Source organism: Eutrema salsugineum, unplaced genomic scaffold, assembly GCF_000478725.1.
Source record: "Eutrema salsugineum unplaced genomic scaffold, Eutsalg1_0 scaffold_9, whole genome shotgun sequence".
In the NCBI taxonomy this organism is placed as follows: Eukaryota; Viridiplantae; Streptophyta; class Magnoliopsida; order Brassicales; family Brassicaceae; genus Eutrema; species Eutrema salsugineum.
Genome location: NW_006256342.1, coordinates 10,038,838 through 10,099,920, shown reverse-complemented (window position 1 = coordinate 10,099,920; position 61,083 = coordinate 10,038,838). Strand labels below are relative to the sequence as shown.

The window sequence follows — 61,083 nt, the reverse complement described above, 5'->3', positions numbered from 1 at the left end:
CATAGTACCTACGGTATGATCAAAAAAATCTAATGACATAAGAATATCACTTTACCCACGGCTTGACAAAAACAATTTTCTGACAAAAGACATTCGACCGGGTTTTCCGGAAGTAGTATCGACTGCTTGATTAGAAAAATTCTTCTAAGACTTTCGGTTGGTTTTCCAGCAAAAGTACCCATGGCTTGATAAAAAAAAAGTCTAATGACAAAAGAATTTTATAGTACCCACGGCTTGATCGAAATAAATATCTTCATACAACAGACTTTCGACTTGATTTTCCGACAATATTACCCACGGTTTGATCAAAAAAAAAATCTAATGACATAAGAATATTACTTTACCCATGGTTTGACCGGAGATATCTTCTGACAATAGACATTCGACCGGGTTTTCTGGGAGTAATACCCACGGCTTGACTAGAAAAAGTCTTCTAAGACTTTCGATCGGTTTTCCAGCAATGGTACCCACGACTTGATGAAAAAAAAGTCTAATGAGAAAAGATTTTTAAAGTACCCACGGCTTGAACGAAATAAATATCTTCAGACAAAAGACTTTCAACCGAGTTTTCCGACAATAGTACCCACGGTTTGATCAAAAAAATATAATGACATAAGAATATCACTTTACCCACGGCTTGACCAAAATAATCTTCTAACAAAAGACATTCGACCGGGTTTTCCGAGAGTAGTACCCACGGCTTGACTAGAAAAAGTCATCTAAGACTTTCGATCGGTTTCCAGCAATGGTACCCACGACTTGGTAAAAATAAGAAGTCTAATGACAAAAGAATTTTATAGTACCCACGGCTTAACCAAAATAAATATCTTAAGACAGAAGACCTTCAATCGGTTTTTCTAACAATAGTACCTACGGTTTGATCGAAAAAAAATCAAATAACATAAGAATATCACTTTACTCACGACTTGCCAAAACAATCTTCTGACAAAAGACATTCGACCGGGTTTTCCGGAAGTAGTACCCACGGCTTAACTAGAAAAAGTCATCTAAGACTTTTGATCGGTTTTCCAGAAATGGTACCCACGGCTTGGTAAATATAAAAAGTCTAATGATAAAAGAATTTTATTGTACCCATGGCTTAACCAAAATAAATATCTTTGGACAGAAGACCTTTGATCGGTTTTTCCAATAATAGTACCCACGGTTTGATCGAAATAAATCTAATAACATAAGAATATCACTTTACCCACGGCTTGAGAAAAACAATCTTCTGACAAAAGACATTCGACCGGGTTTTCCAGAAGTAGTATCCACGGCTTGACTAGAAAAATTCTTCTAAGACTTTCGATCTGTTTTCCAGCAAAAGTACACACGGCTTAATAAAAAAAAGTCTAATGACAAAAGAATTTTATAGTACCCACGGCTTGACCGAAATAAATATCTTCATTCAAAAGACTTTCGACTGGGTTTTCCGACAATAGTACCCACGGTTTGATCAAAAAAATATAATGACATAAGAATATCACTTTACCCACGGCTTGACCAGAGGTATCTTCTGACAAAAGACATTCGACCGGGTTTTCTAGGAGTAGTACCCACGGCTTGACTAGAAAAAGTCTTCTAAGACTTTCGATCGGTTTTCCAACACTGGTACCCACAACTTGATAAAAAAAAGTCTAATGAGAAAAGATTTTTATAGTACCCACGGCTTGACCAAAATAAATATCTTCAGACAAAAGACTTTCGACCGGGTTTTCTGACAATAGTACTCATGTTTGATAAAAAAAAATCTAATGACATAAGAATATCACTTTACCCACGGTTTGACCAAAACAATCTTCTGACAAAAGACATTCGACCGGATTTTCCGAGAGCAGTACTCACGACTTAACTAGAAAAAGTCTCCTTAGACTTTTGATTGGTTTTCCAGCAATGGTACCCACGGCTTGATAAAAAAAAAGTCTAATGACAAAAGAATTTTATAGTAACCACGGCTTGACCGAAATAAATATCTTAAGACAAAAGACTTTCACCCGGGTTTTCCGACAATAGTATCCACGGTTTGATCGAAAAAATATAATGACATAAGAATATCACTTTACCCATGGCTTGACCAAAATAATCTTCTGACAAAAGACATTCGACCGGGTTTTCCGGAAATAGTACGCACGGCTTGACTAGAAAAAGTCATGTAAGACTTTCGATCGGTTTTCCAGCAATGGTACCCACGGCTTATTAAAAATTAAAAATCTAATGACAAAAGAATTTTATAGTACCCACGGCTTAACCAAAATAAATATCTTCAGACAGAAGACCTTCGATCGGTTTTTCCGACAATAGTACCCACGGTTTGAACGAAAAAAATATAATAACATAAGAATATCACTTTACCCACGGCTTGAGAAAAACAATCTTCTGACAAAAGACATGCGACCGGGTTTTCCGGAAGTAGTACCCACGGCTTGACTAGAAAAATTCTTCTAAGACTTTCGATCGGTTTTCTAGCAAAAGTACCCACGGTTTGATAAAAAAAAATCTAATGATAAAAGAATTTTATAGTACCTATGGCTTGACCGAAATAAATATCTTCATACAAAAGACTTTCGACCGGGTTTTCCGACAATAGTACCCACAGTTTGATAGAAAAAAAAATCTAATGACATAAGAATATCACTTTACCCACGGCTTGACTAGAAAAAATCTTCTAAGACTTTCAATCGGTTTTCCAGCAATGGTACCCACGGCTTGATAAAAAGAAAAGTCTAATGACAAAAGAATTTTATAGTACACACGGCATGACCGAAATAAATATCTTAAGACAAAAAATTTTCAACTGGGTTTTCCGACAATAGTACCCAAGGCAAGAAGTTTCAAAGGGCGGGAATTGATTCAAGGCAAGCAGGCGTGAGCCATGCACAGAGAATAGAAGAGGGCCTTAGATATTTGTGTGAATACTATGACCGACCGGAGGGCCGAGGCTGGGGACATGAAGCTTTCTTTTTCTACGACAATGTGCAGATGGACGAATGGTACGGAGGAAAAGAGCTTAGTGCGAAAATGGGAGTGCAGTTTTATCACCTGTAGAGTTATCAGGCGGCATGCAACGAGTTGGTTTCCAATACTAATCGAGAGCTCTAACTAAGAAGCTTGTGGCGGAGCACAAAACGAGCCGGAAGAAAACTAAGCGGGCGTTGAAGACGTAGTAAGGGGTTTTGAATGGGGTTTTGGATTTTTGTAGTTTTGAGTTTTGAGTTTTGATTTCATTTAGTTTATTTATTTATTATTTTATTTAAAACCTTTATTATTATTTTTGTAATCCAAATTTCTTTTATTCAATAAAATTTGTTTGAATTTCTTTCTGCTTAGCTGCATTAGTAGGATATATTATACTTTATTTATTGGGAATTTTTTTTTGTCGGGCTTCTGAACCAGCACTAATTCCCTGTATTAATAATTTCGTAAAGCTGTATTCTGTGTGGCATAAATTTCACACTGTGATAAAGGCGGAGGATAAAACGTTCCAAGTTTGATATCAAGCAGAGTTACATTTCAAGAAATGTTGTTTATTGCCAAAATTTTACCACAATCATTTCGTGGTTATTATATTTTGCCTCAGATCATTATTTTCTAAATATTGTTGTATTTTGTGTCAAATTGGTGTCAATTTTTTCCATACTAACAAAATTTACTACAAATTGTCACCTTAAATTTTTGTAAATATTTACCATCATATTATCAGAGAATTTTTTGTCAAATTTGCCAAAACATAAAAACATAGGCATTTATGTCAAATTTGCCATGAAATTATGGTATTAATAATTTGTTACAAGTTTTGGTCAATAAGTCCAACCGAAGAATGAGCAAAGTAAGATATTTTATGGATTTGCCACGAACTGCCACTAATAATCTGTGGTTATTTTGTTTGTACTCTGAAAAAGTTGTGATGTCATATTATTTGAGAGGGCAGAGAATACATTCTTAAATGTTACAAAAAGAGTTGTGGTAATCTGTGGCAAAACCAATTATATATATGTGGACACGATATTAGCACTTCGTCAGATAGAAAAATAAGAAAGCTGAAAGAAAAAAATGTCTGATTTTTTTATTCTAGAAAGTGGATGTATACACTTTTAGATGAAAAAAAAAACAGGTGTCTTATAAATTTGTTGAGGGAATAAAACACATTTTTGTCTTTCGTTTGTAAGAAACCGTCTTTTAAGGAGCGAAGAAAGTTATTGTGTCCGTGTGTGAAATGTAAAAACCAAAAACGTCGTGATGCAGATACTGTTGCAAAGCATCTGTATTTGAAGTGGTTTAAAGAAATTAATTATGTTTGGATGCATCATGGAAAATTTGTTACGACGATGGTGGAGATTGATAATCCTAATTTTCAAATATTCGTCGATCAATGTTATGATGAAGATGTACGTATGGTATTCGATGATACCGGAATCCAGGATGAAACTCAACAAGAATAAGGTATTTAATATCGATTAAAAAGTGTTAAATTCACTACAAGAAAACAATCGCTTTCCAACAGTTCATTACGACGGTTTTCAAATCGTCGCAAGCTTACAACGATTTTACGACGATCTTACGTCTAATTTTAAAACCGTCGTAACACCGTCGTATAAAAAAATCGTCGTAAACTCGACGTACAATTTACGACGCATTACGACGATTATACATCGATAACGAGAGATTTGCTAGTAAATGTAAAATCGTCGTAAATTCGATGTAAAATTACGACGATTATACGACGACTGCATTTCGATGTACATATTACGACGATTTTACGTCGAAAAAGAAGTTAGGTGGAAAACATTTAAAACATGTTTACCTAACAATTGTAGGGGAAAGATTTTATCGCATAATCGTCGTAAACTCGTCGTAATATTATTTTTCAATGTAAATTCGTCGTAAAATGTCGTCGTAAAAACGTTGTAAAGCCCGAAATTTTCCTATAAATAGATCTTCATTCCTTCTTTCAATCACAACACATCATCATTCAAACATAAGAGCATCATCATCTTGGAGACCCATTGTAGGTCTCCTAAATTTTAGTATAGTGTTGTAAATCCTTATATATTGGGTTATCCATTGCTGGAAACCCGAATTAGGAGTTATTTACTTTGAAAAAAAGAAGTAATAATATTAAAAGGTTAATTTACTCCATTCACGTGGCTAGACGTGACACAAGAGACCAGCTCCTTTATTGTCTAATCAATAAAAAGATATAGTATTTTGAGTTTATTTTCAAGATATCTATATACGAGCTAAGAAGTTGGATGTATATGCGTAAAGATTCAGATGGGGCGTTGACAGAAGAGTTCTTTTTTTGATGTTATGGAACATCTTCCTGTTCATCTCCCACACGAAGCAGAGCTCGGTGGACCCGTTCAGTATAGGTGGATGTATCCGTTCGAGCGTTTCATGAAGTATCTTAAAGGTAAAGCCAAAAACCTAGCTAAAGTGGAAGGCTCAATTGTGGCGGGAAGCTTGACGCAAGAGACTTCACACTTCACTTCATACTATTTTGCACCGAAAGTACGAACACGAAAAAGAGCTACTCGTCGATATGATGATGGAGGAGTTGGCCATACATATGCCGTTGAAGGCGTACCTGACATATTCTCGCCGATCGGACGTTTTAGTGGAAAACTAAAAGAAGTTTGGTGGTCCAATGAAAAAGATTATCACAGTGCACATACGTATATCCTGTTAAATTGTGAAGAGTTGTCATCGCATTTTGATTTTGTAGGTCGAAGAAAACGGAGGAGAACTTCCTCCGATGACAAAGGTTTTCGCCGAGACGCATAAGAAGCGGAACGGCGAATTCACGGATCCTCGGGCGGAGGAGATCTACAACGCCGCCTGTGCGGCGATCGAGGAGCGGCAGACGCAGCTGACTCAGCAGGCGCGTCCAACGTCTCCCAGAGGTAGCTCGGTCCAATCAACCCGGCGCTGACGGTGGCGGAAATGGACCAGATTTTCGAAGAGGTAAATTTAATTACTATATTTAATTAATGTAACTTTAGTTTTAAATTGAATTTCTAACCGTAATGTTTTTAAATATTTTTAGGTTGCCCCAAAGAAAAAAGGGCGGGTATTAGGGATGGGGTCCATCCGTGATAGCCCGAGAGCTACGGCGACTAGTCACGTCCGGGTCCCGGATCCGGTTATCCGCCAGGAGATCAATCAGATGCGGACCCGTTACGAGACGAGGATCGACCAGCTCTACGGTCTCTTCGAGATCATGGGAGCCGACAACCCGGTGCTCATGGCGCAGTTGGACAAGCTGCGGGCTGATGGGGTTGTCGGATCGTCTGCCGGGTCATCTACTAGGACGCAACCGCCGGTGCAGACGGACGAGGAGATGTTCCGATCTCTCGGGGTTGAGCCTCCTAGAGCCGGAGATCAGGCGCCGGCGGAAGCATCTAACCAAAGACCCGGCAAGAAACACGTCGAGGACGATAGGGAGCAGGCCGGTGACGGGATCGACGATATAGATATAGATTTAGATTTAGAGCTGTAGGGTTTTTTTGTAAATATTACAATTAATTTTAATTTGAAATTTTAATAAATTTTAAATTGTAAATTATTTTTTGTTTTAATTTAAATTTTAATTCGAATTTTTTTTTAATTTTTAATTATATTAAATGTCGTATAATCATCGTAATATCTTTATTATTATTTTATAAAATCGTCGTACATTCGTCGTAAATATTACGACGAATTTATGACCAATATGTACGACGACAAATACGACGATTATACGTCCGTGATTTACGACGATTTTACGACGAAATGATTAAATACTTTACGATTGATTTACGAAGATTTTTGCGTCGTATATTTTACGACGATTTTACGTCGATCATTAACGACCACTTAACGACGGTCCAGGCGAAGACCAAATCGACGCAATTCGATGTAAAATCGTCGTAAACTGTACGACGCATTTACGACGAATTTGTTTCCCTCGATGTTACGACGAAACGAAACTGTCGTATATGATACAATGATTTTACGACGATTTGTCTATTACGACGATGACTTTACGACGATTTCGTAATCGTCGGTAGTTCGTCGTAATAGCCCTATTACGACGAAATAACGACCATTTTGACCGTTGTAAAATGATGTTTTTCTTGTAGTAATTAAAATATAATTGACGGTAGTTTAAATTAATTATTACCAACTAAAACTCATTAAAAAAATTTACATGAATTATGATAAATGCCGGTATTATATAGTCACATATCTAGCATAGCTATTAAATAGGAATTCACTTACAAAAATTTGATAGAAATTGTTAACTTGATTAGTTGACTAATATTTGATTTTAAGATGTTATTTAAAAAAGAATATTAAAATTTGGTGTTATTATATAACGATTCAAAAATTAAACTACGTTAAAAAGGAAACATTATTTAGTTAATAATTTATTTTTAATTTTATATTTTAAAAAATGGTGGGCGGTAGGTAAAGTTTGATTAATGCCACATTGATTTTTAAGGGAAACGATGACAAAATATATTAGTATAAATATAAATACATTGTGTGCATGTTAAACTTTACACACAACATATTTTAAACTGTTAAAATCAAACCAAATTTGAAAACGGCTGAAGAACATAAAGCTAGTAGTTGAATTTATAATCACTAGTTAACTTGCGCGGATTGATATAATTTTTCATTTGATTGTTTGAAAATCTAATAGTAGTTTGGATGCATTTGTTTATTATTCTCTATTGTTGAGTATATTTGTTTGTTAGATTTTTTTGCATCTTAATGTTTGAATACATGATCGTGAAAAAAGTGTAGAAGATAATAGATAAAAACATATTAGTATCCAAATAATTTAGTTTAAATAGTTTTGAGATCTTTTGATCACTGTTCTATGGATTTTAGATGTAGTTTTTTGAAATATCGTACAAATTTATTCGATTTTGATCAATGTTCTATGTATTTTGGACATAGTTTTTTAACTACTATACGAATTTATTCGAAGAAAAAAGAAAAGATTAAACAATTTAGATAGTCATACATTTTTATAATAAAATATTTGAAGTCGAAAACCTTAATCTAGACATCACAAATATCATCATTCCATTAGACTATTTATTGAATTTTATTTTTTGTTAGATTTAAACTAAATTTCAGTTTTATAAAATTTTAGAAACGGTTTGATTGACAGTAAAATACAGCATTAAACCACAATAATTTAAAGCAATTTATTTTAAGTTATTTTAACACAGCATCAGATAAGAACCAATAAAAGTATGATATGTAATTACAAATGGGGTTAAAAGTTCATTTTGCAGCTGAAACTCATTCTAGAAATAACACGTAACAAAACATTCTGAAACTCACTATGGAGCCAACATTTAAGCAAATCACTATACAAAAAGCGACATTCCATTAGTTAGAGATGATTTCCTTCTTTTTTTTACTTTTTGTTATTTTTTTAAAAAATTTTGGTTTTATAAAATTTTAGAAGCAGTTTGATTTGACAACAAAATTAAGAATTAAACCATAATAATTTAGAATGATTTGTTTTAAGTTATTTTTAACAAATCATCACATAAGAACCAATAAAAAATAACATGTAATAGCTAAATGGGGTAAACATGTCTTTTTGCAGCCGAAACTCATTCTGACAATGACACGTAAGCGAAACACTGTGAAATTCGCGGTGAGTACGACACATCAGCAAATCACTGCACAAATAAGTATATAGATATATCTGACTGTTAACATAATATTTTGATTAAAGAATTATAATTTTTTATGGAGTTATGGTGTGGATGCTTACGATGTCTCAAGAAAGCGAAATTTCAAGACGCATGTTGCATTGATGTAGAAAATAAATAATATTCCAGCATACGATATGCTATCAGGGTGGACGATACATAACAGATTGGCTTGTCTGTATTGTCTAGATGAGATAAAATCTAAGAGCACTCTTAGCAAAAGAGCATCCTTACAGGCGAAATCTAAGAGTTAGAAAGAAAAAATCAATGCATGATACTCCTCCAACATGGTTGACCTGAGAATAATTTTTTCATGAGAGGATAAAAAAACATGGAAGGGTTGTCCAGAACTGCTGATTGTGGAGGAAATGGTCACAACAACCATTTTCACACTATTGATGGGTATGGTGTTTATCATAACTGGGTAAAGCAGAGTATCTTTTATGATTTACCGTACTAGGGAGAGCTACTTCTTCATTACAATCTTGATTTTATGCATATCGAGAAAACTTTTTCGCCAATCTCATCAAGACCTTGTTGAATGTTCCGGGGAAGACAAAAGATAACGTCAAATATAGGATGGATCTTCTTCAATTTGTAAAAGACCAAATTTGGAGTTAACTCATGATGGAAAAGCACCTGTTCCAATATTCAGATTGTCGAAAGATGGCAAACAATTTTTTTTTTTAGCGTGGATGAAGAACGAGATAAAATTCTCACACGGATATGCTTAAAATTTTCCCGTTGCGTTGACGTTGATTCTTGGACGCTATCAGGCCTTTAAATTCATGATTGTCATGTAATAATACAACAACTTCTCCCAATTGTACTTACAGAGTTGCTGCCACAAAATGTTCACAATGCAATTTTAGGTATTAAATATTATTGATATATATATATATATATATCAAAAATTTTAAAGATTTTTGAATGCTATTAATATTATATGTATATAATAAATTTAACGATTAACCATATTCATGTTGATATTGCATTTTTCTTTCGGAATATATCTACTAAGGCGTTGAAGACCGAGGATGTTGTTGTATTAAAAGAAAATATTGCTCTAAAGCTTTGCAATAGAAGTCATCCAAAGGAAGTAAAAAGTTATGCTGATAAGCAAGTGGAGAGAGGCCATCTCGAATTCGGAGACGAATCCATATCAAGTAGGGAAGTCTGTGACATCCCAAACCCAGTGTTTTAACCCAATTGTTTATTTTTTCTCCAACTGCCTAACGCCTACAAATCTATCCCTAATTTTTGGCTTACTGCTCAAGTCTACCGGAAAATCCCTAAGCCCATATCTATTTCCTTCATTTACTCCTCTTAAAACCCTAAACCTCCCTTCCCCTCTAAATAAAGGAGTTTGTGGCTAGAGAGTAAGAGCATCTCCAATGTATTTCCCTATTTTTATCTCCAAAATGAGGGAACTGCAAAATGGAGTTGGATTTCTTTCCAATGTATTCCTCCATTTTCAACTCCAAAAAGAATATTCTAAGTATATTCTTCCTTTTTATTTTATTGTTAATTACTAATAATACATTCTATTTATAAAAATTACAAATGAAATCATTTATTTTTTTCTTTTAAAACTTTCATAAATTATAATATTATTTTAAATTCAAAACCACTATAATATAAAAATAACAACATTTAGATATTCAATGTTAAAGAAGACAAGTGCCCAAAGACAACAACATTTGGATATTCAAAGTAAGAACTATGCCTTGACAGAATTTATGGAAGAAAACAAATTTTTGTTCCAAGACTTAACCTCGATACAAGATCCGAATCTTCGTGCTTATGTTCAGAGTGAACAAACACGAATTTTACAGAAAATGGCTGAACAACAACAATATCAACAAAATCCGGCTCAATCTGGTTTGTTTGGACAATATTTTAATGATCTTGGTGGATCTGGAAGCAGTTTACCAGATTTTTATTAATCAGTTGTTGTAATAAATTTATTTTATGTTATTTGTAATTTCAATATTTTTTTATGTATTTTTAATTTTATGTTATTTCTAGTTTCAGTTAATCTTTTTATATTTTTTTATTTTTTATTCTCAAATTTTAAATCTATCTATATTTAATTTTAAATTAAATATATATAATATAAATGATTAAATTATAAATAAAAAATATAGTTTTAAGAATTAATGAAAAGTAAAGGACTGTATCTTGTAAATAAAAAAATTCACCTGTAAAATGGAGTTGAAAATGAGGTTACTCCATATTTGGAGGAAAAAATGGCATTCCTCTATTTTGCAGGTGAAAATGGGGTAGGATTGGAGAATAATTTTCTCAAAAACGGCATTTGGAGGAAGAAATGGGGTAGGATTGGAGATGCCCTAAGAAGGCATAGAGTCTCAATACCAGCGAAGCCCTGCCAAACTCCCGTCGTTGCCCACAACCACCAGAGTTGGCCAGATCCACCGGAAGAATGAGAAAGAGAAGAGGTGGAGACAATTCCAATGAGCCACCTTACGAGCTAATTTTCCGGTGATCCAGAAATCACCAGGAGGCGAACTATCCACCAATGCAAAGCTTTTGAACCCAGATTTCCAGCCGATCTCCATTCTGATGTTTCTTTCCGGCAAAGTTTCCATCAATCTAAAACCCTAATTCTATTTTAGAGAAGTTTTCTTTATGATAATTTCCACGTATAGGAAGTCTATTTATGGGAAGTTCATTTATGGCAAATCTATTTATGAATATTTCTTTTTCCAATCGCAGTTTCCTAAAGTGGCATTTCCCCAACTGCAATCTCTTTGACTATTATTTCTCTAATTACTATTTCCACGTTCTATTAGATTAAGATGAGGACTAGTTTGTGAATTCTTAAGATGCATTAGTTGAATTAGGAATATGTGTATGTTTGATATCAAGATAGGATATAATTGATGATTGATGCTGTTGCATAATGTATAATTATTGAGGCATGATGATTTAGTTATTGATTATCCAATTTTTAGGTAGTGTAGTACTAATTTTTTTTAAACCGCTGTGGACCCGGTGCGACCGTTGTGTACAGTATTGTTTGACGGTCTACAACGAAGGATGTGAAGTTGTAGTGATCAAGAAAAGGCTGATGAGCCATTTTTAAACCCTGTAGAGGGCTGTGGCACCAAGATTAATTGTTGAGTCCTTGATGTGTGTGTGGTGTGTAGAGAAAAAGTTGTACCCTTAATAAAAACAATGAAGCCACAAGTACACAGCTCATCAATTATAGTACTTAGGGATCGAATCCACAGGGAAGGAGGTTTTTTTTGAACAATCTTTGAAAGAGATTGAGTAAAGAAGTCTAGAACTAATTGAATTTAAAGGGATTTTTGGTGTCACAAAAAAGGTAAATCCTAAACTAAAAGGAAAAAAGGAAAATAGCTTAAGAAAATCGATTAAGAAACTAAGAAAAGAAAAGTAAGATTGCTTGAGAAAATAATAGGCGAAAAGACTATAGAAAAATGGTGATGGGTTGTTTGGGATATCTCCGGGGTATGATCGATTCAAAACATGTTAAAAAGCAAATAAAAAGATCCTAGCTAAAACTCTTAGAACTCGAGCACGGTTGTATGATTAAGTTACTCTCATAATCATAACCAACTGCCACACACGACCCTGACCAGTAGCTATTATATCTGGCCCCGATAACAGGTGCACGCAATAGGAGAATTGCTCTTCTAAAACTAGATCAGAAAAATAATAAAAATTCTTGCAACACTAAATATCTAAATCTGACGCTACTCTCATGCATTAAAAATAAGTTTAGAAGAAAGAGTTTTAGGATTAAGCTTAATAGCACATGCAATCCTCATCAAACATATAGATCCCCTTCAATTAATCCCTTAAACCCAACAAGTAAATTAGTCAGACATAATAAAGAGAGCAAAAACATTGTAGAAGAAAGCTTTGAAGAAATCGATATTTAAAAAAAAAAAAGGTTCAAGAGATAGATCTTTATCTCCCTAAACCTAAAAATACTTAGTATAAAAAACCTAAGACAAATTTTGAGGTACTAAAAGATGTAATCTAAGCACACAGTTTATGGTTCTTAAAACATGTATTTATAGGTCTTCAAGGCATGCTTTGTCACCACTTAGGGTTTCTTCGAAGACAGGAATCAAACAGGCTTGAAATTGGGCTTTGGGGTTGGACATTGATTGGCTGCGGTCAGGAGCTCTCTGGCCGTGGTGAATAATGTGTTGGCCACGCTCAGGATGGTTGGCCGGCTGCTTGAATGAGTTCTTGATCTTCACATAACTTTAGGTTGAACCGTTGGATTGTCTTCATGTAAAGTATGCCTGAAAGCTAGCTGATCCATCTTTAAGGTCTCTAAATTTGAACTGGACCAGCCGGTGAGAAGGTCTTCAGTTGATGGTGAACTTCTGATGGTTTGACTCTGAGTTGAAAATCTGGTATTCTATCCATTTTGCAAAGCTTTTGTCTAAGTTTCTTGAAACGAGTATTGAGACTACAAATACTCAAAAACCATAATAACAATGCATAAAGAAAATAAAAATCATTAGAAAGTAAAATGATCCATACAGGTGGTAAAAAATGCTGCTATCAGTCTTGTGGTTGCGCGGAGGTAGTAATCGTCAAACCCATTTATGGGCTATGACAGAGAATGAGTACATGGGACACGAGATACTTGGGGAATGTGGAGAGTCTATCCTGTTTGAGTTCTTGTTGCGATATTATCCAGCTGCAGCGACCAAGCCCTGCATGGGTGATGGCAAAGGATTAGTCTGTGTGGGTGGTGGTAAAGAATTATTGTGAAGCCCTGTGTGGGTCGAGACAGAGAATGAGTACCTTGGACAGTGGGTCTTTGGAAATGTGAAATTGACTCGCTAAGTTGATTGTTATGAATGAATTAGTGTTTGTCTTTATTTCGAACAATTAGTATCATATATATTATATAATAATGTTAGTTAGGGTGGTTGTTGTGTGAGTCTAATGTCTATATTACATATAATCGTTATTGTTATTTCAAATAATGTCAAAGAGTCTTGTGTGCCCAATGTACACCCTCGCTAAGTATTCCTAAAATGCTCACCCCTCATTTCTCTTTCAGGTATTGTTAAGAGATCATTTTGGCGTAAAGTGCAAGTCAATTCATTCGTTAGGGTTTCCCCGGTTTTCCTTGTCTCAATTTTGTGAAATCTCAAACCTAGGGTTTTGACTCAATTTTTTTTCCCCCAAGCAGCAAAACTTTTAAAATGCCCATCACTGATTTTTGGCCCAACTACCCAAGTCCAGCAGAAAATCCCTAAGCCAGTTATAAAGTATCCACTTGTTAGGTATTGTAGTACTTATTGTTAAACCGTTATGGACACAGTGCAACCGTTGTGTATAATATTATTTGATGACCGACAACGAATGACTGAATTTTGTGAATGTTTAGTAATTGAAAAAGGGCTGACAAGTCATTGTCAAACCTGTAGAGGGATGTGGCACCAGGATTAATTGTGGAGTCATGTGATTCGGTGGAGGCATTAATCGTCAAATCCATTTATGAGCTGTGGTAGAGGATGGATACCTAGGACGTAAGGTTCTTGGGGAATGTAGAGAGTCTGTCTTGTTTGAGATCTTGCATTATAACCACATTTAATAAATTGATAAGACAAATTTCATTTATTTGATAATAATACATTACATTATTAGTAAATTAAATATTATATTATGAATCTCGTGGGCACTTTTGCCTATACCTCGCTGATTAACTTTGTTTCTCACCTCCTTTTTTCCCTTTTTTCAATGTAGGGTTTAAAGGCGTTTTGCATTGGAGTGCAAGGTGGATGTTTTCCAGGATTAGGGTGTCTCAAGTTCTCCAACCTTGTCCTCTATGTGGCAACGTAAATAAAACAAGAGATCCTCTCTTCTTTGCATGCCCATTTTCCTTCACGATATGGCACTAGCTTTGTTTGCTTCTTCTCGGCTTTCAAATCAACCCTGACTGGCTACTCACCATCCGTTCAGTGACACGTAATCGCTTGAGCAAAATTGACTCGCGCTGCTGGGTAGACTGGCGCTGCAAGCAACAGTCTACAATTTCTGGAAAGAGAGAAATGGAAGACGTTACAGCCGCCCTCACCACTCTGCTCTCTAACTCACCCATTTTATTGACAGAGACATTCGAACTCACATTAATTCTCTGCACAAAGGGGTACCGGCACAGAATGCATAACTCTTGAACCAATGGCGTAATCTCAGCAGCATTCATGACAGTATATCTCTTTTTGATTTAGTTAAGTTGAATTCTACGGCTCTGCTTTTGTTAGCTCTGAAGTCTTAAGCTCGGTTTTATTTCTGCTTTTACAGTTATCTGTTCAACTTATCTAAACAGTCTGGTTTTGAATCTCAAACGCCAAGTTATGTTTTTTTTTTTTGTTTAAATTATGTAATTTTTTCTTATGTGATAAATAAGTTTTACATTTCAACAAAAAAAAAAAAATAGTTCCAACTTTCAGTAGTAAGATAAAATTGAAACACAGGAACCTAGTTAAAACTCACCGCCGTTTAGTGATATTGGTTTCGCATTTTATGAGATGGGACGATAAAGAACTTGTCACGGTAGTTTTTTGAACATTTTGAGTTTTTTTGAACATTTTGAATTTAAGGTAAAACAAAAATTGATTCTTCCTTAGAGTTTTTTGAACCTTTTGTTCTTCGGTAGTCCTAAAAGATTTGAACATTTATTTATACACACATATATGTATTGTATATTTGTAATAAATGAAAAATCCCATCATTGTGGATCTATGTGAGAAGTATGTGGAAATCTAAGAAGAAGTTTAACACGGTAAGTTGTTACAGATTCTTCTTCATAATAAATTTTAGCAAATATGGCGATTCCACGAGCAAAAGCAAAAGCTCCTGTCCCTCCAACAACCTCCATGACCTCTTCTAATTTATGTGCCATGTCTCTGCTCCTAATGCTGACACTTCCCGTGTACTCAGGAGTCTCCAACGTCAAATATATCACGTTAAAATTCGAGGTAGCAAAGTCTTCATGTGGGATTACAAATCCCTCAGCTTTTCCCACGATCCGAGAATTGTTATCGGCTCCTTCCGTGAGCGTACGCCGGAAAATCAATGCTCCTCCTCCTCCTCCGTGGTGGGTCCGAGCCATGCGTTGCGTGGACCGGCGAGAGGAGTAGGATGACGATGGGATGTGGGCTTGTTGAACATAGAGTGAGAAGGAGAAGAGTGATTCTGGTGGGTCGTAATCCGGAACGGGTGAGAATAATGCGAGTAGAAGGACGACGATGATAGATGCGACGACGGCGATGAGGAAAATGATTCTAGTTAACATGGTGGAGAAGAAGGGACAGAAGAAGAGTTTCTAACTATTTATTAAAAAGGTCTTTGGTTTTAAAGTTAAATTAGTGATTTTGGTATAACCACTACTTCCACAACATAACTAAACCATTACTTTACTTTGTCCTCACGTTGTTTTTTTCTCCTATAGTAGACCTCTGCATTCAATATTTCGGTTTAGTTTAGTTCGGTTGTTTTAGATTTCGTTTTTTTTTTCTCTTTATAAAAAGTTGGTGCAGGCTCCAGCCTCCAGATTATAACCACATTTTCTTTCTTTGATTTCTGATAAAGTTTTTGCAAAATAAAATACTAGAATAAAAATAATTTAAACTAATATGATATATCATTTTATCATTATTAATGTATTTGTAGTATTTATTCAATTAAACATCATGAATTTTGAAATATTTTTATTTATTTAATTCAAATTTCTTAGTGAATATTTGGTTTGCTCGGTATAAAAGTATTATCGTACGGTTATATAATCAAGTTAATTCAGTTTCGTTTTGATATAATTTGCTTTTTCATGTTCAATTTTTGTTTGATAATGTGACAAGAATCCTTTAGAAGTTGTGAAAGGTTCCTTATGTTTTATATCAATAGAGAAGCTATGTCTTATATACACAATACAATTAACTTAATACTTGACAAATTATCAATATGGGACAAATACAATAAAGATAAATATAATAAAGCTGAATATGACCCAATAAATATGGTCCAATACCCCTTCTCATAGTGGAGTGTGGAGGTTACAAACAGCTAATTTACCAAGAAAATCTTCAAACTCCTTTCGACTTAGTGCCTTTGTCATTATACCAACGAATTGAAATTTAGTGGAAACATGTTTTGTAGCAATGGTACTACGAAAGATCTCATCCCGGATAAAATGATAATCCTACTCAACATGCTTAGTACGAGCATGGTATACCGGATTAGCTGCTAGTTTCAGAGCCGATTGACTATCTGAATGAAAGATGATGGAATAGTCACACGAGATACCAAGAACCAGAAGTAGCTGTCGTAACCAGAGAAGCTCTTGAATTGTGTCTGTCATCGCTCTATACTCGGCCTCAGTAGAAGAACAAGACATAACATCATGTTTCTTTGTTTTCCACGATATCGGAGAACCTCCAAGTTGTATAAACCAACCCGTTAAAGACCAATGAGTAAGGGGACATGAAGCCCAATCGGAATCACACCAAGCAGACAAAACAAGCAGTGTGCCAGTCTTTAGAATAATACTTTGTCTGGGACTTTGTTTGAGATATCGAACCACATAAAGTGCAGCTTCCCAATGAGCAGGTTTAGGAGCACTCATAAACTGAGAAATAATATGAATAGCATAGGATAAGTCAGGACGTGTATTAGTCAGATATATAAATTTTCCAACCAAACGACGGTATGGAGCAGGAGTCGACATAATCGTGACATCTGCTAAAGCAAGCTTGTGATTCTGTTCCAAAAGATGAGTAGCCGGTTTAACACCAAATAAACCTGTTTCAGTGAGGATCTCAGGTGCATATTTACGTTGACACAATTACATACCAACTGGACTTCGTGCGACTTTGATCCCTGAGAAATATCGCAAAATGCCAAGGTCTTTCATATGAAAACACGAGCTCAAATAAGTTTTAAACTCGTTGATTGTGCCAAGCGAGCTACCAGTGATGATCAAGTCATCAACATAAACCAGCACATGAATGCGAACAGACTCCTTCTCAAGTGTAAACAGAGAGTACTCAATTACGTCATGATGAAAAACTGTAAGCTTCCAAAGCTGATGCAAGCTTCTCATACCAACATCGAGGAGCTTGCTTTAAACCATACAGCGATTTTCTTAATCGGCAAACTTTCGTTTTTTCATTCATCCGGAATCCATGAGAAAAACGAATGTATACCTCTTCATCAAAATCTCCGTGTAAAAATGCGTTATGGTCATCCATTTGATGCACTTCCCAATCAAGAGAGACAGCTTAATGAAGAAAAGTACGAATTGTTACCATATTAGCAACCGGAACAAAGGTCTCGTCGTAACCAATTCCCTCAGTTTGATTATTCCCAAGAATGACCAAACGTGCCTTGTATCGTTCCACCGAACCATCAGATTTCAATTTAAATTTGAAAACCCACTTACAGCAAAGGACAATTTTTTTGGGAGGCAAATCCTCAACAGTCCATGTACTTGATCTTCCAGCGAGACAACTGATAACACCGTATTTTGACCAGTTTTATGGATCATTTTGAAATACTTTTACTATGTTTTTAATTGCTTTCAAGTACTTGTATTACGTTTTTCTAGTATTTGTAGTTCCAAGACTCTTTCAGGAAACTTAGGGAAAAGCTTAACAAAATGGATAGAAGACCAGATTTTTAGCTCAGAGTCAAAGTGTCAGAAGTTCACCCCCGATTCAAGGCATTCTCACCGTCTGATCCAGCTCAAATTTGGAGATCTCAAAGATGGAAGTATCAGCTTTCCAGCACACTTTACAGCTTGGCAATCCAGTGGTTCAATCAAAAGATACGCAAAGAACAAGATGTCCCGTAAACCAGCCGACAAGCACTTCCACCCGCGGCCAACAGCCAATTCACCACGGTCAGAATTATCCCGACCGCGGCCAACCACCCATGCTCCGCGGTCATGCACATCCCGACCGCGGCCAGCCAACTCCGAGTTCGAAGGTCCATTTCTGAAGTCCATATCATTTTCCCAGCCTTAATTCTGGAACTCTAAAGACCAAAGAGCATTGGAGACTATAAATACATATCATTTAGGTCGTTTTTAGAGAGAGAAGAAGAAAGACGAAATACTTTACAGAAATTTTACTTTAAGCTTTGTTTTTAGGTTTTATGGAGAGAGAGATCTATCTCTTGAACCTTTGTTCTTTCTTTTTAAATTTCGATTTCTGTTCTACTTTTTAATACTATGTTTTTGATTTTGTTTATCATGTCTGAGTAGTTTTATTGTTGGGTCTAAGGGATTTTCGATGGGGATACATATGTTCGATGAGGATTCCATGAGCTATTGAAGCCGAATCTTAGAATTTTTTCTTCTGAATTTATTTTTACTACATGAGAGTAGCGTCATGAACTACAATCTGATCCAGATGCTTGGTGACACGAAAGTGTTCATCCGGTGTCAGATCTAGTTTAGGAGAGCAAAACAAATATAGGAGTGAAAACCTACCTATAGGCGATTTGTGAATGCTAACGAGTCTTAAACATAATGCATCTTTTCTCTTCCAGGGCCAAAGTGGAAACATACTGGTCAGGGTTAAGAGAGATAGTTGTTTATGATCACGACAGTTGCGTATTCATACGTCCGTGATTCTAGTTCGAAAAGTTTAAGCTAAGATCTTATCAAATTTACTCTCTATCAATGTTTTGAATCGTTCATACCCTAGAGAAAACTTCCCTGAAACCCAACACCTCTTTTCTATAGATTTACACCGATTTTTATTCAAGTTTTAGTCTAGTATTTTCATTTTTTTAATCGATTTTCACTAAAGCAATTAGGTATAGCCGTTTTTCTCGTTTTTAGTCGTTTTCGTTAAGTTTAGTTATTAGGTCATTTTAATTCTCGTATTTTCTTGTTAAAATTAGTTTTTACGTTTTCAAGACACCATCAAAACCCTCACAAAAATCGTCTGGTTCTAGACTTTCTTACTTTATATTTCTTTCAAAGGCTTTTGCAGAAAAGATCCTCTTTCCCTGTGGATTCGATCCCTAAATACTACAATCGATCAGCTGTGCACTTGCGGCTATTGATTTCATTTAGGGTAAACCTTGACACCCTCAAGACACACCACATCAAGTTTTTGGCGCCGTTGCCGGAGAAAGCACGCGTTTTCTTTTCTGTAACACCCTAAGAAAAGTTGGTAAATCGACTCTAGAACCCTTTTTCTACTTATTTTCGTTTCTGGTTCTTCTTGTTTCAGGTTATGAAGCAATGAACCCTATGAAACAAAATTACTACTATAAGGGAGGTTTTTACAACACTCCTCAAGCCACTCGATGCCGAGAAGCACAATACATTCGTGATCTCTCCTCAATGGATCAGAATTCAATCCCGAACCACCACACAAGAGGACTTCGCAGCCACAACAAATCAATTCACGAAGTTTTAGAGGAACAAGGATTCTACAAGGACCACGACCCTTATTCAACTTACAATGCCCACAGAGATATCCATGATCCTCTCTTTGATGAAGATATGTTGTCTGTCTCCCAAACCGAGATTGATGATATGCTTCAAGAGCTCAATGAATCTATGGATGACGGGTATTGGGTAGCTTGTGAAGCAGATGGAGAATCCTCCATCAAGTTTGTTAGAAAGAGGGCATGAAATGAAATTCCTTTGGATCATCACGTCATGTAAGCCAATCATCAAGAAAAAGGAGAACCTATTCCTATCTCTAGTGACGATCTCGTTTCTACCGATTCGTTCAAGTGTTTTGGAAACGACAAACAAGATCATAAGTCACTTTGATGAACCAAAGCCTTTTTCTCCTTCAGCTCCTCACAAACTTGACTGTGAGACAGGCCACATGAAAGATGAGAATCTAATGGTGACATCAAAACCACCATTGGAGATTTCTAAGACGAAGGATCCCGAGAAGTTTGATGCCCCATTCTTGATCAAGGGAGTGGAATTTCGTGATTCTCCTTGTGACATTGGACCTGATGTGAATCTCATACCAAAGACCATTGCAGAGAATATAGGTATTTTGATTTTTCATCCCTCTAAGATTTACATTCACTATGGAGGTTTTTCTGGTGCAGCTCCACTCGGTTTCAAACCCGAATTGCCTTTTCAAGGGGAAGTTTGTCTTGTTTCTACTAATTTTCATGTTATGGAGATGAGAAAGGATAGAACAAAACCCTTGATATTTGGTACTTCGTTCCTGGCATCTGTTGAAACACTCATCGACTACCCGAATCAATGTATGAGTTTCACAAAGATCGATAAGAAAACCTCACATCCGGCGATTCCTACAAGGAACTCTCATTGTCTGACAAGAGGCGGCAGAGATGATCCAATATTTGACCCTGGAGGAGCTACAAAAGATGTTCGATACGTTCTAGAAAGAAGAGCACCCAAAGAAAACGCCGGATTTACAAGTTTGACGAACAAATGTAGTTCCTTATGTACATCTTCAACTAATGCTCATATGAGAGGTGATGGAGACTTAATTGAAGCAAGAGTGAAGCTTAAATGGCTCTCAGGACTCTTTTCGAAGACTCTCCACAAGGAAAAAGAATTGGAGACAAGAAGCAAGAGGATCTGGACATCTCTCCTCGGAAATTCTGCACCGCAGTCGCGAGTGCGCTACCCGCGGCCAACCCATGTTTCTCCGCGGTCGTGACACTTGCACCCGCGGCCAAACCACCTTTTACCGCGGTTGCAACACTTCCACCCGCAGCCAATAATCTTTTTACCAATTCTCCAACAGTTCAAGCCATGGCGACACCTCTCCAAGCAAACTGTCCTCACCTTGGATGCTTAACCAGCTCCATCACTTCAGATCATAAAGAATCATCTGTCCTTGTATCTTGCAACATGGTTCAATGCCATGAAGTGAGAGAGACCTTATTCACCTCATCATACAAGCATCTAAGACGTTCTGCTATCACAAGTGGTGTTGAAGACTCATACCTCAAAGGAGCTCCAAGACTGATTTTTGATCCTCGAGGAGACTACCATCTCAAACCTAAGGACAAAATTTCCAATTGGGAATGGAGTTATAAGGATATACAAAGGAAAGACAGGGAGAAGCAAAGTGGGCTTGTCCCAAGACATTTTCGTTTAAGGACTAAGCCAGTCTCTTCAACAAGTCGAGCTAAACGACTTAAAACAGAAGCGCTTAATGGGAGGCAACCCATTTAGGTATTGTTTTCTTTAGGATTTTTCTTTCTTTTTCTATTGATCTTTTTATTTTTCTTAGTTTCAGGTGTTTCTTATAAAACAAAAATGCCAAAAAAAATCAAAAAATAAAAAAAAACCAAAAAGAAAGATGGTCCCTGACTGCTCGGCCCAGCAGGAACCAAGGAGAAGCAGGAAACAGGCCGCATTTAAGCCCTCGCGGTCGCAGGCGTTCTGACCACTGGAAACACCTCTTCGATCGCGACCGTGTCTTTCTGACCGCGGCCGAGCACCACTTCACCGCGGTCGCGTGACTCCTGACCGCGGCAAATGGTCGTTGAGATGATACCCGACCCCAAAAACCCACTACACCTCATTCCTCCTTACCAAGCCCCATTTCACCTCATTCATCACTTTCCACCACCTTCCATCACCACCTATCACCTTCCCAAACCTCCTCGAATGGATCCGGTCCATCTCCACCAGCATCCCAGATCCAGGTAAGTTCTCTTTGGCCTTACCAATTCGATTATCTATGCATTTTTCTCATCCAATCTCGACTTGTTTCATACTGAGGACAGTGTGATTTAAGTCTGGGGGAGGATTTCATCTGTTTCTAACCACTTTTCTTTTATGAGTCTTGCATTATCTACACCTTTTGCATTTTCCTTAAAGTTTTTCAAAATCGGTTTTCAAAACAAAATACGTTTTAAAGGGAATGGTGAACATGAATCAATGATAGTTGACTGTGTGATTTTAGACTGTTCCTAGTGACATGCTCATTCATGATTTAGGACTAGACTAGGTGGTAACTAAACACATTTGAAACGAAGTACTCTAGAGGAATTTGAATGATTTCGATTTAGATGAAGGAATACACTAGCTCTGTTTTATTTGGACTTAACTTGAACTTAATTCTTCCATTAAAGCATTAGACCAGGGAAACGAATCATACATTCAGGACTCCTTTACCCTTTTTACCACTCTCTGTTGATCCTGAATGGCTAGTTCATCTTTAGCTAGTTCTCCACCTTAACCAATCCTCTTTCAAACCACATGCACTCTTGTTTTCTATTGTCTTATATGCAGATATGTGTAAAAACGTTGGAGAGAAAGAGGAACAACGCAGTTTTCAGTCACCAAAGACAGAGACCTGCGATTTGCCGAAAAACTTCCCGGAAGGATTCAACACATAAGAAAGCTCAGTTTGCCTTATAAAAATCTCAAATTTTGGTACAATCTCATCCTCTAGTCTCTCTCTCTCTTTAAAAGGCACTCACTTTCCAAAAAAAAAAAATCCGAAAATAGGAAAAGAAAGGAGATGAAATCCTTAGAGAGTCTAGAGAGGTCGAATTTTAAGTCCCAAGGCAAGTGGAGTTTGATTTTATGGAGTTTTGGAGATCATTTTCTGATTCACAGAAAGAATCTAAGTCTGAGGGAATAGCTGTTCACAACAAAGGAGGAAGGATTATGCAACAACATTGGACAAGAAGAAGTGACTGAAAATTGCGGTCATCAACAGGTCCTTATCTCTCTTGCGGTTTTGCATATTATCTTGCACCCTCCAGATTCATCAAGTAACCCGAAACGCTTTAACTCCACCACTTAAACAGCCCTTAAATGCCAAACGCCGTCTACCCTGGATGATGTCTTTGATGAGAATTCACAATTGAACTTAATGAATGTAGAGAGCAAGTTGACTGGAATCAAGATTTAGATTGTTTAAGTTTTGCATGACGGAAAAAGTGGACTAGTATCTTTTGTGTCATGGTAAGAATTTTCTAGACTAAGTTGTGGATTGATGCACGATCTTTGGTCCTAGTTTAGGAGTTCATGTCTCTGAGATTTGTTCATTCCCTATTTTTGTTTTCACTTAACCAATTTAGACTTTTGCTTTGTTTGAGGACAAACAAAGGTTTAAGTCTAGGGGAGTTGATAACACCGTATTTTGACCACTTTTATGGATCATTTTGAAATATTTTTTCTATGTTTTATTGCTTTCAAGTACTTTTATTACGTTTTTCTAGTATTTGTAGTTCCAAGACTCTTTTCAGGAAACTTAGGGAAAAGCTTAACAAAATGGATAGAAGACCAGATTTTTTGCTCAAAGTCAAACCGTCAGAAGTTCACCCCCGATTGAAGGCCTTCTCACCGTCTGATCCAGCTCAAATTTGGAGATCTCAAATATGGAAGTATCAGCTTTCCAGCACACTTTACAGCTTGGCAATCCAACAGTTCAATCAAAAGATAAGCAAAGAGCATGATGTCTCGTAAACCAGCCGGCAAGCACTTCCACCCGCGGCCAACAGCCAATTCACCACAGTCAAAAGTATCCCAACCGCTGCCAACCACCCATTCCTTGCGGTCACGCACATCCTGACCACGGCCAGCCAACTCCGAGTTCGAAGGCCCATTTCTGAAGCCCATATCATTTTTTCAGCCTGTTTCAGAACCCTAAAGACCAGAGAGCATTGGAGACTATAAATACGTATCATTTAGGTCGTTTTTAGAGAGAGAAGAAGAGAGACAAAATACTTTACAGAAATTTTACTTTAAGCTTTGTTTTTAGGTTTTAGGGAGAGAGATCTATCTCTTGAACTCTTGTTCTTTCTTTTTCAATTTCGATTTCTGTTCTACTTTTTAATACTATGTTTTTGATTTTGTTTATCATGTCTGAGTAGTTTTATTGTTGGGTCTAAGGGATTTTCGATGGGGATACATATGTTCGATGAGGATTCCATGAGCTATTGAAGCCGAATCTTAGAATTTTTTCTTCTGAATTTATTTTTACTGCATGAGAGTAGCGTCATGAACTACAATCTGATCCAGATGCTTGGTGACACAAAAGTGTTCATCCGGTGTCAGATCTAGTTTGGGAGAGCAAAACAAACATAGGAGTGGAAACCTACCTATGGGCGATTTTTGAATGCTGACGAGTCTTAAACATAATGCATCTTTTCTCTTCCAGGGCCAGAGTGGAAACCTACTTGTCAGGTTTGAGAGAGATAGTTGTCTATGATCACGACAGTGGCGTATTCATACGTCCGTGACTCTAGTTCGAAAAGTTCAAGCTAAGATCTTATCAAATTTACTCTCTAGCAATGTTTTGAATCGTTCATACCCCATAGAAAACTTCCCTGAAACCCAACGCCTCTTTTCTATAGATTTACACCAATTTTTATTGAAGTTTTAGTCTAGTATTTTCATTATTTTAATCGATTTTCACTAAAGCAATTAGGTATAGCAGTTTTTCTCGTTTTTAGTCGTTTTCGTTAAGTTTGGTTCTAGACTTCCTTACTTTATATTTCTTTTGAAGGGTTTTGCAGGAAAGATCCTCCTTCCCTGTGGATTCGATCCCTAAGTACTACAATCGATCAGCTGCACATTTGCAGCTATTGATTTCATTTAGGGTAAAACTTGACACCCTCACAACACACCACATCAACAACTTCATTTTGAACAGCCAAATGCCACTTTTCATCAAGAAATGCCTCTTTGTAGCTTCGAGGTTCTATGGCGGAATTCATAGCCATGACATAAGTCTGATAAGCGGTGGAGAATTGAGACGAAGAGAGATAATTATCCAAAGGATAAAGTGTGATGGAAGGAAATGGCTCAGTAAGTAACCAGGAGACAAAATCCGCAAGCTTAACAGATCGTTGTTTCTTGCTATGCGCATGGCCAAGTCATTCAGGTTCCTCGATTACTTTGGTGTCGTTGTGATCAAAGATTCAGGAGAGATAGTTGGAACAATCTGCAGGTTATCTGAGTTGTTATCAACAACTAAATCATCTGTACCAGCAAAAATTTATTCGTCATGAGCTGGTGTACCATCATCAATATCAGAATTCAAAGGAGCAGCTTCGTTCTCAGGTGGTGGTGGTGGTGGTATTGGCCGAGAAAAAGAGCTTTTGGGATAAACAACATCTGCAGTTATAATCGCATTATTCAAAACATCATCATCATTGGTGATATTATTAATTGGAGGATCAGAACATGGCAAAGAAGAAGAAGCCACATTTGCTACATCGTCAAAGTGAAAGTCTGTTTCTGTGAATATGACATCACGAGAGACAGAGACAACCCCTGTGTCAATATTATAGACTCGCCATCCTTTCTTGTCAAAATGATATCCAATAAAAATAGATTTATTGCTGCGACTCTTGAATTTATCCCCTCCATGCTTCTGATTGTGGACATAACACATGCAGCCAAAAACTCAAACATGATTCATTGGAGGCGGACGATTGTATATCAATTCAAACGGTGTCTTTCCATTGAGAAGAGCTGTGGGTGTGTGATTAATTAAATAACCAGCAGTAAGTGCACAATAACCCCAAAACTCGATAGGGAGTCTCGCTTGAAAACGAAGTGCTCGAGCTACATTTAGAATATGACGATGTTTACGCTCTACTCTACCATTCTGTTGAGATGTACCCACACACGATGTTTCATGGATAATACCTTGCTGAGCAAAAAAAATCAGATAAGCATATGAACTCTGAGCCATTATTACTTCTTATTGTTTTGACTTTGCACGTGAATTGCCGCTGATAAAATTTTGAAGATGTAGAGGAGCATCTTTTTTTGTTTGCAAAAGGTAAATCCATACAGCTCTTGAATAATCATCAACTAGTGTAAGAAAATATCAAGAGCCACATATCGCAGGAGTTTTGTACGGACCCTAAAGATCAAAATGTACCATTTCAAATGGAAAACTTGTCTTATTACTGCTTAAGGGAAAAGAATCTCTTGTCAGTTTGGCACGGATACAAATTTCACACGCCTTGAAATCAAAATCACTTAAACTAATATCATAAAATGGTAACAACTTCAAAGCTTTCAAGGATGGATGTCCCAAGCGTCTATGCAACACATGAACGGACGATGAATCTGATCCATATATAGCTGCAGCAACTTCCATACCGCAAAAAAAAAAGTCCAAATTCTTGCTCATTCGCTCCAATCAGCGGTCTTGAATCACACAAAGTTTATCAGTGAGCTGAAAGACACAATGACGATCCCTAGTCAACTGCAAAACAGAAATGAGATAGCATTGAAGTCCATCGACAAAATACACCTCTCGCAAAATAAAAGAAGGACCCAATTTCACTTTTCCATGTTTACTAGCTGTAGTGTATTGACTATCAGGAAGTTTGATCAATACTGAGGTCATGTCACAGATTTCAGTAAGATAATCAAGTGACATGTCATGTGATTCGAAGCTCTTGTATCAACAATCCAAGATTCAATAAAAAAACTTATCCGAGAGAACTAATGCCTTCCACTGATTATTACTAAGACCACTAATCCCCACTCGAGCTGCAGAAGGAAAGGCGGTACTAAAAGCAGGCAGTGATGTGACAACAGGAACAGGAGCCGCAAAAACGTGATTTAGCTGAGCAGAACCACGAACAGTACCTCCATTGGTTCCTTTTCTCGAACCGGTAGGAGTACTTGAACCACGACCCATTCTCAAAGCAGCTGCAGTGCCTTTCTGAGATTTATTATTATGTTTATCCTCATACCACTCCGGGTATCCAATCAGTCGAAAACAATTTTCTGGGAGATGACCTGTTCGACCACAATGAGTGCACACTCTATTTTTGGTTCGTGGAGCAGTTTGAACCACAAAACTAACAGCATCATGTCTTTCTTCAATTAATTTTCCCAGTGATTTTGACTCTTTGTCTTGAGCGAGTGCATTGTAAGCTTCCTCAAAAGAAGGTAATGACACACGAGACAAGAGATTTGATTTCACTTGTCCATACAAAGTTTCGTCAAGGCTCATGAGAAATTGGTGCAGTTTATCTTCCTTACGTTTCTTACAAACTTCCTCCATGGTCTTGGCCTTTTGGTAGTCAGCCAAGCTTCATCATAGTTGGGTTAATTTTCTATAATAAGCTTCGATTGCCATTCCTTTTTATCTACAATTTTCTAACTCTGTCTTAAGACGTTGAACACGCTAACCATTTTTAACTCCAACGCGCATTTGAATGTGTGTCCAAAGTTCATGAGAGTCATCAATATGAGACATCGAGTCAGAGAGATTCTCATCAATTGTGATTTTCATCCATGAAACCATGAGAGTATTGTTTGCAATCCAATCTTCAAAATCAGGAGACGTCTCCTCCGGTTGTGGTATGGTACAATCCAAAAAAACTAAACTTTTTCCTTGCTTTCAGTGCTAAACGAAGACTTGTGGCCCATTGATCGTAGTTTGGACCACACAACAAGGGTTTGGAGATCAGAGTACCAAGATTATTTCCAGAAGTTAAACCATATAGAGATATAGTACAACGAGTTTCAGTTGTAGAAACTCTCGGAACAATCGCCGAGTTTTTATCACCCATCGTGAAGAAACAATTTTGTGTCGAGAGTGAAAAAAAAAAAATTAGGTCAAAGACCAAAAGAAAACACAACTAAAAACGAAGATCTCGCAGCGGAAACTTGAAATCAATTAAATTAAAAAAAACAATACAACCTTGTAGGACTTTAGGTTTTAAAACTCTGATATCATGACAATAATATTTTAAAAGTTGTAAAAGATTCCTTAAGTTTTATATCAATAAAGAGGCTATGCCTTGTATACTCAATACATCTTATATCTTATATACTAATAAAAGTTGAAGGTAAATGCTTCTAAAGGTATTCACATGGGATTTAAAAGAGTAATTTTATTGGTCCACATCAACATTCAAAATCAAGAAAGTTTACAAATTCTAATATTATTGCTGAATAATGAAATTAAGAAAGTTTACAAATTCTAATATTATTGTTAAATAAATAAATTTTGTATAAATTTTTTTATTGGTCAACGTCAACACTGAAGATTAAAAGGTTTCCAAGTTCTATTATTGTTTTAAGAATTCTTAAAGATAAAGAAATTATACATAAAATTAATATTAATAATAAAAACTAAAATAAATAATATATTAAAATATGAAATTTTAAATTTAAATTAAATATATACACATATTTAGAGACTCTTACATTAGCATCCAAATTTTTGTCACATAACTAATATAAATTTTATGTTTTTTTTGTGTGTACAACCATTTAAAAAAAAAAAATGAGTTCGGTTTCACTAAAGAATGAGTCATTACATGTAAAAGAACCAAAATGACTAAACTGTATGTTTAATTATTAGCTCAATTACAAAAAATAATAATGAAATGAGATATAAATAAAGCCACTACAAGCCGTTTTAATATTGAAAAAAGACCATAAAATCTCTAAAACTTGGCTACCGAATTTGAGAAAAATGATAAATTCCAAGAAATTCGAGAAATATGCCAAGTGATTGATACTCGACACTTTTGAAAAACAAAGCACTGAAAATAGAGAAAGAGGTTCCGTCATTAAGACGAAGGAGACTGAGGTATCTGAAGAAGATTATTGAAATAACATGGCATATGATGGGGTTTTAACAATTAGCTGACCAAGCAGCATCCAAATACATTAGGTAAGCCTCAAAACAAGGAAGATAGACCAAAATCACTTGCCGCAACGGCTCCCGTGTGAAAAATTTTAGCTTTGATTTCTAAATCTATTACTAATAAAAGCTAAAGCTAAATTTCTCTAAGAATGTCCACATATAATTTTAATTTCAATTCTTTTAGTATACATCAATATCTAAAATTAAGAAAATTTCCAAATTTTAAAATTATATTGTTAACAAAAAATATATTTATAAAAAAAAGGTTGAAGTTATATGCCTCTAAGGACATCCATATAAGATTTAAAAGATCAATTTTATTAGTCCACATCAATAACTAAAATTAAAACGGTTTTGAAATTATAAAATTGTATTGTTAATACAAAACAATATAGATAAAATTGTTAATTAAAATTATTCTATTATTAATAGCAGTTAAAGCTATATTATTTTCAAGGCATCTATATTAGCATTTAAAAGTTCAATTTTATTCATATATATCAAAATTGTAAATGAACATGTTCATTCTTATTAGAAAAGATTACGTATAATCATTGAAAACTATTTAAAATTTTACACAACCAATTGATAAAAATATATTTAATTCACAAATTTTGTGTGATTTTATTCATATTCAATTATTGTTTTGGTTTCAAATTTAAAATTTTTATTAATCTCAAAGCAAACATTTTATTTATGTTTATTTTTAAATTAATATATAAAAAAATTGTATTGATTAAACAAGAGAAGAAAAAATATTAAATATTAAATTTTATTTTTTTTATTTTTTTTAAAAAGACACATATATAATTAGAATAAAAGTGAAAATGATGAAAAAAATATCTTCTTGATTTAAAAAAATGAATGTATAATATTTTATCATCATGTCAATACTATGTTTAAAAAATAGCATTTGATTAGTTTTTTAAAATTTTTAGTTGGTTTTAGTATATTACCTTATAAGTGTTTGACCAAATAAAATATTTTTGAAATATAACATACTATAGATTCAAAATAAAACCGTCTTAATTGAGACGTGGATTAGGATTAATCAAGGGGAGTCTCGTTAAAATCTCACAATTTATATAAAATTATTAGATTAACACCATAATACTTTTATTATATTATTAAAATACTAATATATAAAATTTATATTTTAATAAATACAATTGATTGCATATAATATTTATCAACAAAATACTCACGCGTAGCGTGGACGCAAAATCTAGTTTAACTTAATATTTGACAAGTTACCAATGTGGATAAATACAATAAGGACAAATATAATAAAGCTGAATATGGCACAATAAATATGGTCAAATATAATTATGTTATTGTTAACAAATTTGGCTTTAATATGTGAAAATTTGAGATTGTTGATTTTTTTTTTTTAAGCTTATGTATTGATAAATAGTATGGAATTTTTCCTTAAGGGTTGATGTTAGATCTGAATAATATGCATGTTAAAATCTAGTTTTGGTATTTGTTCTAGAGATAAACATAGTAATTCGGATCTAGATTATGTTTTCATAAGGTTTAGTTTCTGTTTTTTTTGTTAATTTTCAGAATTTTTGGGAGCATTTATTAATTTCTGTATACAGTCTTTGAAAGTTGGTGATAAGTGTCACAAATTTTTGAAACTAAAGACAAATTTTCAAAAATTTAAAGCAGAATTTCGGATCTGGATGTAGCGCGGCAGCTTCATAGGCTTTTATGGCTTTTTCTACAGAAAACCGTAAGTTGAAAATAGGGACAATTTCGTAATTAAAGTGTTTCAGGAAACATTTAGTTTCATCTTAGTCAGTTTAATAGACCACTAAGAGCAACCTCAATAGGAGAGACCATATGGGTCTCCAAAACATTATTTTAATTATTTTTTGAGTAAAAAGTGAGATTAAAAACTGATTTTAGAGATTTTTTGTTTTGGCTGTGCAATGGGAAAGACCCATATGGGTCTCTAAAAAATTTTTTTTTTTTAACAAATTAAAATAAATCCAATTAGTTAAAAAAATATTTGATTAAACCTTTGCAAAATATGCATTTAAATTTAAACAAACTAAACATACAATTTAACATAAACACTTAATTGTTATAGAAATGTCCAAATTTCTGCCATATTTGCTCCATCAAATCTTTTTGCAATTGTTCATGTGTTTCTTTAGAATGAACTCTCCTCCGAATATCCAACATATTTCCAAAATTTGTAGGCATACTTGTCGAATACGAGCGATCCACAGGTGAACTGCTAGTTCCCTCACCTAGTTGAAATTCTTCTTCCGCATTATACTGAGTGTGTGAATCTCGTTCGTCTTCAACTATCATATTATGGAGTATGATACAAGCTCTCATGATTTACCTATTTTATCTTTATCCCAGAAAAGAGCCGGATTTTTAACAATTGCAAATCGAGATTGCAATACACCAAAAGCACGCTCAACATCTTTTCGGGCAGACTCTTGACGCTCCGCAAACACAGATGCTTTAATGCCCTGGGGAAGTGGAATTGATTGGATGAAAGTTGCCCATTTTGGATAAATATCATCAGTGAGATAGTATGCCAGATTGTATTCCCGTCCATTGACAGAAAAATTCACTTGAGATGCTTTTCTTTTTAAGATATCATCAAACACGGGTGAGCGATCTAGGACATTAATATCATTTCAGGTACCTGGAGGTCCAAAAAATGCGTGTCATATCCAGAGATCATATGAAGCTACGGCCTCTTAAACGATCGTTGGTTTTCCTAAACCACGTGAGTATTGTCCTTTCCAAGCAGTAGGACAGTTCTTCCACTCCCAATGCATACAGTCGATGCTTCCTATCATTCCGGGAAATCCGCGTTGTTCTGCAACATAAAGTAAACGTTGAAGATCCTCCTGTGTTGGTCTCCGTAGGTACTCATCGCCGAACAAATTGATTGTTGCTTCAACAAAATTTTCCAAACATGAACAAGCATTCGTTTCACTGAGCCTAAGGTACTCGTCTACCGAATCAGCGGCACCACCATATGCCAAGAGACGAATAGCTGCCGTACATTTTTGTAGAGCAGAGAGTCAAGGTCTTCCCAGAGCATCTTTCTTTTGTTGAGAGAAACGAGCTTCACCGGAAAGTTTTCCGACGATATGCAAAAACAAAGACTTGTTCATCCGAAAACGTCGTCTGAATAACTTTGCAGGATACGTTGCTGCCTCGCTGAAATAATCGTTCCATAACCGAATATGCCCTTCTTCATGATCTCTTTCGACGTAAGCTCTTTTTTCTTCGATTTCTTTGGTTCTTGCTGCTCTCCATATTGAGTAAACATATTCTCATAAGTGCTCATAGTATTGATCAAACGTTTGCTCATAGTATTGATCAAACGTTTGCTCAAAATATTGATCAAAGTGTTGCTCAAAATATTGAGCATTAGATCCATCATTTGGGTTATTTGATAGGAGAAGCCATTTGGAACTTCTCCAGACCTTCTTTTTTTAGACGTCGGATCCGTTTTCGTTGTCGAGAGTTCAGACCACTTTTGGTCATTTCGCAACTCCTTCCACGCGTGTTCCAAGTTGAACTTCTTCTTCTGATCACTGAAGTAGATTTGGTGAGCCATCTTAATCACATCGTTCGCGTTCATTCCACTGCACTTATCCCTCGTTGCTGCCTCAAACGCTCCACAAAACTTGCACACAAAGTCATTCATCTTGTGCCACCTTTGCTTGCATTGGCCGGCCTCGCGTGGTGCACTTCTTAAAGGTTTCATATTGGCTGCATAATATACGGCAATCCTCTTCCAAAAAGCTTCGGACTTCTGCTCGTTACCCACGACAGGGTCTTTGCTTGTGTTAAGCCAAGCGCTGATTAGCAGCACATCCTCATTCGGGGCCCAAGTCCTTCTATCTACTCGCTAACCAGTTGTTTCACCGATGTTAGTTGCTTGCGACCACTGAGTGCTGAATATGGGTACTTGGTCAAGAGAGGGAAAACCATCATTCAATGATGGTTCGTGTTGACTTGTCAATAAGTCAACAAAGTTAGAGGGCTGCGATAATGGATATGTATCCATATAGAGGAAGGAGTACAATGAGAAATGTGAAAGAGAAGAAAATAATGAAAGAGTACAAAGAAAGAGCTTCAAGGAATGAAAAAGATCAGAGAAAGAGATGAAACGAATGACTGAGAGAGAAGGGAAAGGAATGAAATGAATGAACAAAGGAATAAAGGACTGGAAGAGAGATGATGAAGTTGGTTAAACGCAGTAATGAGGAATGGAAGAAGCTACGAATACATTAACAGCTATAGGGTTTAGTAGAGGTTTGAACAGTTTGTTTTAATGACAAAATTGAATACGCTTAACTTCTACACACATCATCTCTCTTCCGCAAACACAACAAACTTAAAAATCGACATGACATAAACCTAAATCTGCATTTATTAACACCTAACATCTACACACATCATTTAAATTCACTAATTACAATGAGAAGAGAGATTCTGTAAACTTACAGTTTCGTTATGATGAAGCAGAATTTAATCTTGTTGCAGCACCGTATAGTTAAGCTCCAACCAAAAGGACCCTACGCTGCATTTAAACAAAAGCATAAAGGCACATAAACACCTGTTAGAGATGACCAAACTGAACATAAAAAGCAAAGATAAATATGCAAACGAAGAGTTACTTATCTGGTTGAGGCTAGCGAACAAATGCATGATAAGCCTTCATATATGTAGTGCTGCCTGATTAATAACATAAAACAGAAAGGAGACCTCTACTCGAAATATATAAACGATGTATATGAAGTGAAAACAAGATATCAATAGATGAAATGAAATAAAGCAGTCATTAAAATAACATTCATGATAAGATTAAATGTTTTCTCCTAACTCATCTCCGTAAAGGTTACAGCAGCCTATTCTACATCCCAACGCATAACAACACAAGAGATGACAGTAAAAATTACTAAAAACAGAATTAGAAGCAGATCAGAACCTCGAGTAGCAAGTGAAGCTTTCACTCCAGCCACTTCACTTTGAATAAAGCCTATGAATTCCTCGATCTTGGTAATGGTTTGATTGATTACGGCAATGCGATCCTCCAAGGCATAGAGACGATCCTCATACGACTGCAGAAGGGCTGTTCGGTTAGAACTTTCCATCATTGAACTCATCCTTGAAATCTGCTGGTCGATGCGGATTTGAAGAATCGTCAGCTGCTCCTCAATGGCTTCATCCCACCATTTGGAAATGTGATCCGGATTATCCTACACACATGAAATAAATATCTTCATTTAAAAATAACTGAATAACATAACATACTAACTACATATAGAAAAGAATTATGATCTTACCTCGCCCAATATAGAAGGACAAGAGAGAACTTCCTGCCGCGAGTCTCTGGTGCTGTAGACTCTTCTAGTACACAGCGAAGGCCACAATAGGATCGGTCAGGTACCCAAAAGTTCCCATCAGCCTTTGCACAACCACTGTTATAGCTTGCATCCGATGTTGTGCTGTTGGTGTAGCTAATCGGCATTGCCCTGTAAAGAACAGAACAAAACTAAAGGTTAACAAAGAAAATACATGACATAGTACATCACACTCACAAGTATAAGATCAAAACCACCAGTGAAAACTTAACAACATATCTTCCATCATGAGTAAAAACGATGAACAAAAAGCACCCGCTAAAGAAGATCATGATTAAAAACATGACACAGAATATCAAACTCACAAGTATAAGATCAAAAGCGATGAACCAAAAGCATCTAAACCCTTAAAACGATGAAACAAAACATGACATAGAAGATCATACACACAAGTATTAAGATAAAAAACAATGAACCAAACACATCATGAGTAAAAACAATGAAAGAAAACATGACATAGAAGATCATAATCAAAGTAAATTCAAACTAGTTAATCTTGTTAACCAATTCCATCACTAACAATCGAAAACAATGAATGAGTCAACCAATTCCATCATTAACAATCAAAATCTAGGTCATATACAATCTAATCAGATCAAAGTATCCCCAAATATGCAAAAATAACCCAGAAATTTTATCACATATAAGAAAAGCCCTAATTTCCAAAATTAGGGTTTCCTCGCAACTCAGGATTTTCTCGCAAAATTAGGGTTTCCTCGAATTCTTGTTCAAAATACAAACTAATCTAAACCCAAAAAGACACACAATCTTTGATTACGGTATACACAGAACGAGATGACCCCGGATTACCAAACAACAAAACAACCAATACAGATAAGAGATTAGGGTTTAAGAGCTTATCTCTTTTGCCTTCCCTTTCGCAGTCACATTTCGACCCCTGATGCCCCCGTCTGAGAACCGCGAACCGTCGGAGAAGCTGCCGGAGACAAATCGATTTCTCCTCGATTTCGTCGGAGAAATGAGAGCAGAGTGGAGAAATGAAAACTATCGAGGTATCGGGGAAAAATGAAATGCCATAGAAAAAAAATATTTATCTCCAATTTTTAACAAATGCAATCACGCCATGTGTGGCAAGAAACGTCTTCAAAAATCCCCAAATAGGAGACGTCTCTGTCAAATAAGAAACGATGCCTCAATTGTTTATTAATAAGTTTATATTAAATACTCTCTAAAAACCGCATTAAAGATGCTCTAAGATTCTCATCCATAATTGAGCTGGCAGTTTAGCCTGTCAGGTATTTGGACCCATTCCAGAATTAAATTAAGACATTTCGTATTTAAGTAAAACGAAAAAAATGAAATGTTATAAGAACAAAAAATGTTATACAAAAAATGTAAAACGAAAAATGCATAGATTCGGTCGGCCTGTTCTACCATTTTGCCATTAGTAAATTCTTGCATATAGAGGCTCAGACTTCTAGTTATATATTTGCGCAAGAATAAAGATTAAATTCTATATTAATAGATAAATTAATTTGTAAACATTTACAATTTGAATTGGATTAATTGATGCAGTATGTTACCAAAATAATTTCTATTGTGAATATTTTTTCAAGAACAATATAAATAGTGTGTGTATGTATCTTTATGCAAATATTAAATCGAACCAAAAGTATGTTATATTTGGCCGGATTACATATATACCTGTGATGATAACTATGTGACAAATTTTAGGAATAACCATGGGAATTATAAATCGATCCAAAATTAAGTTTTTTTATCATGAATTATTATCAGTGTTTGTTTATTACAATTAGCGTATTGCTAGTAGTTAATATCATTATCTAAAGACTTGATGTTAATGTTGCAATTTGGTATGTTGAGATGGATTGTACACAAAAGTAGGATACTAAAAATTTGAGGGTCCAAGAGTTTTATAAAACGTTCTTGGTGGAAAAAAATATGAATGTTTATAGTTTATTATTCTTCGGATAAGTAGTGAGTTACGAATAAAAGATTGTTCTCCTTTTTCCAGCAAATTTTGCTACCGTATCTGAAAATTTAGGTTCAGTTCCAACTCTTGCCCATCCAAGTTTTAAATAATGTGAGATGGATTTGCCTTGAAGGTTATTATATAGTTAACACCTATAAGATTTAATGAAGTAGAAGAGAAAGTAGATAAGGATCCAAAAGTTATGAGGAGCAATGTTCCTGATCCTGAGCTAGAAAAGAAACCAAATGACCCTCTAGAATAAAAATAAAACACTGGAGATGAGAGGCATGATGACTCAAACACAATACCACGAGACCCAACAGCTGCAAACTGTGATATCCTAATTTCCGGTATATGTGAAAACACTTATAAAATTGATTTGGCTACCTATGTCATCAAAGTGCACTTATTTTTTCTGGTCAAGTGTCATGAGAGAACTCCAGAGTTAAGTGTGCTTATGCTGGAGCAATCCCAGGATGGATGACCTACCGGAAAGTAGTCTGCAGTACCGTGCGAGTGAGGACAAAACATGGGGAAAGATCATGTGGTGATTGCAGGGACAGTAGACAACTCTTACGAGCCTCCCGGACCAAGCGACTCACGATCGTCAGACAGGGGTGAGCCCATGGGCCCAGAAAGAGGCCAACCGTCGGACAGTGGTGGGCTAACGGGCCTAAGAGAGAAGGCGTTAGGCTCACTGGTAGGGGCGGTTGGTGGACCAACGGGCCTAGAGAGAGAAGGCGTTGGGCCCAGATTATACGGTATTGGGCTCACTGGTAAGGGCGGTTGGAGGGCCAGAGTTGATAGCCAATCCAGATGAAAGGCAGATTCGGGGTCTCATGGATTTGATAGTCTGTCCGTCTGATTCCCGGTTAGGGAAGAAGGGAGTGGGGTCTCACAATTGGTATTAGAGCCTAGGTTAGCTAACCGGCTCTGAACCGGGTGGCATCTTGGGACGTGGTTGAGAATTCGAGGACGAATTCTTTAGATGTTGGGGAGAATTGTGACATCCTGATTTCCGGTATATGTGAAAAGACTTTAAAAATTGATTTGGCTACCTGTGTCATCAAAATGCACTTATCTTTTCCGGTCAAGTGTCTTGAGAGAACTCCAGAGTTAAGCGTGCTTATGCTGGAGCAATCTCAGGATGGGTGACCTACCGGGAAGTAGTCTGTAGTACCATGCGAGTGAGGACAAAGCACGGGGAAAGATCACGTGGTGATTGCAGGGACAGTAGACAACTCTTACGAGCCTCCCGGACCAAGCGAATCCCGACCGTCGGACAGGGGTGGGCCCATGGACCTAGAAATAGGCCAACCGTCGGACAGTGGTGGGCCAACGGGCCTAAGAGAGAAGGCGTTGGGTCACTGGTAGGGGCGGTTGGTGGGCCAATGGGCCTAGAGAGAGAGGACGTTGGACCCCAGATTATACGGTATTGGGCTCGCTGGTAGGGACGGTTGGGGGCGTTCAGAGTTGATAGCCAATCCAGATGAAAGGCGGATTCGGGGTCTCATGGATTTGATAGCTGGTCCGTCTGGTTCCCGGTTAGGGAAGAAGGGAGCGGGGTCTCACAATTGAATTGAAACACCTTAAACGGGGAAAACCTATTGAATAACTTGACTTAAACTCCGCGCCAAAATGATCTTTTAAATAACACCTGAAAGGAAAAGGAGGGGTGAGCATTTTGAAGATACTCAATGAGAAGGATCCTACAGGTCCACTTGATCTATACGAAGAATTAAACATAAGCACATATATGTTTACTTAACCTAAGATTAGACAAACAACAATTATAACTATTTTACAAGTACACAGAAACCTAACACACAAGTTCCCACTCACGAGAATGTCACACTGTTTACATCTGGTGACTCATCAGCCACAAATCTCACAGACCCGTCGGCCCCTGTACTGGCCATACTTCCTCTGTGTATGGTCCAGCCATGGTCCCACTTCACGAAACATCCTTCGTGAAGACCAGCAAGCAATCATGCGCTTTAACGCGCCTAAACTAATACCAATCAACCATACATACAACAGTTCTTAAAGAATCATTCATGTTCGTTTTAATTACCAATCAATCTCTAATTCTAGGTTCAGCACACACATATACAACTATGTCTTACATAACCTATAGATCCACAAGTCCCGCCTCACCTTTACCACTTGATGATGAATAATGAATATGGTTCACCTTCGGATAGATTTGACATCCAACAGAAAAACGATCATAACTTTCTCGTCACAGCTCGGAATGGGTATCGAAAGATTAATCGGGAAAGCTGGATTAAAGATCTTCACGATGGTATATAGATCGCCTCCTGAAGCTTCCTAGATTCTTGGGATGTCACACAAACTCTCTAGCTGCAACCAAAGTACCTTGTAACATGGCTCGATTCTAGACAATAGAAGTAGTAAAGCAATACTCCAAGGGAGAAGAAGAAGAAGAAGAACCGAGCTTGCTTTTTCAAGAATCCGACTTCAGCACAATGTACAACTTCGGGATCCTCATATTCATAAGAAAGCAACTTTCCAGCCTCAGAGGAGTCAAAGACTCAAAGTATAACCCGAGAGAGATTGATCTAGTTCAACAAAGTTGTAAAGATAATCCCGATGTTCATTCCTTTTGAAGAAGTTTGGAGAGAAGGTCCCTTGCAAGCCTTTTTTGCCACAACAAGGAAAGCAGAGAAGAAAATTCGCACTTACATCATGAGAGCTAGGCATTCATCCATACCTTATGTTAGGTCTTATGCCATTCAAATTTTCCATCTCGAGAAGTATCAAAGGTATCCAAATAAGATCAGCCAAGAGAAGCTAGAAGAATTCAACCGAGTAGTTCATCATTTGCCTCAAGGATTCAAGACCAAGGTTAATTGATTATCTCTTTTAGCATCTGTGGAGTTGAGTTTACCAATGTTCTATGTGACTCTGGAGCCTGTCTCAGCATCTTTTCCAAGTCGACTGCTCTACGCCTTGGAATCAAGCACATTCACAAAAATCAAATGCTTAGCCTGGCCAACGAGTCATGTCATGAAACAACACAATGAACTGTTTACAACATGCCCGTGAGAATTTGACTACAAAGGAAAATTAGCTTTGTTTGAAGATTTCACTGATGGTACTTTTTATGTTAAGAAAAGTCAATGGTTAGACCAGAAGATTTTTGTTTTCCCTGTTTCTCTGTGGAATTCCTTCCCTCGAGATGATCAAAGGCTGGGTGGCACTAGTGAGAGTGGTACGGTTTGGTTCAAAATGTGGATTGTAGAGCCGAATCAACCCACACGTTTTATCATTTATGATCTGGAGAGGAATGATTCAACACAAAGCATTGAGATCAGGCCTTTTCATGATAGCTTTAAGACGACCTATTGGTTGCAGAAAACTTTTTGGGATGATATTGAAAACATCATGTATTTGAAAATCTAAACAGCAAGTTGTCTTTTCTATTCATTCCAAAGTAAGTGGATACTAGGTTCGTCCCTGCGTACAACAACGCGGGATAATGATTTTCGAAACATTTTTTGTGATATTTGATTTTAATGAAACAATGGATTATAAAAGTTATTTGTTGTTAATCTGTAGTGTCTATTTGTGGAAAAAGAGTGTATTAGTCTACTACCGATACCATAGTAACTGAGCATATTATTACATAAATGTACAGTTACACTTTTGAAAGATAGAGGCATTAGTTTTTGCCTTTTTGGCATACTTTCAGGGTTTTGAGAATTTGAAAATCTGACCGTGATTTAGGTCAGATAATGCTATACAACAAGAATTCTTTCAGGTCAGCTACTTGCAAGTTCTGGATTAAAACAAAAAAAAATGAGTTTGCCAGTCTGGTCATGTTCATGATCTTCAGTCTCACTTTTAAACTTGATTATGAGTTGAGATTTTTGTAACTCCGGATACCTTCTTTCCTGTTTATGCCAGCATCATAGTATCAGACATCTAGAACCAAAAAAAAAAAAAAAAAAAGAAGAACTAAGTATTCATCAGCAAGCCAGATCACATACCTAACACGTCAAATTCCTGCAGCCGAGCTTCAAGGCTATCTTCATTTTCCTTCATCTCAGACAGAAACTGTTGTACGCTAGTTAAAGTGTCTACCATGCTCTGTTCCTTTGTCTCGAGCTCAGACCGAAACTGTCTAACACTGGTTATAGTGTCTACGATGCTCTGTTTTACCTTAGCCAACCAATGTGTGAAGGAGCAAGGTTGAGGGACTTTCTTGCCCTGCAAGTCTCTGGATTTGTGAGCTGTCTTCTCCGTCTGGCCGTGATGAGGTTCATGAAAGCTGCAGCTTTGGCTGACTCGAGCTCCCTTGGTTGTTCGAGTCTCACTTTCAGGAGGATCTTCTTCTTCAGCTATGGTTTCACGTCGTGGGGGACACAGCCTCATGCCCATTATCATATGTAGAAGTAATAACTGCATTTACTTAATGAATGCTCCATGCTCAGTCTCTCTCTTAGGTACACAAGTTTACTCACACGTTGAAACGTCTGCTGCCTTCTGTTTATCCTTCTGATTAACATCACAATTAACAAATCAACGTATTTCAGTGTTACAGGGAGAAAAGAAGCATGCCTTTAATTACTGCCACTTCCCTTGGACTGTGATGATCCTGCACAGGACACAAAAATTGGCAGAAGAGCACAAGAGCAAATGCACCTGGACAACTCGCATAGCCATTGGTTTGTGGAAACTATCTTTTTCCAAGACAGGTTATCTACAAACGATAAAGTCTACTTCTTTTCTATGAGCAACAACTGCGTTCCACTTCAAAGCATACAATGCTCCTTCACATATTAAAGCCGCCACATTACTATAAATAGACCTCTGATGATTTCACTGCTTCAGCCAGATACGTTTTGAGTTTTCTAGCACAGTTGATTAGAACATGTTCTGCCAACCTCTGTGATTCTCAGGGGAATTTGCTGCCAAGTTGAAAGAGTTAAGAAAAGAGCACCTTGGTGCATAGAGTTTGAACAGGTAACTGAGGGGTCAAGTAAAATAAAAATCTTTTCGTCTTTCTTGCTTCATGCATAGGTTAGTTTTAAGCAGCAAAAAAAACAAAAGTTTAGGAGATGATTCAATAACCAAGAACAAATAATGGGTCGAACTCTCTATGTTTTCTTCTCTGGTCTTTTGCCTCATCCTTTGTGTTGCTCAAACTATCTCAAAACACACTCAAGCACAATTAAATCCGCACACGCTTAAACAGAACAAAATTTCTAACACATATCAAAACATAACGAATGAGCAAAACCAACTTAAACGCAACAAAATTAAAACACAGCATAACAAACGAGCTAGCAACACGAGGTAAAGTTTCGCTGGTAAAGACCTAAAGTACAGGACAAAGACACAAGAAATATAAGAGCATAAAATACACGAGTTGGTGTTACTTACAGTGTGTAGATTCTTTCTTTTGTACATTATTTATCATTCCATAGGATGGTTTTCTCATTAATGCGTAATTTAGCATATACTACATTCTTCTTACACTCTATTGCCTCTAGTGATTTTATTTATCAATGCTATGTAACCAGAAGCCATTTTACGAAGTTTACCGAGACAAAAGATGTAAGGCTTTTGGCTTGATTTTTCTTTATTTGTTTCTATTATTATTTGAGAATGACACTTAAATAAGAATTTTTATGTCATGTGTTATTTACATAAGTGTCATGTTGAGGTGTCAATGTTAATGAGTATCTCAGAATTTTTTTAAAAGTGCATTAAGCTTATTAAACTAATTACTATTATGCCATTTTCAACTATAACAAAAATTTACATACTTTTATCTTATCTTCTATTAATTAATAACATTACTAAATTTAGATGTCACATATTATGCTGATGAAAACAAACATAAGTATATTTAAATTTAACGTTTCCTACAATGCTCATGCGATCATTACCGAAAATGTGTATCCAATATTAACCTATAGTACTTTGTTTATATATATATGCATAATTCACAAATGTTTATATATATTTAATTAGTATAATCTATATAATAAATATCAAATAACATATAAATAAAGCGTACTTATAACGTGTATCTAATTAAATATTCAATTAAATCATTTTAAAATAACAACCAACATGCTTTTAATTTAATGTAATTGTAACTATTATTTATAATTGCATAACCAGCGCATAGATTTACAATAATAAATATCAGCTAATATATTTGTAGTTGTAATTATATACATTATATTTAAATATTCGAATAAAAGAATCATGGTTAATATTTACTTCGTATAAAATGTGGATAATCATCTAGTATTGTCTTTAGAAATTAAATGGCTGATATACCAATTAGTGTAGTCCACTAAACACAAATGAGACATAACTTAATTATTTTGAAAGATATAGAAGATGACTCCAATCTCTTTTATTTTTATTTTTTTTTTGTATTTTATCAAAACTCACGTTTTGTCATCATTACGATTTATTAATGGAATGGCTGATTTCAATTTTTTTTTCACAAATTCAGTGTTTTAAAACTCAAAAAAAAATTAGAGTTTGTTTCATGTTTTTATAAAGGTCAGGGCTATTTTACCCATTTTTCGGATATCATGCAAGCATGAAGGCTCGGATTCCTGATGAGCCCTATTGAGCAAACATGTGGATCACGCGATTCGAGGTGGCCCAGCCTAGCTTGTTTGTATATAATTTCTTGCTTCCAAAACTTTTGTTATGATTTTCTGTTCGAGGTTTTTGTTAAACTTCAAACTAGAGGCTAGAGCAAAATTTCAAACACAAATCAAAACATAAGATATAAGCAAATTAAACACACTCAAATGTAAATAGAAAAAAAACTAAAACTTCACAAATTCATCTACTCATTTCTCTTCCAGTATCAAATTCTTTCTCTTAGTCTTTTTCTCGCAGCTATTAATCATTTTACTAGTCAAAGCTAATAGTATTCGATAATATATTAATGAAACAGGATTAAAAATAAACAAAAAATGTTTTAGTGAGTTGTATTGGTTACAATATCTTATAGAGAGGAATAAGCCATATGATGATGATCCAAATATTTGAGGATTATAACATGCTCATTTATATTAATTTTAAAAAAATCGAGATTATTAAAATATTTAACATATTTGTTCACACTATTTATATATTTTAAATATTTATTAAGTTTAAATATTTAAATTTTAGACTTATTTAATAAATATACAATAATATATTATTTTATCTCTATTATTAAATATTTAAATTAAATCTAAATTAATATCTGGGTTATTATTTTTGTAAGGATATAATAATAAATTATTTTTTAATTTTTGATAATATAACTCATATTTATGGAAATTTGTAACAAATATAAATTCAAAACTAAATTTTCAGATTTATATTAATATAAATAAAAATATATTATTTTATTAGTATTACACTAAATTAACTTATTTGATAAATTTAAATTAAAATCAATATTTTTATTTGACAACAGTTATTGTCGAATAATAGAAAATTAAATAAAAATTTGGTTTAGATACAAAACACCTTTTTCTTTTAACAGTATTGATGGAATCAAACCAACCCGTACAAAGTTATATGTGGATAAATATGCTGGCTAGATCCTATATATCCCAAAAATCACGTGAATGAAAGCCCAAAAATCATGATTCTTGAAGTTTTAGGCGATTTTTCTCTAAAGATAATAAAATATCAGGATATACGTAAGTTTGAGAAATTTACTCAGACTCGATATCGATATATAGGCTATTATTAAAAAAAGGAAATAGGGCAAACATATCTTACTAAAATTTGTAATTTAGTGAGGAGAGTTTTTTTCCCTTCTCTCTCTTTTCTCTTTCTTATCTTTCAGAGAGAGAGAGGGTGATTTTTCTCTCTAACTTCCGATTCAAGTGATCGGATTTTTTCTTCCGTATATATCGGATAATAAACTTCCGTTTAACGGAGAACAATTTCCGACTTTCGTTCGGATCTAATCTTCAGCATGTCGAATTTCAACGGGGATCGAGTCTGAGTTTCATCGATTGCTTGAAGTTTCAATCACTGAGGTTATCAATCTTCCCTTCCGATGTAAATCTCGGCAAGTATAAGGTGAAGTCTTCCTTTGTGAACGGAATTTCAAGTCGACGGGAATTTGTTCAATGTGTTTAGGCGACGATTGGACGATCCTAGTGCTTATTCCGATGATAATCAAGAAGATCTGATGATAAAATCATGCGGGAGATCAAGCAGTGGTACTAGAGCAAGCATCGCGAAAGTTTTTGCATAAAGTTCGACGGACGGGAGAGCCGACGGCGATGCATGACGATGAGCTTCTCACTATGACACATGTCTTTATTTAAGTAGAGTGTTCCACGTGTTTGTATGCATGTCTAATTTTGTAACGTTTGGGCCCTTAGAGCATGTATATCAGTGAACCCCTAAGAGAGGGTTCACCAGAATATAATAATATTTTTTTTTGTTTTAGTTTTGTTTTTTTTTTTTTAATTCGAAAATTATAATTTTCAACCAATCAGGATGCTTTATTTTGGGATGATACTATCTCTTTAATATTAAGATCTTTTGTTTCAAAAACTGTGCCATGAACCCTTCTTGATCCCCTAATGTACATGCTCTTAATAGGCCTTCTTGTACCATTGTTCTAGAAAAAGTAAAAGTAAAACCAAACGAGCTTCGGAAACACAAATTTGTAAACAACTATGAGATCGTCTTTATGTCTTGCCGACAAGGAGGAGGAGGAGGAGATGATCCTAACCGTGGCCTAACCGGAGATCTCTGAAGAACCGTTGATCGAGATTCTGACAAGATTACCGGAGATCTTGGACACGACCCTGTTAACGATGAGTACAAAATGCTTAGCATAGTTAGGATTTTCGTTAAGGAAGAGAGAGTAGTGAGATCAGAACATCAAGTGTTGGTACTTGGAGCTGGAGCTTCATGGAGAAAGATTCAATGCCACATTCCTCATGGTCCTTCCTCGGAAGAAATAACAATCAACGGTGTAATGTATTATAAAGCTACTCTTGATGCAGACAGATGCGTGGTTATGAGTTTCGACTTGTGTTCTGAGGAGTTTAATTTGATTGAATTGCCTAATGAGCTTCGGTCCGGTTGGTACTGGTATTGGAACAGTTTCATAAACCACAAAGGAAAATTAGCTTTGTTAAGTTATTATAGACTTAGTGGTGATACGTGTGATGAAGTTACTTCTGCAATTTGGGTTCTTGAAGATGCTAAGGAGAGTCAATGGTTAGACAAGAAGACTTTTGTTTTCCCTGTTTCTCAGAATTTCATCATTACCAATCAACAAAGGATGGGTGGCACTAGTGGTACGGTTTGGATCCCAGAGGGAAAAATCGAGCGGAATCAACCCACACGTTTTTTCATTTATGATCTGGAGAGGAATGATTCAACACAAGGCATTGAGATCAGGCCTTTTCATGATAGCTTTAAGACGACCAATTGGTTGCAGGCATATTTGTGGGATGATATTGAAAACATCATGTATTTGGAAATCTAGATACAGTTAGTTGTCTTTTCTATACATTCCCAAGTAAGTGCTAGGTTCGTCCCTGCGTACAACAACGCGGGATAATGATTTTGGTTTTGTGATATTTATTTTTTATAAGACAATGGATTATAAAAGTTATATTAATTGTCGTTAATCTCTAGTGTATATTTGTGGAAAAGGAGTATGGATTAGTCTACTACTGATATCATAGTAACTGAACATATTACATAAATGTTCAGTTACCTTTTTATACATTTTGGTTGCGTATACAGAGTGAAGCATTGGTTTTTTGCCTTTTTGGCATACTTTTCGAAAATCTGACTGTATTTCGAAAATCTGACTGTCTACCATGCTCTGTTCCTTTGTCATGAGCTCAGACCGAAACTATCCTACACTGGTTATAGTGTCTACGATGCTCTGTTTCACTTTAGCCAGCTGGTTGAAGGACTTTCTTGCACTGCAAGCCTCTAGATTTGTGAGCTGTCTTCCCGTCTGGCCGTGATGAGCTTCATGAAAGCTGCAGCTTTCACCGACTCGAGCTCGCTTGAGGGTCTGAGTCTCTTCTTCTTCAGCTACTGTTTCATGTTGCGGGGACACAGCCTCATCTCCATTTGCATTTGTAGAAGTAATAGCTGCGTTGACAGATCAATCATGAGGAAGTGAACTTAATGAATGCTCCAGGCTTAGTCTCTCTCTTAGGTGCTCAGAGTCACAGGTAGAAATTCTGCTGCCTTCATTTTATCTTTCTGATTGGAAAAATAACATCACAATTAAACAATCTACTTCCAACATAAAAGAGTAAGACATTCCTTTTTCCTACATAGCAACAAATTTCAGTGTTGCAGGGAGAAAAGAAGCATGCCTTTATTGCCACTTCCTTTGTGCCTTGACGAAGAAGAATAAAAGCGTGTCTCTAGGAACAAAAATTAAAATGAAAGCAGGAAAAGGGTCGTGGGAAGAAGCAAAGAGGAACAGGCCAAGGAGGAAAAGGGCGCATGGTTTTAAACACTACAAAAAAAGTGATTTTACATCATTATATTTTATATTTGCATCAGTTATAAGTAATGTTAACGAATTTTACATCATTTAAACAAGTGATTTTAAAAGTGGTGATGCAAATATTTACATCAGTTGTGCAAATATTTTACATCAGTTTAAGCAAATGATGTAAATATTTACATCAATTAAGCAAATAATATAAATATTTGCATCAATTATTATAATTGATATTAATTTATATCGGTAGCAAAAAAAATGATGTTAAAGATTTGCATCAATTAATATAAGTGATGGTAATGTTATATAATAATTATCGATTTAAAAATATATATATAATAATTTAAAATTCGTATTAAATTATTTAAATTATTTTAATATTAGTTTATAATTATTTTATAAATAATTTAAACTTTCACTTATGAAAATACATCAATATTAATTTTTATAGTTATTTATAAGAAACCAAACTCCTCACCTCCTCTCTTAGTTGTCGATGTGGGATAAAACATCAAAGTTAATTAAAAATTTATTAACATCAATTTTTTATTGATGTAATATTTGTACCATTTTTGTAAATGATGTTAACAAAAAAAATGTAGTTACATCAATTATCTAAGTGATGTGCATTCATATTTTTGTATCACTTTTCATAAAGTAATATAAATTAATAAAAATTTGCATCATTTATTATTGAATTAATGTTAAATTAACTAATGGTAAAATCAGTTACATAATTGATGTTAAATTACATATTTTTATATTAGTTGATAATAAGTGATTTAAAATTATATCATTTTATTTTAATGATACAAATTAAGTGATGTAATACACACTTTTTTGTAGTGAACGTAGGGCTGCGCAGGCATAATTACTTGTTCTTTGGTTTGTACCCGTTACTTGCCTTCAGTGGCGGAACTAGACTTAGTTTTTAGGAGGTGCAACCATAAATAAGAATGGTATCTCAAAGATTGAACTCAAACAATGAGTGTCAAACTTAGACTAAATAAACTAAATTGAGCTAAAAAACCTTTAGTTACACACAACAAAATTTGTAAAATATAAATATATCGGGTGTCGGATGATACACTATTCTTTAACGTGAGTCCGCCATTGCTTGCCTTGTGCCTGACTTGAAAAATTAAGTACTTGAAGTGGTTAAGTGGAGCCGTGGGGATATCAAATCAACAAATTTTATTTGTCCCGTTGTTTATTACTCGTTATTTGTTCCGTTGCTTGTTACTCGTTATTTGTTCCGTTACTTGTTACTCCTTATTTGTTAAAAGAAATATTGTTACCCTGTTAAAAAATATATAGATATTGTGACCCATTAAAAACTATTTGTTAACCGTTTTTTGTTTAAATAAACAAACTAATATTAAAACCCAAAAACTTAATCAAAAGCAACTATTATATTTTTTAAAGAAGAGCTTTACTTTGGCAAATAATGGACTTTAGCAAGTAACATTAGTAATTTGTTTCAAATTCAAGTTATGAATTTTGGCAAGTAAGAAGCGGGGTTAAATAACTTGCGGATATCCAATTTTTCCGGGTATACATCAAGTGCCAAATTAAATTATTTGAACAGGCCAAGCTGGAAAGCAAGTACCTTCATATTAATCTTAAACCAAAGTCCATAGTTGAAGCATGAGCTTTGTCGTACTCTTATCTAGTCTCTAGATGTCCATGTCCCTAAACGGGAGATTTTTTTAACAACATTCCTCTTATCCAGTCTCTACACACAACTTAATGATAGGTTACGCCTTCACCGTTGATAACTTGTCCTATGCGATATGCAACATAGTTACCATTATCAGCTTCTCCTAATATTCTCAAAGCCGCCTCTGGAGTGACCACCATTACCATCCCAATTCCCAAATTAAGCGTTCTTCTCATCTCACTGTCTTCTACATTCCCATACTGAATAATAAAAAAAAAACGATAAATTCTCTATAAATTAATAACAAAACTAAATTTGGGATTGGAAAATTTTTTAGTTTATATAGAGTATTAATTTTGGAGAGACTGTTTTGAATGCATGTGATATATGATTTTTTTAATTACCTTTTGGATAAAATTGAACAAAGGTGGAACTTCCCACGCATCAGTGTGAATAACTGCACCCAAACCATCCGGTAATACTCGAGGAATGTTGTCGGTGAAACCTCCGCCTGTTATATGAGCCATACCATTCACTCCTCCTTTGTTGATTATATCAAGTACCTGTGCATGTGCATAATATTAGGAATGGTACAAAATTGGCTAATGAAAACAAGTGTTAGACATTTGATAATGAAATTTTTTGTTACAAACAAACAAACCTGTTTCACATAAATGACCGTAGGTGCCATTAGAGCTTCACCAAGGGAAATTGATCCACCTGGAAGCTGATCTTTCAGCGAAAACCCGCTTTGAGCCACAACCCTGAGAATGATTCCATTGAATATAGTCAAAAATAGTTTAGTGCCAAACAAAATACATTATCACTTAACATACCTTCTTACTAAAGAAAAACCATTTGAATGAAGGCCACTAGAAGGAAGACCAATAAGAACATTTCCAGGCATTATGTTTTTCCCATCTATAACAGAATCTTTCTTCACTATGCCAAGTGCACACCCAACAAGATCGTATTCACCCTCAGCATAAAAGCCAGGCATCTCTGCAGTCTAAAAACAAACCGAAAAATCAGTAATTGTCAAAGAGCTGGAATTAGGGTCTAACTGTAAGAAATACCTCTCCTCCTATGAGGCCATACTCACAGCCGGATTGCTGACAACCATCAACAATCCCTTTAATGACCTACAAACACAAAGCATAATGTTTGATTAACATCATTATCATCAACTCCCTAGAGCAAGAAAGATCAAAGAAACGAATGATTACCTTTTCTGCAAGGTCTACATCGAGATGACTAGTACCAAAGTAATCAAGGAAACCCAGAGGCCTTGCACCACAAGTAACAATATCATTCACACTCATAGCGACCTGAAACCAAAGTATAAACTTAAAATTTATGCGTGTGTGTTTAATTTGGGGGAGTAAAGAAATAAAATAAAATAAAAACACACAAAAAAGTTACCAAGTCGATTCCAACAGTTTCATGAATTCCGGTTTCAAATGCCAATTTAAGTTTAGTCCCTACACCATCCATACCAAGTACGAGATAAGAATCGCCTGCTCAAACAAAACACACTCATTAGCACGATCGAACACGAAAGGTCTGAACATTCAGGTGCAGTTTTGTAATATACATACCTAGTGGAATGCGACCACTGAATCCGCCGATCTCAGGAGCCATCTTTGCAATTCGTCTAATGAGATCACTCCCAGCATCGATATCCACACCGGAATCTTTGTACGTGAGACCATCTTTCTTCGACATGGATAAAACACAAGATGCCCTTGTTGTTCTCTTCGACTGAGGAAAGGCGATCGAGAAAGGTTTCCGTGACGACGCAATGGAGGACAAACGGTGTCCATTGATGACGGAATTGGCAGTGTCAAGGGATGAAAAGGAAGTCCGCATAATCTGGGATTCCATGGCCTGAACTAGAAAACGATTGGGGTAAAAACTTTGAAGCCAACAAGAAAATAATAAACGAGGTCTAACAATCTGCCAATCAAGATTTGACAAGGTTGAGATAAAAACGCACAAGAGATAAGCCTGAGAGACTCAATAGTCAAAAAACCCTAGTAACCCTTATACATTATATTTCCTATTTTCTCACTAATAACAATAAACTTATAAAATTTACAAATTAACCCGGGCCTAACTATTTAATTTTTCCCATAACTTTCATAATTTATGATATTGTTTAGTAGATCATTAAAATTTTAAGCTTCGTATGTTCTTCATCTCCAGACTTTTACTAGATTACCTCAAATCTTATTAAAAATTACTAGATTATCTGCATTTCCAGACTTTTACTAGAATAACTATAATTTTATGTTAAAAAGACCCTCAAAGCGTAATTTGTTTTGCTAATCACATGTTTGCCATTTCTGAGATTCTATGCTGACAGAGATAAATAAATCTGTCGAATAGGTAACTAAACATTTCATAACTTATAGTTAAATCTGTTGTTATTTATCTAGTGAAAATTCCTCAGACTAGCCTTTAAGGTTAATGTATTGACAAACTTAGCCTAACATATTCATCAGCTTACTAGACTAACCTTAGAAAGTTGGTGTTATACCATTTTGTCCAAATAATCAATATTATTACCAGATTGCCATTCTATTTTAAAAAAAAAACTTCAAATTATATACATAATAACATTTTCATATTAAATCATATACATACGTATATACATGTATATACACGTATATACACATACATTTCCCTAATTCTAAAAATAGAAATTACAACACAAAAAAACTCAAAACCCTAATTCCGGCGGCGACGATAGAGGCGATTCGGCGACTAGAGAGGCGATTCAGGGTTTTGGGAGACGAAGGAGGCGATTTCGGCGGCGACGAAAGTTTTTTCGGCCACTCATCTGGTAAGTGTTTCACATCTGGGTTAATTCTCGTCTCGAACAAGTTTTTGTCTTGGGTTTTCGGGGTTATGTCGAAAACTGTTTTCGCCTTTAGTCGCGACGGTTGTGTTTGGGTTTCAACGAGGGTTTCGCGCTAACGGCGAAAACGACAGAAGACGGCGGAAGAGAAATCCATCTGTTCACATGATTTTACTCAGAAATCGTAACCCTTTTCTTATTTTTTTTCAGGGAAGTATTATTATCGGCGGTTTCCGTCTTTCGAGAACGGTTTCCAGAGACCCTACACGATTTCCAGAGACCCTACACGATTTCCGGCGAGTAATTTCTGTTCGTAGTGGTTCGGTTCTAATTTGTTTTTGGTAGACTTTTCAGTAGTTGTTGCATTTGGTCGATTTGTATATGCTAAACGGTAGATTTGTTCGTGTTTAACGGAGTTGTTTTCTATGTGAGGTAGATTTGTTTTCGTTTCATTGTCTTCTTTGAATAATCAAAGTATTGTTGGTAGAGTTATTGTTGAGATTGTATTGGTAGATTTATGTATTGTTGGTTGATTTATACCATGTGTGGTAGACTTGTGGTCGTATTTGGTAGAGTTATATGTGATAGTTGCTCCCGGGTTTGGTAGATTTTATATTATAGTTGCTTTCGAGTTTGGTAGACATGTTCATGGTAGATTTGTTTTCATATGTGGTGAGTAATTTGTGTTTGTTTGGTAGACTTATGTATTCTATATTTGCGTTCTCGCTTTGTGTGTGGTAGATTTATGTATTTATTTGGTAGATTTGTGTTCTATATTTTCTTTCATTTGTGGTAGATTTGTGTTCGTTTTGGTAGATTTGTAAATGTTTTGTGCTAGGTATTCTATAGTTGCTGTCGAGTTTGGTAGATATGTGTTTGTTCATGGTAGATTTGTTTTGATGTGTGGTAGATTTGTAAGATTTTAATGTTTTTATTTGTTTGCAGACATGGCTTCAGCTAGCGGCTCAAAGGATTATCCCCAAAGATTGTACCCGGAAGGCAAATCTCCTTTGCTGAAGAAGAGTTGTCATCATAACTGCAAGCTTCATGAGTTCATCATGATGATCAGGGATCACCTTGGGGAATAAATTTACAACGACATCATGAATAATTCTCAAGTTGGCGTACTACTGAAGCTTGCATTGACTTCGTTCATATGGAGTGCTAAAACGGTTCAGTATTTCGTGAGCAACCAACTGAAGGTGGATAAGAATCATGTTCTGGACTCTTATTGGAGGTCGCCCGGTTAGATTTTCACTCTTCGAGTATGCTGAAATCACGGGGCTAAACTGTGACCCAATTGATCCCAATGACAAGTTGGAAATAGATCACACCGAATTTTGGGCTGAGATTGGAGTGAGAGGTGGGGAATGCCCTAATTGGAATGAGTTAGAAGCTCGGATGAAAACTTGCCAAGCATGGACTTATGAGAAGAAGAAGATGTTGGCGTTGCTTTTCCTTTTGCATGTTGGCGTATTGGGACTTCACCGCAACAGTCGAATCCCGTTGGCTTTAGCCAAAACAGTTATGGATGAAGCAACTTTTGAGAAACAGCCGTGAGGTCGTTATGGATTCCATGAACTAATTTATTCCATCAAGATTGCTAATTTGGGGGGAGCACGATACACTCTCCACGGATGTGTACAGGCAATACTTGTTTGGGGTTATGAGTGCATCCCTATATTAGCTGAGAGAGCAGGGAAAATACGCCCCGATGTAGATGACTCGGTTGTTCCTCTTCATAGGTGGACTTCATCACGGTGTCGTTATGTTTTCGAGACTCTTTTGGAGATGGATAAGAGTGAAACCGAGGACCACAAGGTACTTGTACCTTAGCAGCTAGTTGGTAGAGTTTTTTATAATAGCTTAGTGTTTGGTAGAGTTATTTATTATACAACAATTTGTGGTAGAGTTATTAAATGTGTTAGCATTTTACATTTGGTAGAGTTTTTACATTTTGGTAGAGTTTTTACATTTTGGTAGAGTTTTTACATTTGGTAGATATGTTACATTTTGGTAGAGTTTTTTTCAGTTTGGTAGATTTATTAATATCATGGTAGATTTATTAATATCATTTTCTATGGCATGGCATGTTCGGGTTAGACATCTAATGGTGGTGAAGCCCTTGGAGGAAATATATCCTGTCTGGGAAGGTGAACCCCGACGTGTAGACGTCGATATAAAGGTGCATAACATGATATGCGATATTCTGGATGGAAGCTTGGATGAGGGGTTCTGGAAATCTCCCAAAAACGTAGGTGGCGATGCAACAGGTGGTGATGCAACAGTTCAGACGCCGAAACAGTCAAAGAGGAAGTTGGAAACTCCACGCGTGGAGAAGAAAAAGAAAGAAAAGGTGAAAGAGGCTGAAGCAACAGATTCAACTCCGAGAAGCAAAAGGAGAAGGGAAAGAGAGGCAAGGAAAGAAGAGACGAAGCACGAGACCAAGGAGAAAAAGAAACGTAAGAAGGAGGATGAGGAAGAAGATGATGATTTTAACTCGCCGGTGAAGCTACTGAAGGATGGAATTGAAGAAAAGAGAAAGGAGAAAAGGGAGAGAAAAGAAAGAAAGGAGAAGGAGAGAGAGAAGGAAAGAAAGGAGAAGGAGAGAGAAAAGAAAAGAGAGAACAAGAGCAAGGAAAAAGAGCCGACTGTGGAGAAGGAGGATAGGACGAATGAGATCCTCATGGCAATTAATGGTTTATCAACGACGGTTGCATTGCTAAACAGCAATGTCAGCAGTGCTGTAATTCGTATAGACCACCTGGATAAGAGGATTGCCGTTATTGAGGATAAACATGAAGAGAAAGATGAGGCTATGGAGAATTCTGGGAACCAGGTTGACAACAACCATGTTGACAATGATGAGAATGCCGGAGATGCAGAATCCAAAACCTCACCTAAAACCCCTAAAGAAAAAGCATCTCCTCCAGCAGCAGCGCCAGTAGTAGGAACGTCAACGGGAGGTGGAGCAGGAACGGGAACGGGAGCTGTGGAAAAGGATCCGGTACGCAAGTCTCTCTTCTAATATCAGTAACTTAGCAAAAGTTACTGGAGACAACATTCAACTATGTTAAAACATATCGTTTTCCTTTATGGTAGATTTGTACGAAAATACTTTTTTACTTTGGTAGACTTGTATTGATGGTTTTTTTTAAAACTTTTTCTGCACAGTAGACTTTTAATGTTTTCTTGGAATACAAGATTAACTTATGTGGTAGATTTTTACATAGTTTGGCAGTGATATTTATATATTAGGTAGATTTATAATTAATTCGGTAGATTTTTAGGTATATTTAGTTATGTTAATATTTGGTTTGACTGATGTGAAATTACTATACATGCGAAGCAGCCGTGGATGATGGAGATGCAGGAAACATCAGAGCCAGGTTTTCCTGTTGCAAGAGTTGTTAGAACCCCAGCGTCGAGAGGAAAGACTGTAACCAAAGTGAAAAAAGAACCTGCTGATCCTAAAGAGAAGAATCAATCAGGCACAAAGTCAAAACCTGATTTAAAAGACAAAAACGAAGAAACCCAGATAATCAATATAAGCGATGTTTCACGGCCAGTACAGTCTAGACGAGTACAGATCCCTTCCCTGCAAGACGAAGACGACTTAGCGATTGAAGCTATGAAGAAACGCTTAGATAAGCTGGTGGAACATGCAACAAATCCACCTGCTGAGAAGAAAAAAAAGGGGACGCAGCCTTGCACCTACCCAGGTTTCACCCTACCTTGGTAACTCAGTGGTGAGACACATCATGGACCCAGCAGGTCCCCCTCCTGGGAGGTATGATCCTTTTGAAGCGGTGGACAGTCGATTACTGGATAATCTAACCCGCTACGTAGCTTTTGAAGCGTAAGTCAGCTTTAAACTTCCATGGTAGACTTACTTGTTTGATTTGGTAGACCTATTTGTTTTATATAGTAGACTTATTAGGTATGTTGGTAGACTTACTTCGGAGTCTGGTATGTCTATGTCATTTTTCAGGGAAAAACAGTTGGCGAGTCCATATGCAGGAGGAGAATTTTACCTGACACTAATGACCCCTAAAGAAAAATGGCCGAGAAAGGAGTATGGGTGGTTGCATGATCAGGTATGTGGTCGTATCAGGGACCCAATTTTAGTTTCTATTGGTTTGGTAGACTTTGGAAATTGTTTGGTAAACTTTGGAAACTTAATGATAGAATTACTTTGGTAGACTTGTTCAGATGATTGGTGGACTTGTAGTAACTAATGGTAGATTTAGTCATTATGTTTGGTAGACTTGTATTCTATTATGTTTGGTAGACTTGTAAAGCTGGTTGGTAGACTTATATAAATTTGTTTTATTACCTAGTGCAGCATATGTGCAAAGGATTAGACATGTTCCGGCAACGGTCTATGCGGTATCCATCTCCTTACAAAGGGGGAAGAGTTGCTTTCATTGATCCTATCTTTTGTCGAGTTTGGTTTGGAGACTATCGAACCAAATTTCTACCAAACGAGAAGAGTTGGATATTCAGTGATGGTTATTTAGACGTTGCCAACGGTCACTACGACCATTACTTGCCTACACACAAGAAATTGGGGGGGGGGGGGCAGATGTAGATTTCGTGTATATCGCCCACAACGTGAACAACAAACATTGGGTAGCCGTTGAGGTCGACATTCCCAAAAAAAAGATCTGATTGTTTGATTGCATTCCAAATTTATACAGAAAAGGCGAGGTGAAGGAGTCTGTGAAGCCCTACGCGAGGATGATTCCACTGTTATTGAAACATATGGCACCACCGGAGCTCAAGAAGGGTATGAAGGAGGGCCCAGTTTCATATCTACATGTATAAAACAGCGGCACTAAACAGACAGACAGGTGCAATGCAGCTTAGTAGATTTGGTATTTTTTTTGGTAGACTTTTAACTAATTATCGGATACTTGTTATCAGGTGATTGTGGCGTCTTTACTTTGAAGACCATTGAGTGTTTGGCTTTGTGCCATAAATGGGACCAGCTGAAAGATAGCAACATGCCTTTCATTCGTATGAAATACGCAGCTGAGATTTATGATGAGGTACATGAAGCAGATGAATCCCGGATGTCTGATCCTAACCCTCGAAGTTTATTTGATGACAAGTACGGTTTTCAAACAGACTCCGCTAACTGAGATATTGGTTTGGTAGACCTTTGGGATCTGAAATCGTTTTTTGGTAGATTTAATACTCAGATCCAAACTAATTGGTAGAATTTTGGTATCGGATGTTGTATTTTGGCCGATTTATTACTCATAGCCAGCCTCTTTGGTGGTCTTTTGGAATTTAGACGTCGCTTGTGTTTTGGAATTTAAAGCGACTAGATGCTGATGTAAAAGGAACCTGCTTTGTAGTCTACATGCTGGTCCTATTGCTTTACATGAATGGTAGATTTATAACATCATTGGTAGATTTATAGCAATCTTGGTAGATTTATAACATTATTGGTAGATTTATTGTAATCTTGGTAGATTTATAACATGATTGGTAGATTTATTATTGTAAAATAGTAGAGTTTAGATAAAACAAGTTCCAGATTTTCAAGTACATAAAACAAGGTTTTCAAGCAGATTATTGCAGTCTATAATAATACAAATACAAGGTTTTCGATTTGTCAACTAAGCTCGACATGTTAGGCGATTATGTCCGCCTTGGCCACAGTTACCACATTTAGGGATCTTCCGAGGACGTTTACTCGCCATGGCGGCCTCGAACGCACCCTTAATCCAAATTTTCTTTGGCCTGCCGGGTTGGTTGCGAACATCAGGCGGGCGACAAATTTTGGTAGCTACTTCATCTGACACAGGGAGTGATACGTCTCTTGGCATCACACTAACAGCATACGCTTGTTGCAAGTAACTAGTGTGGTAGTAAATGATGGCAAAGAGAGATCGGCGACAACTTCCTCCTATCGGCGGCGGCTATGGCATGTACACAAGGAATTTTATCCAAATCAAACCGTCGACAAGTACATGTTTTCTCTGTCAAATTGACAACATGTGCAGATGTTGTGCCTAAAACCTCTGTACGATGCTGATCAATCTCTTGCACAGGTAAGAGTTTAGCATCTTCAACTCTAGCCTGTCGGCAAGGAATTATTTAGACGTTATATAAGTCTATCAAATAGGAGATATAACTCTACCAAATAAATGAAAGTCTACCTTAAAGGAAAAAGAAAGCCTACCAAATAATTTGAAAGTCTACTTAATATCAGATAGAAGTCTACCAAATAATAGAAAGTCTACCTAATAGCAGATACAAGTCTACCAAATAATAGAAAGTCTACAAGGTAAAGTAGTGTCTACCTCAAGCAACTTCTCAACGCCCGTTGTTAGAGTGGTAGCCATGTTATTGGCATTGACACGTCTTTTAGCAAACCACCTGGTCAGGAGACTCCTTATATCATCCACTAGTTGTACGATGGGCTTACCTTTTGCAGCAGATAGCACCTTGTTTAATGACTCCGCTATGTTGCTAGTGGTGAAATTGTACCTATCACCTTGGAAGTGTACACGACTCCACATACAAATATCTGCCTTCACCAAGTATGCATGCAGTGCAGGATTTGCCTCTTGAATCTGAGCAAAAAGGGCATTGAACTCGAGAAGTCTATAAGCAGTGGCAGCCTTCTTAACAAGCTTGAATGTTTCAGCGCCTCTGAATTTCAACATAATGTTCTTATGGAGATGATATGTACAAATACCCCGAGTAGCAAGAGGATAAACCTTCCCTATAGCATTTCCTATGGATTTATGCCTATCAGAAATAATGGCAAGTCCTTCATCATCAGGAATAACACGGTGTAGTTGTCTAAAAAACCATTCCCAAGACTCATCGTTCTCACTATCAACAACGGCAAGGCTACGGGAAAAATGTTGAAGTTTCCATCTTGCGTGGTGGCGAGTAGTAGTGTACCTTTGTATTTTCTATGTAAAAACGTACCGTCGACCACTACCACTTTCCTCATGAAGGGAAACCCCTGTATGCTTGCGCCAAATGAGAGGAACATAAATTTGAATCTATCTTTCTCATCAACTTCTAGCTTGATTAGTGTACCCGGATTTGCTCGCCGAATCATATATAAGTATGAAGGCAGATCTTCATAACCACTTTCAGACGTCCCTGATACTAGTTCTCGCGCATACTTTAGGGCCCGATGTGCTTTCCAATAGTCAACCTGAAAAGGAGAAATAATATAAGTCTACGAAATAAGATAATAACTCTACCAAGTGAGATAATAACTCTACCATAAATATTAAAAGTCTACCAAGCTACCACAAAATTATATAAGTCTACCAAATGAGATAATAATTCTACCAAATAAAGTCTACCAAATGAGATAATAACTCTACCAAATAAATTATATTAGTCTACCAAATAAGATAATAATTCTACCCAAAATAATATAAGTCTACCAAATGAGCTAATAACTCTACCAAAAATAATAAAAGTCTATTAAAAGAGATAATAACTCTACCAAAGGAATAATATAACTCTACCACATACCTTTATACTATATCGTTTAGTCAGAGCTTCGGCGACGTGATTTGGTAAGACTTTTGGGCCAACACCTCCCACGAAGTCCTTATATAGACGGCCTAGAATCTCATGGGTTGCATGGCGGGTGCGTTGTGATCGCACAGTCACAGAACATGTGTGTTCTCGAGTATAAGTTTTAACCCAAAAACATTTGCTGCTCCCAACAGTTGAAGCGCGAACCCTCCATTTGCAACCATCTACCCAACACTTAACAGTTAGCAATTTCTTACTCGAATGATCGACATTGTAGTCGAATCTATGGGCAATGTAAAGAATTTTGAGTCGCATCTCGAAGTCCTCTTTTGTTTCATAACGCTGGCCAACAGCTAAGTCTAAAGATGAAATCTCTAGACTTTGAAAGTCGAGAATTGTAGTCGGTCCCCTTTTCTTCGGTGGTAGATTTAGCAAGTCCTCCTCATCTGAACTTTCACCATCTAGACGTTTCTCACGTCTACCGTATTCTTCGTCATCGGAACTTGCACCATCAGGATCTTCACATCCATCAAATCTGGTTGACAAATCCTCTTCTTCTTCATGCATTTCTTCGTCTTGTCCAACTTCAACACCTTGTTGCGGACGATCTTGGCGCACTTGTTCTTCATGGACTTGACTAGGACATGCATCTCGATCTTCGTCTTCATCAACAACTCCCTTCTGAACTTTTTCTTTAATCTCAACACATAAACGAACCGTTTCGTTTTCGTTCTGGAATTGATGCAAAAAACTCTGCAGCTGTCTTGAATTACCAACAAACACAGGAGGTGTATCCAGAGGTAATTTCCGCCGGACTTCAGACGACAACATATAGCTGAACTGAAGCTCATAAAGATGTTGATCCAACCCGAAATCTTCATATGCGATTTCAACCAAATCGGCAAAGGACGTTTTGCGGTCTATCCCTATAAAACTACATCTCCTGGACTGATCTACAATGAAGACCCACCTGGTTTTCTTCAAAACCCAGTTACCACAAACCAAAACAACTTGATCCATGAATATAAAAGTGGATACGAGGCACAAGATCGAAGTAGAAGGATATGTGGTTGCAAAAAGAGAGGAAAAAATCAACATGCAAGAGTTATCCCAAGTTTAACAGCTCGACGGCGAAACCTAGAGGTTGAAGATGGACTCTGGTTTTGTTCCGTACTTTAGACAATACGTACAGGGCAAAAATGTAAAATCGCAATGCCCGATAACTAAGTCTACCACATTGACATTGAATCTAACATTTTACAAACTAATCTAGCATATAAGTGACTAAGTCTACCATTAATAAAACATGTGTACTTGTAATGTTTATAGATCTACCAACTAAAGTACAGTATATTTAAGCAGGTGAAAACCCAGCAGAAAACATAAACTTAAGAGCGAGTTGAGATATAAATCTGCTGGTCTTGTGACATAGGCGAGTTTAAACGGTAATAGCAACGTCTGCTCTTCGGCAATTCCACCGACGGCGAAGGAGTACTCACAGATTATTTGGTATGAACATTCATAACTGCGGTAAAAATGTAGTGTTCATAGCATTACACGACTTTTGTTATAGATTATTGGAGTTTTCTATCATTGCTGGGTTAATGTTCAATGAAAAAGTCGTTATGCTTTAGTAAAAGTGATAAAATGCATCTATTTCGTCGTTGAAAGGTTGTTTCTCGGCTATCGGCGGCTGTAGGCCTAAACCCAGAAACCCTAGTTTTTGTGTGAATGGTAGACTTTTTGTGATATGTAGTAGAGTTTTGGTATTTTCATTTATAGTAGACTTTTCTGGTTTTTCTGGTAGACTTTCGATGATGATGGTAGACTTTTAATATTTATAG

General features: G+C 36.2%; 4 protein-coding genes and 1 long non-coding RNA gene across 8 annotated transcripts in view; 2 read left to right on the top strand and 3 right to left on the bottom strand.

Annotated features, from left to right (window-relative positions):
- Positions 1–3,190, top strand: part of LOC112083932 — an 11,835-nt gene extending 8,645 nt beyond the window's left edge. For 2 of the 4 annotated variants that reach the window (XR_002897970.1, XR_002897972.1), the window contains exon 9: positions 2,814–3,190. This is a non-coding gene — a long non-coding RNA (uncharacterized LOC112083932). The remainder of the gene's footprint in view (positions 1–2,813) is intronic. The other 2 variants (XR_002897973.1, XR_002897971.1) reach the window with 2 other exon arrangements.
- Positions 3,191–15,465: 12,275 nt separating this feature from the next.
- On the bottom strand, positions 15,466–16,033 carry LOC18008772 (dirigent protein 1). The gene has a single exon (XM_006391429.2). The coding sequence runs from the start codon at positions 16,030–16,032 to the stop codon at positions 15,466–15,468; it is 567 nt and encodes a 188-aa protein (XP_006391491.1). The 5' UTR covers position 16,033.
- Positions 16,034–32,061: 16,028 nt separating this feature from the next.
- On the bottom strand, positions 32,062–33,023 carry LOC112085471 (glutathione S-transferase T2-like). Its single transcript, XM_024154688.1, has 2 exons — positions 32,519–33,023; positions 32,062–32,363 (listed from the first exon to the last, which is right to left on the bottom strand). Exons 1-2 carry the CDS (start codon positions 33,021–33,023, stop codon positions 32,062–32,064), a joined length of 807 nt encoding a protein of 268 aa, XP_024010456.1.
- A 12,367-nt stretch (positions 33,024–45,390) lies between these two features.
- LOC18008931 (putative F-box protein At3g52320) lies at positions 45,391–46,211 on the top strand. Its single transcript, XM_006391427.2, has 2 exons — positions 45,391–45,447; positions 45,498–46,211. The coding sequence occupies exons 1-2, from the start codon at positions 45,391–45,393 to the stop codon at positions 46,209–46,211; spliced, it is 771 nt and encodes a 256-aa protein (XP_006391489.2).
- A 2,733-nt stretch (positions 46,212–48,944) lies between these two features.
- On the bottom strand, positions 48,945–50,742 carry LOC18008698 (phosphoribosylformylglycinamidine cyclo-ligase, chloroplastic). Its single transcript, XM_006391426.2, has 8 exons — positions 50,457–50,742; positions 50,281–50,375; positions 50,085–50,186; positions 49,935–50,000; positions 49,695–49,867; positions 49,520–49,622; positions 49,263–49,421; positions 48,945–49,118 (listed from the first exon to the last, which is right to left on the bottom strand). The coding sequence occupies exons 1-8, from the start codon at positions 50,740–50,742 to the stop codon at positions 48,945–48,947; spliced, it is 1,158 nt and encodes a 385-aa protein (XP_006391488.2).
- Positions 50,743–61,083: the final 10,341 nt, after the last annotated feature.

Excerpts from the sequence above, each read along its gene's own strand:
- LOC18008772 (XM_006391429.2), bottom strand. The coding sequence starts at position 16,032 with ATGTTAACTAGAATCATTTTCCTCATCGCCGTCGTCGCATCTATCATC.
- LOC112085471 (XM_024154688.1), bottom strand. The coding sequence starts at position 33,023 with ATGAATGACTTTGTGTGCAAGTTTTGTGGAGCGTTTGAGGCAGCAACG. Across the intron at positions 32,364-32,518 it reads TATTTCAGCGAGGCAGCAAC|CTATTCGTCTCTTGGCATAT; the intron begins GTATCCTGCAAA and ends AATGTACGGCAG.
- LOC18008698 (XM_006391426.2), bottom strand. The coding sequence starts at position 50,742 with ATGGAATCCCAGATTATGCGGACTTCCTTTTCATCCCTTGACACTGCC. Across the intron at positions 50,001-50,084 it reads ATGTAGACCTTGCAGAAAAG|GTCATTAAAGGGATTGTTGA; the intron begins GTAATCATTCGT and ends TTGTGTTTGTAG. Across the intron at positions 49,422-49,519 it reads CGGTCATTTATGTGAAACAG|GTACTTGATATAATCAACAA; the intron begins GTTTGTTTGTTT and ends GCACATGCACAG.
- LOC18008931 (XM_006391427.2), top strand. The coding sequence starts at position 45,391 with ATGAGATCGTCTTTATGTCTTGCCGACAAGGAGGAGGAGGAGGAGATG. Across the intron at positions 45,448-45,497 it reads AGGAGGAGATGATCCTAACC|ATTACCGGAGATCTTGGACA; the intron begins GTGGCCTAACCG and ends GATTCTGACAAG.